Source organism: Thamnophis elegans, chromosome 1 (genome assembly GCF_009769535.1).
Source record: "Thamnophis elegans isolate rThaEle1 chromosome 1, rThaEle1.pri, whole genome shotgun sequence".
Lineage (NCBI taxonomy): Eukaryota > Metazoa > Chordata > Lepidosauria > Squamata > Colubridae > Thamnophis > Thamnophis elegans.
This window is the reverse complement of record NC_045541.1, coordinates 80,131,266-80,203,354: the sequence shown is the minus strand read 5'-3', so window position 1 is coordinate 80,203,354 and position 72,089 is coordinate 80,131,266. Positions and strand designations below refer to the sequence as shown.

The 72,089-nt window shown below is 40.2% G+C and overlaps 1 protein-coding gene across 1 annotated transcript; it reads left to right on the top strand.

Annotated features, from left to right (window-relative positions):
- The first annotated feature begins 29,031 nt into the window (after window positions 1-29,031).
- On the top strand, window positions 29,032-49,212 carry IGF2 (insulin like growth factor 2). Its single transcript, XM_032221919.1, has 4 exons — window positions 29,032-29,352; window positions 38,743-38,899; window positions 43,546-43,709; window positions 45,981-49,212. The coding sequence occupies exons 1-4, from the start codon at window positions 29,263-29,265 to the stop codon at window positions 46,218-46,220; spliced, it is 651 nt and encodes a 216-aa protein (XP_032077810.1). The 5' UTR covers window positions 29,032-29,262; the 3' UTR covers window positions 46,221-49,212.
- The last annotated feature ends 22,877 nt before the right edge of the window (window positions 49,213-72,089 follow it).

The window sequence follows — 72,089 nt, the reverse complement described above, 5'->3', positions numbered from 1 at the left end:
AATAAACAGAATGGGGACAACACTTCATATCAGTTTGAGAAGCACATTCTGTGACCTCAAATTTCGACAGCAAGCAATTTTTGTAAGAAACGGATTTGGTAAATAATAAACATATCACACAAAGTAACACTGCATCCCTTTTTGTAAAAAATATGCCTTGGGCTTTAGATTAAAAAAAAACTGATTTCATATTCTGCTCCCAGTGAACTTATTTTTTAAAAAAAATAAAGGGAATCTGAATGTACAGATATGGTAAGTCACTGAGACAATCTAATCAAGACTGGGTTTTTTTTAAAGGTCACTTATAGAGAATTCAGCATCTGTGAAAGAACATCTAGGAACAGATGGTAATGTCAAAGAGAAAATAACCAAAATCTAAGCATCCTACTGAGAGGCCTGCTAAAAAGTGATGTTTTGGAGAGAATAGGTAACTCCCTGTTAATTGATTTACTGTTGAAAATAATGCTCAAAGCTACACTTAGACAGGATTGTGCTCCAATTTGTGTATTCATAGTGACCCACAAGTGGAGAGGCTGTTCCATAAATTCACATGGTAGTTATCATACACAGTAAATGTCTTGCAACCTAAACATTTCGTCTTTGGCCATCATTTTACAAACTTTTAAGGGCAATCCAAGAAGCGGTTCCTAGATATAGAAAGAGTTCCTTCTGATATAAATGGATTTTTATTCTTAAATAAGTAACACACACTATCATAACTTTCTATTATGCTAGAAGTGAAGCAAGAGAAGAAAACTCAAGAACTGGTTTCAGAATGGGATTAAGACTTCAATTTCCAGGTCCATCCAACATAAGCAAAAAGCAAGAAAACAAGAAAACCCTCACAGCTTTGATATCTATATACTAAATATTCATTCTGAAGTGTGGAGGAAAATAAAAGACCAATATATACATATATATGTATTACATATACATATTAAGAAATGACAATACAGTTCAAAGTTTCCAGGATACCAATGTCAACACTTGAGAGGCCTTTCATTTGCTTTCATGCATTTCTGGAGAAATGAAGAGCTATAATGCTCATCCTAAAGGAAAAGATACACCTAAAGTAGGTGAAAAGACACAGTGGAAGTTCATGCAAGGTAACAGAATCAGATACAATTCCGTCTACAGCTGCTTCATCTTCCATGAGAAATGCACAATTTTTTTTCTAATTAACACTCTGTGTGTGTGTGAGTGTGTGTGTGTGTGTGTGTGTGTGTGTGACCTATTATAAAAAAATACAAATAGAAAGTTCAGTTATGCAAACCGTAGCTTGTCCAAGGGACAGGTGTCGGAACAGATGAGTTGGGAGTTTTTTCAAGGACATCCAGCTGAAAGAGAGAACAGTCCAGGACCTAGGCTAGAAACCAGGAAGAAAGCGAATTGTAGACAAGCATGAAGCCAGCTGGGTGATTCTCTCTCACAGTCCTAGGAAGGAGGCAATGCCAAGCTACTTATGAAAACCCTTGCCAAGAAAATTGCAGGAATTTGTCCAGGTAGCTGCCAGGAGTCAATACTGACTTGAAGACACACACACAAGTTGAGCTTTTGGAGCACTGTTTGCAATGGGGGTGGGTGGGTTGAAAAGTTTTTTTTAATTTAGTAGATCTTATTTACAGGTCACCATGCATTGGATGGCAGCCAACATCTCTTAACTTTTAACGTTAGCTGAGCAGAGATGGATGAGAGCTCTGTCTTTAAACCTGAGCAAGAGTGAAAACATCACCTTGCTTCAGCAAATAGAATGAAATAAAAGAGTTGGAAGGGACCTTGGAGGTCTTCTAGTCAAACCCCCTGCTCAGGCAGGAAACCCTACACCACTTCAGACAAATGTTATCCAACATCTTCTTAAAATCTTCCAGGGTTCTGTCTGTCAGGAAATTTCTCCTTAGTTCTAAGTTGATTAGTTTCCACCCATTGCTTCTTGTTCTACACTCAAGTGCCTTGGAGAATAGTTTGACTCCCTCTTCTTTATGGCAACCCCTGAGATATTGGAACACTGCTATAATGTCTCCCCTAGTCCTTCTTCTCATTAAACTAGACATACCCAGTTCCTGCAACTGTTCTTCATATGTTTTAGTCTCCAGCCCCCTAATCATCTTTGTTGCTCTTCTCTGCACTCTTTCTAGAGTCTCCACATCTTTTCTACATTGTGGTGACCAAAACTGAATGCAGTATACCATGTGTAGCCTTACCAGGGGTGGGTTTCTGCCAGTTATAACCTCTTCTATAGAAGAGGTTCCACAAATCTACAGTGCTGTTTAGAACAGGTTACAGCTCCCTCCCCCTGCCCATCCGCACATCATCAAGATGAAGAACGAGAGGAGGAATTCTGGGAGTTGAAGTCCACAAGTCTTAAAAGCTGTCAAGTTTGAACACCCCTGGGTTATTTTCCTAAAGGGTTATGGGTGCAAGGGTCTTGTAACTTGACAGCTTTAAGACTTGTGTGCTTCAAATGCCAGAGTTTCTGAGCCAACATTTTGATTGCTAAGCAAGAGCATTGTTAAGTGAGTTTCACCACATTTTACAAGTTGGCCACACCCACCCAGTCACATGGCTGGCAAGCCACTCCCACAAAGCAAGCCACACCTACAGAAGAGGTTCTAAAAAATTTTGAAACCCACCACTGGGCCTTACCAAGGCCTTATAAAGTGGTATTAACATTTCACATGAACTATCCTCTGTTTATGCAGCCTAGAAGTGTGTTGGCTTTTTTGGCAGCTACTGCACACTGCTGGCTCATATTTAAATGGTTGTCCACTAGGACTCCAAGATCCCTCTCACAGTTACTACTATTGTGCAAGATACCACATATACTGTACCTGTGCATTTTGTTTTTCTTGCCTAAATGTAGAACCTTACTTTTTTCACCATTGAATTTTATTTTGTTAGATAGCGCCCAGTGTTCAAGTCTGTCAAGATCCTTCTGTATGTTAAGCCTATCTTCTGGAGTGTTGGCTATTGCTGCCCATTTGATCAAACAGTGGTTTTGAAAGCTTTCCATTAAAAAAGAGCCTCCTATTAATTCAAATTTTTCTAGTTTGCATTGGAGGTGTTGTAATCTAATTGGTACATATCATTAAGCCTCAAATTTTAGTTATTCTGCTTCAAAGTTTGAGAGAAAATTGGAATAATTACATAATTAACCAAACACTAGTTAACTTACTAGCTTTAGATTTGGACTATAAAGAATTGAATAACCACCAGACAGCTTTCCCTTTGATGCTACCTAATGGATGTCCAATTTCTTGCAGTCCAAATCTGGTAGCCTTATTTATTATTGATTTACACCAGGATATGTGTGAAATCCACTGTGTCAACACAACAAATTTACTCTTTTAAAAAAAAGTGCCAGATTTGCCAAAGCAAACATTGAAAAACTGAAGTACATCTTTCTTTGGATCAAAGATACTTAGAATTATAAGAAACACTATTATATGAAAAACCAAAGTAGTAGCTAATAAGCATGTAAAAATGCAAGTAGAAAACTAGGAACCACCTTTGGTGGGAAGGTAAAAGCGTTCGGCATACCTTCGGCATTTAGTCATGCCACATGACCACAGAGACGTCTTCGGACAGCGCTGGCTCTTTGGCTTTGAGCACCGCCCCCTAGAGTCGGGAATGACTAGCACATATGTGAAAGAGGAAACTTTACCTTTACCTATATCCTCTCAATTATAAAAATTGGTGAAGCATGACATCAAATTCCAAAGAAAAATAAAATAAAACATTTAAGCATCCAATTGAACAGATTAGCTTATTTCCATAAAATTCAGCAGTAAAATACTTAAAGGACCCTTTCTGGTCCTGGCAAATTAAGGAATACTGTGAGGGGGTCCTTCGTGCTCTTTGAACTTGCTTGTTTTCTTGCAGATGTTTCGTTAACTACGTAATTATAGGTAGAACCTGACAATCCAGGAGCAGGTACAACTGATGCACAATGCACAAGGTCCTCCTAGCCATGACTACTACCTGGGGTCCAGGGTGTGCACCAGGTTTGTTGTTTGTTGTGATGATATTACCTAATTAAGGTAATGAAACATCTGTAAGACAGCAATCAAGTTCACAGAGCATCAAGGACTTCTCATTTCAACCCTGAGCTACAAATATTCTCCTTTAAAGGAATACTGTGGATGTTCAGTCTTGGTGCCTGTAGAATATAGAAGTCTCAGTGAAGAACAATAGGCTTCAGTTGAACCCTGGTAAGAGTGAGTGGCTTTGGCTTTTTAGGGCCTTCTGAACCTGCAACTTTACCATATTTGCCACTGGATGGGGTAGCATTGCCCCAAACAAACCTAGTGCACAACTTGGATCCCAGGTAGCACTCATGTAGTGGTGGGTTCCGGATCCCATTGCAACCGGTACAGTGCAATGGGACTCGGTGTACACCACATGAATGTGTGCAGCGAGTGCTTGCATCCTCACCTTCTGTGACACTCCGCAATGCCTTTGCAATGCTCAAGCTGCTCAGTGGAGTGCCACGCAGGTGCTGTATGCTCCATGCACATGTGCAGAAGTGCCAAAGAGCTAAAATACCGGTAAGGCGCACGGCCGGCAGGGTGAGCCTTCCGAAGCACTGTACCAGAATGGTACCCAGTGCTCCCAGTAGGCCCCAGTATCCCCATACTGGGGTGTACCGGTCATAACCCACCACTGCAGTCATGGCTAGGAGATCTTTGTGTGTTGTGCACCAGTTGCATCTGATCCTGGATCATGAGGCTCTACTTACAGTTACTCATGCCCTGGTTATCTCCTGGATGGGCTACTGTAATGTACTGTAATGGAGCTGCACTGGAAGAGTATCCAGAAGCTTCAGCTGCTGCAAACTGCAGTGGCCCTGGGAGATATGAGTGTTCCTAGAAAGACACATGTTTTACCTCTGCTCCATGAGCTGCGTTGGTTACTAGTTTGCTTTCAAGTCCAAATCTGTTATCTGAGGGACCATATCTTCCTGTGTTTGAAATATTTAAACATGTACATAATCACATTTTTTAGGTGTTTGCTTCAGTTGTTGCATTTTTTTATTCTAATGAAAGACCTGAGAAACTGTAGGAACAATGTTTATTGGTTTCCTGAGGCTTCAAGTAATATTTCATTATGATGTCAGTATTAGACTTTGGTTTTTAGATTTAGTTTTGTCATGTCCTGCAATGACTTGTTTCCAATTTCTTCTTAATAAATTATTCTAAATCCTCAATAAAAACTATCTCTTGCACATGCTTGGACAATTTGCTGTGGAAAAGCAAGAAAAAACGAGCCTTAATCAGGAGGAAATTAGGAGGGGGGAAAGGTGATTCTAAATAAGTCCAAACATTTGCCCAACTAATAAAGTCTTACTTAGCATAAGAGATAGGTTCTGAAATTTTGGACCACAGCCAGTAGCTCTCATGACTTCCTCTGTCCACAATAGAACACCCTACACCACCAGGCTTGAGATTTTGGGCTTGGACAACCTAGAACTGTGCCACCTATGGTTGGACTTAAGCGTAGTACACAAAAGTATCTGCTACAATGACCTACCAGTCAATGACTACTTCAGCTTCAACCACAATAATACAAGAGCACACAACAAATACAAAACTCAATGTAAACTGCTCCAAACTTGATTGCAGAAAATACGACTTCAACAACAGTGTGGTCAATGCCTGGAATGCACTACCTGTTGTTACATCTTCAAATCCCCATAACTTTAACCTTAAACCATCTACTATTGACCTCACGCCATTCCTAAGAGGTCTGTAAGGGGGAGTGCCTAAGCACACCAGTGTGCCTAAACGTCCCTGTCCTACTGTCCCCATTTATTCATACCCATTTCATTCAAGCTTATATTTATTCTTATACCTAGTATCTTGTAAATGATTGACAAATCAAATAAATAAAATAAAATAAAATTATCACTGACATCACCACTGCTGTGTCTGCCAGTTTGCCCCATCTTTTGTCCAAGCGATGGGCTGGTTGCCTTTTGTTATTCAGTAGCACTAGCAACCTTCATTCAGACATGGTCACCTTCCTCTAGGCAGATGGGTAAGCTAATCAGCAGTATAACAGGGTGATGAAAGGAAGATGAAAAGAATAGCTGCTATCTGTGTTGGGCACCCATCACTGAGGAGCTGATTACATAGGGAGTTGATGATGTAAGATCACAGGTAGAGGAAGAAGAGACTGGCTGTAGCTCCATGAGTACCAGTGGGTCTGTGGGGATATGGGGGCAGAGGGGGGGGGGAGGGTGAGGCAAGGCAAGGTGACAAAATCTATCAATGCAGAGACCCAGATGGCCCTGGGAGGGGAAATTGGTAGCAGCCGGCAATGAAATGCAAAAGATGCTTTGTAACAGACTTCTGCAAAGCTTAAGATAAGGAAAGTGGCCATTCACCACAGAAGTAACATCCCATAATACAATCAGATGATAAGTTAACACCATCATCTCACTCTGAGTGATTGAATTGCCACCAATTACTGCCAGGGTGAATGATCATTTTGTTTATATTATGTTTTATATAGAACTGAGAACACTTTTATATTTCCGGGCTTTTTTCTCCTTCACGGACTTTTATGCAGAGTTACTTGCCAACTGATATGCAAATGGTAACCAGTCCATGAAGATTCATTTTACATTTATAATGTAGTTTTATACACATCAGCTCAGAAATAAATGTCATGGTGTGTTCTTATCTTTATGGTAGGTTTTTGCTTATAAGGTTTTCAGGTTAATTTCACGACAAAATTTGGGGTTGTTAATGGATAAACTGGAATACATATGTGAAATGGCAGGATCATCACAGTTCCTTTGTAAAAATGGAAGTGGTATTTTGGAAATAATATCTATTCGGAAGTCAGTGGATTTACTTCTAAGTAAGCATGCATAGAAAGTATCTAATTCTTGAAATCAATGAATGGTCTCTTTTTAATGTACCATTATCATGTTTTTTTAATTACAATCCAAGACTGGTGTAGCATCAAGTTAAAGTGACCCAACTACAAATCCAAAAATGCAAGCACATTATAACAGTTTAATACAGATTGTACTTCTATGAACATTTCTTCAAAATGTCCTATCTAGATCAGATTGGGATCAGCTGCCTTGTGGATAGTCTTATCTAATTATATTTTTTATATCTCAATATGCTGCATTATTTTATCTGATTTTATTTGATATGGACTTTTGTCTAAACAGAAAACAATAAATGAAACTATTAACAAATCTGGAAATTACATAACCTTATCCCAAAGGCACAAAATGTAGGAATTAAAATATGATTTCAGGATACCTGGCATTAAAAAAAATGCTTCTGGGTGAAGCAGTCTTTCTATTAGAGGGTGAATTAATTGACAGTACAGTTCTGCATATTGTTTTCACCTTAGAAAAACATGTTCTTGGATTTTGAGTTCTCTAGAACAGTGATCCCCAACCCCCGGTCCGCGGACCGGTGCCGGGCCGTGGAGTACCTGGCACCGGGCCGCGCAGCGGCCGGGGGCCATGCAACGGCCGATTCTTCACTCATGCAGCGCCGTCGCCGGAGGGGGGGGAGCTGCGCAGAAGCACAGGAGCAAGTGAGGCGAGGAGGAACAATCCCCCGCTACTACACCACCTCCGCCCCCTCCCCGAGTCAGCCGTCCCCTCAGTGAACGCCTCCGCCTCTTTCTCCTTTCTCGCCTCAGTCGGCTCGCCTGGAAGCGAGGCGAGGAGGGGGCGGACCATGCGCTGGAAGCGGAGCCCTTGGAGGCCCTGGCGGCTTCCCCGGCAGTCGTTGCTGGCCGCTCTCTTCTTTTTCTCGCTGTCCTCCTCGGCTCAGTCGTCTCCGAGTTGCCCAGGGAGGGGCGGCGCGCCCGGGACGGAGACGGCGCTTCCCCGCCCGGCCTTGGCTTGTGAGAAGGAACGGCGGGAGAGGTAGAGAGAGAGAGAGAGAGAGAGAACGTCGGGCAGCCGAGGGCGGGGGGGTCTTTTGAGGGGAGATGGGGGGTGCGCGATTTTGGCGCGCGGGCGCCCTCCGCGGGCGTGGGTGGGGGGCTGAGAGGAGTCCAACGGTAGCGCAGGAAAGGGGAGGGTATGAGCGCCGCCTGAGGTGGTGAGGGGCAGTCGCCAGATTCAGGCCGCCGCTGCCGCTATTGCAGCGCACGGTGGAAAAGCGGCGGTCTTGCCCACCCCTTCCCTGCCTCCCGCCCGCTCCAGTTGCCGCAGCCAGGGGTGGGGGCTCGGTGCCTGAAGTCTCTTGCCTCTCTTCCAAAATTTCGCCAACGGGCATCGGTGAAGCGCGCTCTTTCTCTTCCTCACAAAACACATTTCCTTTCCCCCCACGTGTAGTTATTGGCGATATGGACTCTTGGACTCTTACCCAGCCAGATCAGTATCAAACATTTCCCTGACCTCAGCAGAAGCGAGGTTTTTTCTTCTCCTTTCTCTCCTTAATACTGTATTCTTTTTACATTGCTATCCTCTGGCTTATTTAATTTTGCCCTTGCTCTTTTTATCTTTGACCTTGATTAATTCAGCTGTTTATTCCTTAAAATCTACATACAAAATGGAAGGTGGGATATGATTCAGGTGTTGAATTGGGAAGGTGGATTTAAAACAACGCCCCCACCCCCACCCCTGCGCGCGCTCAGCGGGCCACGGTAAAATTATCAAAGGCTGACTGGTCCGCGGCGATAAAAAGGTTGGGGACCACTGCTCTAGAAGAGCTATGGCATTGTCTAAGTTCTACCAGGATTCCTGAAAATCTAGCTTACATCAAGGTTGAAGGGAGAGGTGTAATGTAACTAATTTCACTGCTAAATAGTTCAGTCATTCATGTATGCATAAGGTGACCAGATTTTCAGATTGGTAAAGAGGGACACCTTTGACCGGGGTGGGAGGGGGGGGGCTGATTAAAATTTTTATACGGAGCAACAAACATTTTCATATAACGCAAAAATAGTATTGTAATTTTTTTTATTTCAACATAACTACAATTTACAAATATAAATTGTAACTCTTGCCAAACATCAACATTTTGATCGCGTGACCATGAGGATGCTGCAATGGTCGCTAAGTGTGAAAATGGTCCCTAAGTGTGAAAAATGGTCATCTTTTTTCAATGCCATTGTAACTTTGGTCACTATACCACTTTCTTGCCACAGTTCTTAAGTGAATAACTGCAGCTGGTATTTTGTATTTTGGATAGAATCTTTTTTAAAATAGTCTAAGACAATTTAAAAAAAGAATCCACACAGAATAAAACTTTTAAAAAATCCTATGCACAATAAATAAAATATTATTTTAAAATACATTAAAAAATAAAAGAAAAAAACCCAGCTCACTTATCAGCAGGCACAAGTGAACACTCCAAGACAATCCAGAATGATATAGATGTTAATACAAAGAACTGAGAAAATTAAAATGGTGAAATTAGTCAGGGAAATATTTTTCAAAGAAACTTTGCCACCATTTTTTTCCACACGAGCTGACTTCCAACCTCTGTGCCCCTCCCTTCCGGAAAATCCAGGAAGTAACACTCGCAGCTTCTCTAGCCAAGCATTTCCTGGATCTCTATGGTACTTGGTCATTTTTTCTTATAAAATAAGGTAAAATGTTTGGAATGTTTGGAATGTTTATTATAATTTATAGGCCGCCCTTTTCCCTGAGGGGACTCAGGGCGGCTTACAAAACACGGGAAAGGGGGTACAAAGACAAAAGACATAAGACAATACATGATATTAAAAATAGAGCACAACATTCATTCATCATTCGGGAGGGGACAAACTAAGATTTTTCATCCCCAGGCCTGACAGGCTAGCCAGTTCTTGAGGGCTGTGCGGAAGGCCTGGGCGGTGGTGAGGGTGCGAATCTCCACGGGGAGATTGTTCCATAGCGTCGGAGCTGCAACTGAGAAGGCTCTCCTCCGAGTAGTCGCCAGTCGGCACTGACTGGCGGATGGGATTCGGAGGAGGCCTACCCTGTGCGATCTGATGGGACGCAGGGAGGTAATTGGCAGAAGGCGGTCTCTCAAATAGCCAGATCCACTACCATGGAGCGCTTTGTGAGTGGTAAGTAGGACCTTAAAAGGGGTGGGGCGGGGGTCTGTTTTGTTGCTTTAACGTTTTAATATCTTCAATGAAAGTACTGAGACAGAGAGAGAGAGGTTAGTTAGACAGAGTGTCTTTTGTCTTGCCCCGGTTAGGATTTCTTAAGCAAATCCACTGGGCTTTCAACATGAAGCCAGAAAATCGGGACTTTTTAAAAATGCCCCGGGACACGGGACACATTGTTATAAAGTGTGACTGTCCCGCTGAAATCGGGACGTCTGCTCACCTTATGTTTTTAATCCTTATTTATAGACAACCACAGGTTTTGATGCCTACAGTATATTCCTGGTGGAACCGAATCACTACTGTAATGATATTTTCAGATCAGATTATAGGAAAATATTTAGAAGTATACTATAGGATATTAGCACTGAAGATAAAGAAAAGTGATAAATGGATCTATTATAGAGTATTTAGAGTAATTCATTTAATACTAGTAGATGCACATCTTCAATGATTTACAGACACCAATCCAAAGTTTGCAGTTGGCTAGATCCTTGTATATATATATATATCTAATATATATGTTATATTTGTTACATATATATCTAATATATATCTAAATATCTATCTATCTATCTATCTGTATGTGTGTGTGTGTGTGTATGTGTATATATATATATATATATATATATATATATATATATATATATATATATATAGTGTCACAACCCCTGGTAAGCCCCAATTATGGGAGGAAGCTAACTGCTTCCTCCCATAATTGGGGCTCAAATAACTAACACACACACACACACACACACACACACACACACACACACACATATATATATAGTGTCACAACCCCTGGTAAGCCCCAATTATGGGAGGAAGCTAACTGCTTCCTCCCATAATTGGGGCTCAAATAAAAAACAAACACATACACACACACACACACACACACACACACATAGTAAATTGCCAATTGGATCAAGACCATATACCGTATGTAAAATTTAAAAATGTAACCTGTATTGTAATATGTCAAGCTTTTGTTGCAATCAAAATATGATTCAAGCCAGTTGCATTTCCACCGTCCTAAATACAGTAGCCTAATAAAGGGCAGCCCTATTTGTAGAGCTACAAAGGGGTGTTTTGTGCTCTTATTCACTTCAGTGTTAGATTGTAATGCTATGACATCTCTAGTCCTGATAGTGAACAAAGTGATGGAAAGAGACAAATTAGAAGTCTCTTGTATTACTGTAAATGGGATTGTAAAAGTCATGTGCACCACAAAAGGCATTTTTGTATCATTCCATGTCATTCTGCGATGAAATCCAATAATATCTTTCCTTGAATGAACACAATTTCTGCTTAGGGAATGGAGGATAATTATTTTCCCTAGCAATCAGTACTTTTAAAATCTGAAAGTTAATGTAGTATGTATACCTTGTCACCAGTGGCGGGATGCTTTTTTTTACTACTGTGGGTGTGGCTTTGTGGGTGTGGCATGCCTTGGTGGGTGTGGCTTGGTGAGTGTGGCAGGGTAAGAATACTGTAACATCTCCATTCCCTTCCCACTCCAGGGGAAGGCTGCTGCAAAATCCCCATTCCCTCCAGATCAGCTGGGACTCAAGAGGCAGAGAATAGATTGGGGTGTGTGTGTGTTAGGCCAGTCAGAAGTGGTATTTACCGGTTCTCTGAACTACTCAAAATTTCTGCTACCGGTTCTCCAGACCTGGTCAGAACCTGCGGAATACCACCTCTGCTTGTTACTAATATAGTTGGTAGGGTAAGTCATCACTTGTTTTCTTCATCACAAAAGAAAATCTAATACAGGTAATCCTTGATGTGGCCACAGCTGAGATCAGAATTTCCATTGTTAAGCAAGGCAGTTAAGTGAGATGCACTGGATTTTATGACTTTTTTTGCCATTGTTGGGTGAATAATGTGGTCATTAAGTGAATCCAGCTTCCCCCATTGACTTTGCTTGTCAGAAGTTGTCTGGAAGGTTGAAAATGGTGATCACATGACCTCAGGATGCTGCTACCATTGTAAACATATGCTGGTTCCCAATTGCCCAAATTTGAATCATGTATCACTGGGGATAATGCAAGTATGAGGACCAGGCTTTTTTCAGTGCTATTGTAATTTTGAACAGTCCTTGAATGGATGGTTTTAAGGCAAGGACTACCTGTAAACAGGCGTAATTGTTCTTATCTGTACCTCCAAGAATCTTTTTTTGTATCCAAAGTTTACTGAAAACATTTTTAAAAAATGCTTTAGAAATGTTATTCATGGTCCTAATATTTTTGTTTCTCCTTATGGCGTGGGCTTCTCTTTTCATTACTTTCAAGCACCGTGAATCACTCAGCTTAAACATTAAGGGGTAACTGTTAAGGGATGAACTCAGAGCATATTGTTTGCATAGAGGGATTTTCTTTTTTATGAACAACAGCTTCAGTCTTCTTTGTATGTAGATTTGAGTTTATCTTTTCTTACATCATAGTTTTCTTTTAAGCTGTTGGGATACTGGATTACGAAAGGAATTCCACCATCCTTTGCTTTCAGATAGCTTGGCTATGATATCACTCAGATTCTTTTCTATGCCCCGCACCCTGAATTCTCTCTCTTTGGTCCTCCACCCAGTTCAAAACCTCATTTTCCATTTTACCTTTCAGTCCCAGACTGAAGCAAAAGGGTTGTTTTTACTCTTGCACCCCAGTAGGTCATTACAATACATCCAGCACTGCACTTCTATTTTATTTGGTTTATGTAAATGCTGAAAAGGAAAGGAAGCAAGCAAAACCAGCTCTTTCTCAACCAGGATCTATATTTAAAGAGTTTTCTATCAGTTGAAAAGAAAGACTAGGGAAGACATGATAGCAGTGTTCCAATAACTCAGGGGTTGCCACAAAGAAGAGGGAGTCAAACTATTCTCCAAGGCACCTGAGGGTAGAACAAGAAGCTAAGGGTGGAAACTAATCAAGGAGAGAAGCAACTTAGAACTGAGGAGAAATTTCCTGACAGTTAGAACAATTAATCAGTGGAAGAGCTTGCCTCCAGAAGTTGTGAATGCCCCAATACTGGAAGTCTTTAAGAAGATGTTGGATAGCCATTTGTCTGAAACGGTATAGGGTTTCTTGCCTAGGCAGGGGGTTGGACTAGAAGACCTCCAAGATCCCTTCCAACTCTGCTATTGTATTGTATAGTTCATCAATTCAAGTCACTTTCTCATAGACAACTGGCATTAGTAGGGTAGCTATCTTTAATGTCATTAGTCTGTGGAAAGATGTACGTGCCAAGATGCCTCAAGATATCCTCTCTATGACAATAATTCAATCGACTGAATTCATACCAAATTACTGGGTACATTTTTAAGACTGTTGGTGTCCCATTCATTTAGGATGAAGCTAAAATAAAGTAGGACCCATGCAAGAGTCTAAGATTGCATCCATGAGGAAATTCCCCTGTAAGTTAGAAGCCAAAGAATTATATTCAGTTTTTAAAGAACTATAAAATAGCTATCACGCAGTTGTTTCTCCAGAATATTTCCCCCCCTGGAAACTGAATCACTGTATAGTCTTCCAAAGAAATTGTGACATCTGATAACAATATTATATTGTTGCCTTAGTTATGAGGCAGAGATAAATCCAACACCTGTCATTTCACTATCTCCAGTTTTTAAATAAATTCCGTCTTCAGCTTTGTATGTGGGAGAAGCTCCTTCAAAACATCTGGCAAAACTATCTTACTCTTCTTCATCTTTAAAAGCACTCTTGCCTAATATTACATTAATTTAAAACCACCTGGAGGGAAGCTCATATACAGAATCTCTTCACAGTTAAACAGAGACCCACCTATTGCCACACTGTTTGCTGAGAGTTTAGATTGGGTCCACCTTAAACATCTTGGCCCCAACATAGAAGTGATGATCTAATCCCTGTACTTCATGCTATAAAGCAGGGTTGTTTTCAAACTTAGCAACTTTAAGATGTGTGAACTCTAACTCCCTAAATTCCCTAGCCAAACTTCTGGGGATTGAAATTCATGTAACTTAACATGGAAAGTTTGAAAAACATTGCTATGTAGGACACTTTTATACAAGAATGGGATGCTATTCCTATCATTTTCCTACCTATATTAAGGCAGGGAAAATCTGCCACAATGCCATCTGTGGTAAACAGGCATTTTGCCCTTGCACCTCATTGCCTACTTCTGAAAATACAACCTCTAATGGTTCATTGAATTCCATACTGTACAGAAAGAACAAGGCAGGTGGAGAATGGTCTTTAAAATCCAATAAATATTCTGCTTTATTGCTAACTACATCAGTGAAGAACCCCAAGTGATATAAAAACATCTAAAGGTCAAACAGATTGTACAAATAACTATCTAAGACTGAAAATAACCACAGGATGGTCTTTGAAAACAATGGAATAGAAAGGAAGATGCAGATCACAGTAATACTTGAATGGTTCTTCTTGAACACATTGCAATGCACCCTTCATAACTCACAAAATGTTTGAAAGGGTAAAATATTTTATAGACAGAAAATTTAGCCACAAGCCACTGCTTTGAGCTCTTTACTCAAATACAACTGAGAAATTTTCGTTAAAAATATAATGCTTCAGCTAAAATGGTTAGTGTGGGGGAAGGCATCTTGTGGACTTCCAGAATTCCCGAGTCAGCATGGCATGAATTCCTCAGGCATTCTGGGAATTGAAGTCCACAGGCTAAGGGGCCATTGTTGCCCATCCACCCCAGATTAGTGTTTCAGTCATTTCCATTTAGGAGCATCATAAAGGAATCAGTTGTAACTTTAAAAGGCAATAAGAGTTACATTACCTTTCAAGCAATTAATATTTTGTTTAGCGGCTTTAAAAAAATGATATGAAAAAGACAAGGAATGTAATAGAAAGAAGACAATCAAATGCAAGTTACATAATTCTCCAGGAGCCACTAAAACAATCTATTCTTGGAGAGGCACCAAAAAGCAGTTGCTCTTATTGAACCAAAATCCAATCTTCTCAAATGAATTTGGCTTTTGATTTTGTGGCTGCTTACAGCCACCATTCACTTCATTGTTGCTAGTTTCCCCTGTTCCACTCCATCTTCCAACACTTTGCCAATCAAGGGTGTATCAGGTAGCTAATCCAGCATTTTAAGGTGGGAAGCATTCTGGTTTCCATGTCATTGGGCCAATGCTCTGTTTTGCCATGTGGCCTATGACAATCCTTTCTTGTGAATCAACATGGAAAAAAAGGCATCTGTTTCCCTATCTCAGCAACCAGCCCATCTTCCTTCTGTAACACTTGTGCCCTGTGAACAGCTTCTCCTTTTGCAAGAGGCTGTGAAAAATTATCAACAGGGGTAACTTCCATAGTTTTCCAAAAATTTTAGCACAGGTCTTTTTTCCTTCCCTTCCCGCCTCCTCCTCCCATTACTCTGCTCTGCTTGCTCAATCTAGCGGAGTCAATTAATCGCTTTCTCTAAATGAAGGCCAGGGATGTCAAGGCTGCCACATATGGGTTGCTTAAATTGCTTCACATGGCGGCTGTCTCTGTGTGGTGAGCCATTCATGTGGATCTCGTCACTACGAATGGCTCAAGAAGAGAGAGAGAGAGAGAGAGAAACCTGCGAGGATAGAAATAATTCAATCTGCATGGTGAGTCGCTACGCATGATCTGTTCACAGCATGTTGGTGACAGACCGAGTTATTTAAAAATATATCTCCCTCGCCCACTAAGATGGGATATGACACTGCCTGGCCTTATCCAAGTAGGGCCTTTACTAAAGATCCTTGAATTCCCAATCATTAACTGGTGGCTGCCAGGATGGAGAAACCTACTAATCTTTGAAAGTTAAGATTTTCCCATAACTTAATCCTACATCTTATTGTGAAGCAATGGAACTTGGTGATATTGATTATACCTAGCTACTAGTATCATGTAATTAAAACAAAAGTCATCTAAAAAGATGAGGTGAACAATTCTTGGAGCTACCTCACAGGCAGATCTTTTGCCTTGAAACACAGACTCCCTTCTTTCATTTTCTTCAGCAGACCACTTAATGAACACTATAAGCAGGAGTGAAATTCAGCAGGTTCTGACAGGTTCTGGAGAACCGGTAGCGGGAATTTTGAGTAGTTCGGAGAACCAGCAAATACCACCTCTGGCTGGCCCCAGAGTGGGGTGGGAATGGAGATTTTGCAATATCCTTCCCCCCAAGAGTAGGGAAGGAATGGGGATTTTGCAGTATCCTTCCCCTGCCACACCCACCAAGCCACGCCCACAGAACTGGTAGTGAAAAAAAATTGAATTTCACCACTGACTACAAGGGAGGTAAACAGGTATGCCCATAACATATAACATGACGTGGATATTAAGAAGTAGTTGTCCCCAACTTCCAAAATGTTTTCTTCCTCCTCCTGATCATAAAAGGGTCTTTAACAACTCATACAAAATAATCTTACCATAATTGATGATCCCTGAAGGTCAGGCATGTAAGCATTCCAGAAAATGTTTGGCGCAAACAAACAAACAAAACCCACCATTGCCTTAATTGCACTTTCTTTGTTTATCCTGGTCCCATTCGGGTCCCAGCAGTGTAAGATCTTCACAAAAAAGAATAGTGGAATTGCTTTTTGCTAACGCATTGGTGGCCAAGATGCATGATTCAGCTCAGCCAAAGACTTTAAAAACATTTTTAAAACTGGAGAAGAAAACACTTTTTAAACTTTCTCAAATAGGGCAACTTATTTGTGTTCCCTCTTTATAATTTGAAAAGGCAAAGCATTTGTGCAATAATAGAGAAGGGTTTAATTATCAGCATGAACACTTAAAAAATTAATTCACCATAAAATGTGGGCACACACTCACATAATGAATGCTGCCAAAGGCAATGTCCACAGTAACACTTTGACATACACACACAACCATACTCCACTTAACTCCTCCAGTATCCTTAGGAAGTTGACATATGGGATGTTCTGGTGGTAGCTATGTTTCTAGTTTATATTTCAGGTTTCCTGAATATAATGAATTTAAGAACTGGTATTTTTAAGAAAGGGTGCTTCTGTAAACAGGAGAAAATAACTAAAAAATTTTTTGGCACGATTGAGTACACCCTTCCTTCCACATCCTTGCATGGCCCCCAAGGAATCCTGAAATCCCCGATCTTTTCCCTTCAATGCCATAAAACTTCTTCATTTTTCCTGAATGTAAAATTCAAGGAGATAGGGCAGTGATGGCAAACCTTTTGTGGCTCATGTGCCAAAAGTGGGGGGAACGCAGGGGGGTTATGCGCAGGCATGCTATACCCATAATGCTATGCGCACGACCCTGGTATGTATGTACGCACGACCAGCACTCCCCACATTTTTGGTGTGCTTTTTTCGCCCTCCCCAGGCTTCAGAGGCTTTATAGGAGTCTGGGGAGGGTGAAAACAACCTCCCTCCCCAGAGGTCCTCCAGAGGCTTCGGAACAAAATGGACTTCCAGTTTGCTTATAGGGCCGGTTTTATCCCTCCGGAGCCTTCAGGAGGCTTCCTTGAAGGCTCCGGAGGACTAAAACCGGCCCTATGAGCAAACCTGAAGTAAATTCCCGAACTTCGGGTTTACATGTAGGGCTGGTTTTTTCGTGTTCCGGAGGCTCCGGAAGGCGAAAAATGGCCTCAAAAGAAGGCTGAAGTCAGCTGGCCAGTGCATGCATGCATGCTGGCCAGCTGACAGGGCAAAGCCTTGCATGCCTGGACAAATGGCTCCACATGCCATCTGTGGTACGTGTGCCATAGATTCACCATCATGGAGATAAGGCAATAATCTTCCCTTGCCAAGAGAAGATAGCTTTGATTGAGAATCAAATAAACCAATAGAGTTGACTAATGGGCATCTGAGGAGATGATTCCATCAAGGGCTTATTAAATCTTGAGACCATCATTAAGCAATATGCATACATAAAGCTAGTCCAAAATATGTTTGGTTTTGGCTGTGTGCAACGTGTGAATTGCTCTATTGTTTCTTTCTGACACATCCCATGAGCTCACAAAGAAAAGAAATTATCAGTTTGGAAGGTTATGGCATAGTTAGTAGACATGAAGCTATGCACACTTCAAAGTTAACTGGAGGAAACATTTTGGATGTTGCGTAGTATAAATATAGCCCCTCTTCGCTCTTCATTACAATCAGTTTGTCTTAATGAAGAGAGGGGCTGTTCTCACACTTGTGAACATTTGAAGAAATTCTTCAAAACATTTTGAGAGCATGCTCACCTCTTCTAGAACTGCATTTTTTTTATAGGGATAAGCATGTATTCTCCAAGAAGACTGAAACGGCTATAAACAAATCACTTATTTCTAATGACACCAATGCCATTTTGCTAGTGCAATTCAGTTATCTGAATTATGACCTTAATGGCATAGGTGCAGTTTATCTGATGAACCATCTCATCTTACTAAGACAAGCCCATCCTATTCGTGCAGGCAGAGAGCGGCTACCTCAGATCCAATCAGTCAAAAAACTCTGGCTCTTGGGATGCAGAAGAAGAGTCTTCTCTGTTACAGTGCCCGCCTTTTGGAGCATCTTACCATCTAAGACATGTGTCAAACTGACACCTGTGCTCTAAGGTGAGATCTGCCCCCACCTGAACATCTGCCTCCTCAGGTTGGCCTGAGGTCCAAATGGGGGGGGGGGGGTCTACACTGAAGGTGGCTGCTAGATTAATGGCAGACTCCACCTCCTCCCATTTGCCCTCTGCTTCCCACCCATCCAACTTTTTGGTCATCATATTGATGTATTCTCATTGTGCTCCTTTTTCCATTTGCTTATTTTATTGTTCTATGATCTTCTCTTTTGTTTACACTCTTTTCATTTCTTCATTTTTAGTGTTTTAAGGTGCCACAGTGAGATAGGAGGCAAATCAATTTAACAAATAAATAATAACTGTAATCTATGCTTATGCTTCTTTTCCCAGTTAGGTTACCTATTTCCAATAAGAGATGACCAGACTGAGCCTGAAGGTGGAGTCAAACACACCATCAGTTTGGAATCCTTGTGCAGGGCACAAGACATCTAAGTCCACCCCCTCCCTATGATTTTTGTTGTGCCAATTTGTCTTGAATATTAGCAGATCAGATTCTTGTTCATAGGTAGCATATAAGAAACTTTTAGTGCTTTGAACACACCTTCTGTTCCTTGTCACCTGTGTCTGGCATTTTCCTCTCCAGTGGTTAATTTTTCTTACAGGTAGTCCTTGCTTAATGACCAATCACTTAGTGATCATTCAAAACTACAAGGGATCCCCACATGCAAACAGTATTATAACCTGGTTCTGCAGTTCCAATGGCTGCACAAACCCCCTTGATCACATGACTGCATTTTGGATGCTTGGCAAACTGCTCATTGCATCATGATTGGTTGCACTATTTTGTAGTCATGTGACATGATTTATATTTTTTGCTAGAACAACCAAGGAATGCATTGATTTTTTTTTAAACGACCATCATGTTTGCTTAAGGGCCATTGCAAAGACTGCCACAAAATCAGGTTGGTCATGGGGTGCCTTAACTTATGACCATTGTGACTTTTGATAGAAATTCTGTGGTCCACTATGCTTGTAAGTTGAGGACTACCTCTACTGCATAATATGCTGGACTTTGTCTCTTATCTTTCATATCTTTCTAACTCAGTGGAAAAGAAAACAGTGAAATTGTAGTCCTTGATCAACAGCAATGGGCTTCCCATCTTAGGTATTACTATGGGCAAAAAGTGTGTTTTTTTTTTTTAAATGGGAAAACATCTCATCCCCTTCATCTATTGTTTTTCTATTCTGTGGGGGTCTCTGAACTTGGTGGTTTTCTTGCAGACATTTCATTACTAAACTAGGTAGCATCATCAGTGCTAGTCTGTTCTCTTCTATTCTCTGAAAAAATCCTTTTCATACTAGCTTGTCCAGCATCATTATAAGTTTTTACTGGAGAAAGTAATCCAGTTGAAGTTGCAGATGTAATAATCTTTGCCTCCTGGTCCTTAGATTCTTCGAATAGGCAGAGAGCAACTTTCCAATCTAAACTCATACATTCCAGAAGAATCAAACAACTATACTTCTAGTTTGCAAACCTCTTCCTATTACTAGAATACATTCTATTGTTGCAATATTCTGGGGATGCATTTTTGGGGTGCAATTTTAGGAAAAGTGACTGATGCTTTGGGCTGTTAGGGTTCATTATTTCCCCACACATTACAGTAACACATAGCATTGGAAGAAAATATTTTACAGATACATACCTGAAATTCCAGAGTGCTTCAGAGGTATTTCATCTTAGCCAACATGCTCTGCTTTTAAAAAGCCATTAATTGCACAATCCAGATGTATCTTTAGCTACTCCACCCACCTTTTATGGCAAAACCCAGAAAAGAATACATATATTTTGTATGTCTTCCATAAAATGTATCAGGGTCTAAAAAACATAACCTCTCTTGGATTTGTGAAACATTAATCACATTATTTCCTAAACCCTTTTGTGAATAAATAGATTTCAGCAAATACTGTAAATGTCATATTCCAGTAGAGCTATGCTATACAGACAAAATGTATAATCATTTCTCTTGAAGAACAGCATCCTTTTCTTTCCCCTGTTGAAAAGTCAGTTGCACAAGAAATTAAATTCCTTGTTTTCAAGACTAGGTTTGCTGATATGTCCGTTCGTGTCTAGTTATTAAACTGTACTTGAAACTACAACATTTACTAGTTCTCCAAAGTCAAGTCCTGACCTTCTTTTAAAAGGCACCATAGAGCATCTCTTAACCATCACCCTGTGGTCATCTTGAAAACCAGGTATACCCAACAATGTTGGAGATGGTTCGTGAATTGCATCCAAAGTTGTTGTCTTAAATCAGACTGAAGAACAGTAGCTGTATAGCAATAGCACTTAGACTTATATACCGCTTCACAGTGCTTTTACAGTCCCCTCATAAGCTGTTTACAGAGTCAGCATAAAGCCCCCAATTATCTGGGTCCTCATTTTACTGACCTCGGAAGGATGGAAGGCTGAGCCAACCTTGAGCCTGGTGAGTTTTGAACTGCCAAATTGCAGGCAGCCAGCAGTGAGCAGAAATAGCCTGCAGTACTGCATTCTAAGCACTGTGCCAACACAATTCTTATAATAATATAAATTGTAATAATCCCATCTGTTAAATTTGAATCCAAACCATGCCAAGCCTAGTCCAGTTGCTGTCTGAATGCAGATGCTAGCCTGTCTGACAAAGATCAAGTGTTATCCTCAATAGTAACACTAACAATAACTACAAATGTTGCTGTATAAATTTTTTCTTCCGAGCCAAACTGTGCAGTTGAGGCACGGCCAAGCACTGGCCCACATTTTCAGATGTGAGGTGGTTTAATAAGAACAGAAAGATCCAAACCGAACATATGATGTACCTTCTCTCTACTCTGACTTCTAACTGTTATTACTCTTTGAAACAAGAGACATTTTAAATTGGGTTACCAACCCTTTCTAGCCAAGAAATCAGGGACACAGCTTGTAACCTTTTGCATGAAAAAGATATACTTTACCTTTATGTTCAGGAGCTTTACTTTTTCCTTTTATTGCCTGAGACATACCTGAAATATATATTTTTGGAGAACAGTTTATCTAAACATATGCTTTTAAAAAATTCTTTCTAACTCTGTGGTTGGAAAGAAACAAGGCAAAGACTATTGAATTCATAAGCAGTAGAAAGTGGCACTAGGCTAGGAAGGTCTCAGAATATGGGTGATTGCTCCATTCTAAGCACCGTTCTATTGGCTAATGACATGAGCTGAGTATATGCAGCTTCCTTATCCTTCATATACATCCATGTAGAGAAATTCAATATCTGGGGAGAGCAAAACCCCCCAACAGAGACAACACATATGCCAGAGGTCCAATTAATCCCTCAGAACAAAGTGTGCGTGCAAAGACATACTCACTAGAGAGAGAATTGGAGAGGGGGGGGGGCAGGTGGTGACAAAGCATCTTACTCAGTGGTGGGACTACTGGTTCTGTGGGCGCGGCTTGGTGGGTGTGTCATGACTTGGTGGATGTGGCTTGGTGGGTGTGGCAAGGGAAGGATACTTAAAATCTCCATTCCTTCCCCACTCCAAGGGAAGCTTACTGCAAAATCCCCATTCCCTCCCGATCAGCTGGGACTCGGGAGGCAGAGAATAGATGGAGCGGGGCCAGTTAGAGGTGGTATTTACCGGTTTTCCGAACTACTCAAAATTTCTGCTACCTATTCTTTAGAACTGGTCAAAATCTGCTGAATACCACCTCTGATCTTCATTACACAAAAGGAAATGCAGGTATCTCATACAGTCATTACTGATAGGTAATTCTGGAAGCTTATGATCTACATGCTTTTTCTACTGTATTTAAACAAGGACTTTATTACATCCACATTTTTTTTCTTGGTTCCTTATGTTATATTCTTATAGGTCTTTTTTTCTACTTGTAATATATTGGGTAGATCAAGGAAGGTAAATTAATGTACTTTAAAATTTAGCTCCAGTATGGAGTTAAAATTAACTGGCATAAAGGATGGTCAATGACAGTGGAAATTTATAGACCAAAATATCTAACAGTGACTACTTTACCCAATCCAAAACTAGAGGATATTTGGAATGCAACATAATATATTGCAATAATTAAAAGGAATGGGCATTGACTTATGATCCTCTAGATGCCGCTGAACCATAACTTCCCAGTCAGCACCAATCAAGGGTAAGAAATTCTATGATCTCTAGTTCAGTAAAATCTTAAAAACTGGGGCTTTACCACCTCTGTTTAAACTTTAAACAACATTAAGGAACTGGAGCTGGGCACACATGTAAGGGGAAAAAAAGCTAATATTTAAAAATTATTTATTATGGGAGTATATGAGGGATACGATGGCTCAGTGGCTAAGATGGTGAACTTGTCGATCAAAAGGTTGTCAGTTCAGTGGTTCAAATCCCTAGTGCCACGTAACAGAGTGAGCTCCCATTACTTGTCCCAGCTTCTGCCAACCTAGCAGTTCAAAAGCACTTAAAAATTGAAGTAGAGAAATAGGGACCACTTTGGTGGGAAGGTAACAGTGTTCAGTGCACCTTCGGTCTTTAGTCATGCCAGCCACATGATCACGGAGACATCTTTGGACAGCGCTGGCTCTTCAGCTTTGAAACAAAGATGAACACCACCCCTAGAACTGGAAACGACTAGCAGGCATGTGCAGGGGAACCTTTAACTTTACTAACACTTTTGTTAAGCTTGAACCATTATGCTTTCTTTGTAACCAAAATGGTTTCCCCTTAAAATGGTTTCCCCTTAAAATTACTTCCCTCCCCCCCATGGGTGAGGAAGGCTAAGGAATTCGACAATCACTGTTTGAGTGGAGAGAGACTAATTTTTATGTTGTTGTATAACTTTGTAAACTTGGTTTCCAAACTTCCCTGTTTTTTTTTTCTTAAAATAAACCACACTTCCTTATTTTTAAAATTGTTGAACCATTTTGATCAGATGGCTAAATGTAAAAGCATTCTTATCCCTGTTTTCAGTTTTTGTTTTTAAGTTTTCAATTGATTCCTGCCCAGGCTAATATATCTCTTTAAGTGAAGGAACAAGAGCTTATCCCTTTTGATCAATCCCCTTTTTTCCCCCTTCTCCTTTTGTGCCTTTTCTCTTTTTCTTCACATAATGCTCTATTTACTTGCACTCTAGGAAAACTAAGCTGCAATTAAGATCAAAGCAACTTACACAAGTAGACTCAATTACAACTTGGGAGGCTAGATAGATGTCAGGAGCTGATTCTAGAGACATGCCAATGCTGTCTGATTTCACATGTCTTGGAAATTAATGTTTATTGCTCAACCATCAGAGCAATGCAGCTCAGCTGCCCGCTTTCATATCACTTGTTTAGTTGCCTGGTTATGTGCAAGCACTTTGTTTTTCTTTGTACAGAACCAATCCTCTATTGTGTATCCAACTTCTGCAGAAAAGTGCTTATAATGTAGGGGTAGACAAAAGGTTTGGGATGTCGAGCACATCTGAAATGTTGATGTCATGACAGTTATGAGTATGGCTGCTCATAAAGCAATCATTTAACTCTCCTAATTCCCAATACTCTCAACTATTTGATTTTATCTATGGCAGTCAAACTTCCAAACAAGCCATCCCACATAGTTTGGACAGCGACTATAATGGAAACTTTACTGATTTCCTGGATGTGACAAATGACACACACACACACACCACAAACAACATCTGGAAACCAGCCCTAGTCAACAAATGAGCCACCACCCAGGCCGTTACAACCCAAAACAACAATGGACACACAGCCAGAACCAATCAGCACCAATCTAACAATCATGATACAACCACACAACCAATCATTCCACTTACTGAAACAAAGCCAGCACTCCACACCCACCCACCAAGATTTATAGAAAGACAGCAGCTCCGACCACGCTTTAAGCCCAAAACCCAACCTGAAGATGGCGAGTGAGACCTCACCGAAACATTGCCAAGTCAATCTCAATCTTATATGGGAAAAGATCCGAATACAACAAGACCAGCATACCTACACCCGTGAAAATCTACGAATATATATATATACACACACATATATATATGTGTGTGTGTGTGTGTGTGTGTATGTATATATGTACGTACGTACGTGTACGTGTACGTGTACGTGTACGTGTACGTGTATGTCATGTCACATATATGTATGTGTATATACATATATACGTATATGTATATGTCATACGTATATGTATATGTCATGTCATACACACACACACACACACACACACACACATCCATCAGCAAGATAATTTTCCCAAAAGTAAAGTGAATAAACCAAACTTTTCTGGGAGAGAGGGGAATGGAAGAGAAACCAGCAAGAGAAATGGGCTAGATATGGAGGAGGCAGTATAGGAAAATAAAACAAAAAAATACTTCACTGTGGGAAGCTGTGTAGCCTTGTGTCTATTGCTCAGTTTTTAAATTCCTTCCCTCTTGGTCACATAACCAGAATGGAGCAAATGGACCATCTCCTGAGCTTTTTAATGAATACACACACACAACACACATATCACACAGATGCAGAGGAAAAATGGCAAATACATCTGTACATGTAGAATGCATATACAGTACATCCCCTTGTTAAGTCCATCATAAAGGTAAAGGTTTCTCCCGTCCAATCATGACTGACTGAAGGGGGCAGTGCTCATCTCTGATACTCAGCTGAGGGAGGCTTCATTGCCTGACAGATTATTAGGTCACCATGTGACCAGCATGAAAGTTCAGAATGCTGTAACCTTCCGGCCAAAGCAGTACCTCTTTATCTACTCGCACTTGCATGCTTTCAAACTGCTAGGTTGGCAGGAGCTGGGAAGAGTAACGGGAACTCACCCTGTCGCGTCACGCTCTGATCTCAAATCCAGGCTTTCAGCTTTCCATCTGACAAGCTCAGTGTCTTAACCTCTGAACCATCGCACCCCCTTAAGATTATCATACCCACACTCAAAAAGAGGCAGCACATGTTGACCCTAAGATTGGGCAAACAAATGCAACACTTTTATCACAAAGAATGAACTGCAGAGCCCTCTGCCTGTTTCTCCTATCTTGTTATTCTTTCCCATGCAAAAGAATGCTGGAAAGAAATTATGTAAACAGGAATTGGAGGCTGTCTGTCCTTGTGACTGTCCATCAGCAGAATTACAATCCAGAATTGGCCCAAACCCGGTGTGGTGGGAAAGCCAGAAAAGACAAATCAAGCTTGAAAATGAGCCAGACTAAGTTAGTTGTTGCAGAGAGAGAAAAACCCAAAATAAAACTTTTCTAGTGCTGCTTTTTGGGACAGAGAATAAGTTTGAAAATTGAAATGTTGTTGGCTGCTTTGTTTTAAGCTCCGCCTTTTTCTTGGTCACATGACCCAGAATGGAGCTGCTTCCAGAATCTGTGCTTCTATATTCCCTAACTTGTCATGTTGGAAAGGTCCTAGATATCTGGCAGCTTTTCTGCTTAATTTTAATTAATTAAAAGGGTAATTAAAAAAACAATCAGGTGAACCAGAGAACTAAACTAGTGTCAAGAGAAATGACATAGGGACTATTGGCATCTATCAACACTTCATTTGCTGCCGTTGGCATGATGAGTAGAGAAGTATAAAATCAACACACTGTTTAAACCAACCTTCTCTGAGCTAAATATGTTGTTCTTTCCAATATAAGTTGTCAATGCTGGCACAGTAACACTACCTGGGGATGATGAAAGCCCAAGTAGCAGAGGTTTCTTCCAAACTGAACCATTTGTAACAACTTAAAATACACTGAGAGACCCTTTTTGGATGCAGATTTTGTCATCTCTGTAAACTTGTGTATATGAATATGTATACTATATTATTTTGTTCTGTCCCAAAAGATAAATGGTTAAGAGGTTCAATATCTCTTTTCAAGAAATGTATTTCATTGAAGGAAGGAAGAATTCAGCTTTAGCTTAGGTAAATTTCCCCTTTAAAATAAAATTTATCTGTAAATATCAGAACAATAAAAGTGTCGGATGGGATTTTAAAAAGAACAAGAATGAATTTTTTTAAAAGTTGGCCTTTCTTCCCCACTCCAGGTATTAGGTTTTATGCCTGATTATATTTACATCTTTTGAATCTTATAAACATTTGATCACAGAGGAGCAAACAAGGAGAAAACCAAAGTTTTGATGCAGATACGTACTGGAGATGCTATATCAGCTGTGTTCCCTCTCACCTACTTCTTGATTATTTGGTCTCTCAGATACAGATTCCAAAGACAATGAAAATGCCTAACAGGTAAGTATTTATACTACAAAACAGATGCCCCCCCCCTGACTTTTGCATTGCTGTGCATTCATTTGTGCAACGTTGTCCTCTGATCTGCAGCAACAGCCTTATGATGAACAACTATTACCATGAATCCAGATTCCCATTATGGCTGAAAATAACTTTAAATAGGTCAAAGAGCGCCACTGCCTGATAAAAATGTTTTATCAGTCCCAGATCAGAATCAGTAGCTTCGTAAGGAAAAGCTTGTTTACAAGAGAATACAACATGGAATAGATCCTTGGGGATCAATGACATCTCTCAAGTTTAATAAAACCACAACACCGTCTTTCTTATTCATTCTCTCTACATTAGAAAGTCATGTTTTGGTGTAACAAAAGTCAATGGAATTATAAAGGTTCATATGGATAGCCAGTCACGAGAATTAATTTAGATCTGATTTTCCTCCCAAACCTGGAGGGGCATCAGTGTATAAGCTATACATGAATGGTGGATTATTCAACATAGCTAACTGATTGCCTAAATTTTTTGCAGACATTAAAGATTTAACCATATAATAAATGTGGTTAATAATTCTAGCTTTGCTACTCACAAATAGCTACAAATCTAAGAAGTTGCTGCTATACTTTTAAATGGCAGGGATAAAAAAAAATCACTGGGCTCCCAAAATAAGTACACTAGTTCTTATTTATTTCAGTTAAATCTTGTTTCAGAGAGAGGGAGACAGAGAGACTCCCAGATAGGGAGACAGGCAACCCTTAGCCTATTTTGAAAAAGCAAAAGATCTCCCTACATTCCTAAGGATAAAACTTTATCCCTTTAATATTATCATTGTTCAGACAGGTATGGAAAAACAGGATAAATAATAAATGGACAGATTTTGGTAAGAACCTGATGTATTGAACTACAACATCCATCACCCTTGGCCAACATATTTTTGGAAATTGTAGCTGAACACATCTAGAAAGCACCAGTTTGGAAACAATTGTTTTCAAGGAGAAAATCCACTTAATGTTGGGACTATTATAGATAGCATCACATGATTTATCCCTGGATCAGTCTTACAGAGAGCCAGAAGTTTACCTTCTTTTCTTTAAATAATCTTGCTTTAAATAAGCATTTATGTGGGTCGCTTCTTTTAATCTGGGAGTGGAAAATTTGTGACTTCTTGCATACAACTCCTCACATCCCTCACCCTTGAGGGATGTTATATAGGATGGGCTGTTGAGAACTGTAATTCAGTAGCATCAGGAGATTCCCAAATTCCCCATCTCCACACGATGCCTTGTTAAGACTGTCACAGTTTGGTGAATGTAGCCACCCAGTAACTTTGTGTTAACTGTGTATGTTGAATACTGTAGATTTGGAAAGCAAGGATTTGTCCCTGCTAGTCATGTTTGTCTCATATGAGCTGGTTCTCAATTAGCAATTCAGAGGTGCTTTATAGCCCCCCCCCCCAACACTGTGTTCGCTCTCCTAACTGTAGAAGGGATTTTCAGAGGTCTTTGCACCCATCAGCCTATTCCAGGGTAGGATGATGGTGCACCGTTCTTCTAGTGCCACCTAGTTTAGTTAAACCAATTTGCAAATACTCTGTGAGATTGTAGCCTAGTTAAATTCCCCATCTATCTTCATTGATAGGGAGGCAAAAACAAGACTGGAGAAATCAGGTTTTTTTGTACCACCTCTCCAGGTCTCCTTGACCTGAGCTTTGATGACATTAAACACAGGATTAATTCAATCACTGAGATCAAAGGCAAGTATTCACAAACATTTGGTTGTCTGAAGGTTGTGGCATTTTCTAAGCCCAATAAATAAAGTGGTGGGATTTATTTGAATGAAAAATGTATATCACGCATATATATTTGCTTATACTTAAAAAGCAATATTAACTGGGGGGGGGGTTATACATCTTTCTCATTTTCCCCCTCCTTTCTTTGTTGCACATGTGGGGGGGGGGAGGCAATTTTGAGATGAGGCAATAGCCCAAAAGCATGCTATTGATTTTTTCGTTTTTGCTCCAAATGGGAAATCTCAGGAGAGGGTAAAATGGGAGGAGGTTAAAGGGGGGGGGGGAGAAGAGACAGAGAGAGTTAGATAACCTCTGCAATTTTATTGGCTGACTTACCTTGAAGCCTGTAAGTTTGAGCATGCCCATTGGATGGGCGTATAAAAGAAGGGGCAGTGAACGCATCGGTCTGTCTTCTCAGTGGAGCAGTTCATTGAAAGTATAGCTGCTACTAGCGGAGCGGAGCCCCACCACTAGCCCTGCCTCTGGAAACGAGATCCAAGCAAGAGACAGCAAAGCAAACTATCTAGCTATCTACGCTCGCTCGCACGGACACGACACGCACAAAGATAAAAAGAGACTCGCTAAACACCAAATAGAACCCAGAGAAATCAGCCAAGCCACAGTCACCATGTCAAGAGCTGAGAATGAACGCTGCAGCAACCCAGGCTTGCTCCAAATCTCAACGTCAGAAGTTGAAAACAGCCTTGGCAGTTCAAAGGTAAGGGGGAAAAACAAACGCTCTTGGATCTCTCTCTTTTTCTTGCTGTCTCTCTCTCTCTTTCTCCCTCTTTCTCTCTCTCTTCCCCTCTTTCTTTCTTCCTCTCTCCTTCTCTCTCTCTTTCTCTCTCTCTCTCTCTCTCTCTTTTTCTCTCTCTCTCTCTCTCTCTCTCTCACTATCTCTCTCTCTCTCTCTCTCTCTCTCTCTCTCTCTCTCTCTCTCCCGGTCTGAAGCTTTCGGAGAGGAGGCGAAGTGAGGGAGCTGGGTGGTGCGTCCAAGCGGCGTTTGGCGGGGGCGCTGGCCGGCAGCGGCAGCATCAGAACGGCTCTCCCAAAGAGCGAGGGGGTCCGGGCGCTTAGGTCGTGCTGCGGGACTGGCTCCCTTTCGGCTTTGCGTGAGTGAGTTCAAGGAAGGACGCCGCCTGTAAAACGCAACAAAGCTGTTTAACTCCGTTCGGGCCAGAGAGAGTGAAGAGCGAAAGAGAGAAAAGTCTGGCTCTCCTTTGCAGAATTTGAGCTCTGCTTTAAAAAAAAAAAAACACAACCCCAACGATTAAGATCCTCCACTTGCCTCCTAAGAGGCTTCCTCTCTTTCCTTCTCCTTTCTTCGCGCTCCCCCCTTCTTCTTTTTTTTGAAAGGGACCCCCTACTTTCAGCCCTCTTCCTCCGAAAAAAATAAAATAAAAGCGGGCTTGTGTGTTTTGGCGTGGGTTTTTTTTTTTTGCACACCTTTTGTCAGTCCGTCTTCTGTTCCCCCGCGTTAAAGTCTGCGCGGAATTCTTTGCCGAACAGGATCGCCGCAGAAGCGATCGGCTAAGGGAGCGCCGGCTTCTTCAACCTGCTCCTGGCTTTGATTTTGATTTTTAATTTTTTTTTAACGATGGTTATTTTCTTGCTCTTTTGCGGGGCAGAGCGGGCGAGGGAGGAGGGGGGACCGGGAGATAAAACTTTTTTTTTTTTTGAGTACTTCGTTCTGCGGTGGAGACAAGTTGACACTAGAGGGACCCCGAGGGTTTGGTCAGAACAGGCTGTTTTTGAGTTTTGAGAGAGGATTGTGGCACTTTCCTGCTTTTTGCTTTTTTTTTTTTTTACAGTAGGAGAGCAGGCGGAGGGAGGTGGGCACGCTCCCGGCTTGTGTAGCAAAACTCCATTGTAGCAGAGAGGTTGTTTGAAAGTTCTTACCCAGAAAGAGGAAATGGGGGGGGGGGTTGATTGTAATAGAAAACAATCGGTGTAAACAAAAGCCCCCCCGATGAATGAGATGCATTGTAGGTGCTCTGATCAGTAAAGGAAGGCTGGAGACCGGCTTCAGTCCGTGAACTTTAGAAGAGGAAGCGGTGGGCAGAAGTAGTAGACGACTTCTCCTTCGTGCCTTGAGATGCCTTTAAAGCAAAGCTAATAATAATACTAAAAAAAACCCCAACAACAACGAGATTCTAGGTAGCCCGATGATACTTCTGACTGCCGAAAGTATACCCCAAATAGCCGGTAGCTCTGGTGACATGTGCCGCGGTGGGAAGTCTGGAGCAGGAAATCCAAGCTTTGTTCTTGCCGCTAGGGGTTGAACTGCGAAAGAAGTGTAGGTTGAAGTCGGGAAATGTCCGGTGCGCGATTTGGATACCTTGCTTGGTTTGCCTGCCCGTTTAAGGACACAAACAAGGTCACGTTCTCTTGGACTGAATGTTATGGAGGGGTGGTTTTTTTTTACATATGTATTTTGCCTTATTTTACTCTGCTTTCCTTAAGCTGCTTGGAGGAGGAAAGCTTCTGCGTTGTTGCAAAGGACACGTAGTTCTTGAGCTCTACTTGCTATTAAGCGCGCTTCAGTTTAGAGCACTCTATCGCGTTTTAGATCAATGAGGAGTGAAAACGGATCAAAACAGAACAATAAGCCAAGGACTGAGTGAGAAGAAAGGGCTGGCAGAAGGGTCGCCTACTTTAGCTGGCCTTATTTGGATAACTCTTATTACTATTATCGGTCTTCTGTTTTCTTTTCCAGTTGCTTTTCCCTAGAGGAATTGTTTGGAGAAGCTTTAAAAAAAGTTTTTAGCAATGGGCAGAGCCATAGGAATATGGAACACAGAAGGAAGCTGTGGTTTTCTACAGCTTTCTGTGTGTTTGAACCAGCTAGTCATAGATCAACACAGTTTCTAAGGCTCGTTTTTTTTTAAAAAAAATAACCAAAAAGAAAAGACTGTTAGGCACCAGGGTAGCAGCATGAAAAGTTGCTTGGAACATGAGAATGATGCTTTAAACCTCCCAGCTGACACTTCTAAGCTATACAACATGTTACTGTTTATAACACATATGGTGCTTTGAAAACAGCTAGTTTCTGTGAAAAAAATAGGAAAAGTTGCTTGCTTGAGGATGTGTGTCGTTCCCCCCCCCCCCCCAGCTTTGGCACAAAAAGTTGTAGCGCAGAAAGAGCTGAGAGGGTTGCCATGCAAAGGGGAAGCAGTGAAAAGGGACTCCCCTTGCTGTTTGTTGGAGCCTTTATGGAAAGCTGTGCAGCTAAAGCCTTCACTTCTGGCAACCGAGTGGCGCTTTCCCGCTAATTTGCCTTTCAAGAGGGAAACTGTTTACCTGAGCAGTCTGTAGACAAGGTCATTCAATAGGAGAGTTGTCTTTCTCCTGGAGTAATCTTGATCTGCAGCAACCCAGGGAAATCAGCGAAACCTTTGGTATTGTTGAATTATGCAGCTAAATGCACACGAGTCCTGGATGGTTTAAAAGGGCTCCCCCGCTTTCTTTCTTTCTGAGCCCATTTGGGAGGGGGTTCGCTGCAGCAAGGGCATTGCCCGCTGCACGTTACTCTCCTGTTAACATTCATAATGGCAGCTTAGGCTAGCTCATTTATCCCAGCAAGGTCATTTCAAAGCAAGTGCCTACTTCATTAGCTGTATACAGGGAAGGAGGAGGTCCTGAAATAAGATGCTTTTAAACAAGCAGAGATAGCCAAGGGACTGTTTTGTTAAATGGAGCTGGAAGAATATGCTCCATATTAGCAGGAAATGCAACAAACACAAATGTGGTTTTGGATGAAGTCTGTGTCCATTTCAGTCACCTTAATTCTCCCTGTAACTGAGTGATGTAATATTGTTGTCCATAGCTTTGAGTTACTTCAGGGCTTGGAAACAAAATGCAGAAGACAATAAGAGAACAAGCTGTGAATTTGGGTAGATTAAAACTGATCGGTTCAGCTGGCTGAAGATATTTAGATTTCTTTTCTTGTGTCTTCTGCCAGATGTTTTTCAAAAGTGAAGCAAGTTTGTTTTATTATTATTATTTTTAAAGAAACTGTGAATAAAGTCCCACTTCTTTCTTTAAAAGACCTCCTGGAGTTGATCACCAAAGTTCAAGCAGTTTCTTATACTCCGATGGAATAAGTAAACAGGACCAACTCTCCCTTCTGCCCTTCCTTCTATCTTTTCTTTTTCCCCACTCTAAAGGCTTAACTGATACCAACCTCCTTTTGGAGTGGTTAAGGGAATTGAGTGAACGTAGACTCTATTTGTTACCAGGACAAAGGGCAAGAGAAAGAATGTCCCTTTCATTTAAGTTTCTTGGCTGTCTGGAAAACCTAGAAAATGAGCGTGAAAGCAAAGCAATGGCATTAAAGAGCAAAGAGGGATCTTTTTGCAGTCTTTCTACAGGGTGGGCTGGCTTGCTTCTGTGTGGGCAAGGTAAGAGAGCGAGGCAAATCCTTTTACTTGTACAAAGCCTTTTCACTGATGCACTCCAATTATGAGCACATTTTATTTATAGCTGGGATCTTGGATTAGTCTCGAAGAACTCACCTAAATTCATGGTTGCAGCACGCTACCTGAAAGACACACCAAATAGATCAGCTCCTGCATCAGATATCTTTAACCTGGAAGCCCTCGAGATGTTGGGCAGCACGTAACCAAATTCACCTGCTAGGTGAACACTGAATTTTGGGGCAGGACCTACTTTCATCTCTTTTGTAGTAAGCGTTAGAGAACCCTTCAGAGCTTGGCTGAAATAAATCCTCCAAGCATTTAGCAGAGCTGCTCCTTAATTGAAGAAATGTGAGCTCATTAGTATATGAGTTAGACATTGCTGTGTTTGATTGGTTTACGGCTACATATATTTGCATGAGGAAAAAAAAAGGTTTTCCTTTTTTAGAAGATTTGGGCCTGTTTCACAATAGACACTACAGCAGCAATCCTAAATCAGCTTCTCCTGATTGGTCTTCTGCTTTTTGAGAGTGGGATTTTACCATGCATTTTAATCTCATAAAGTTACAACATGCTGGAAAGACATGCCTGGACAAGTCCCTGTAGTAATTTTTTGGCAATATTTTTAGAAGTGGTTGACCACTGCCTCCTTCTTAGGGCTGAGAGAGGCACTGGCCGCAAATCACCCAGTTGGCTTAGTGCCTAAAGTGAGACTAGAACCCATAGTCTTTTGGTTTTTAAGACTGGTGCTTTAACCACTAGACTAAACTGCCTCTCAGTTTGGATAGAATACTGGCTGATGGTTGAATTTCTGGGCATGTGGGGGTAGGGTGGGGGTGAGAAAACTGAGGGGGAGGGGAATGAAACAATTTAACTAGAAAGTTGGAACATAAGTACACCACACTAAAACATGTTGCTGCCTATTCCATGTACTGTATATATGTCTGTGTGAGATGGCAGAAGATAATGGATTGTGAATTCTTAGCCAATCTTTCTATAAAAAGCTGAGTGAAGGGACATATAGCCTTCTGGGTAGAGGTGGTAAACAGTGATTTGTAATACTTCGTCCAGCCTCTGTCACACAAAACTCATTCTTCCCTTCCATTTTTCTCCCAGTAGGGTTGGGAAATTCTGTTCAGGGGATTACCTTCCAAAATTAGCTGGACAAACACACACGGAGAAAGCCTCTACCTGCTGATTCAACCCCTGCTTTTATTTTTTTTTAATGTTTATGGGAATTGTCACAATTTGCACACTTTTGATCAGTCATGACCTAGAACAACTTATGTGTGTGCCTGCTTTTCAAATGTGCAGGAATTTAATAACACTGGCGAGATTGTCCATTCTGGTTCCTCTGGAGGTGCCTGAAAATGTGCATGTCTATATATATCAACCTTTAGTGGTGTTGAAATGTCTAAATCCCAACAATTTAAAATATATGTTACATATCTACCTTCTCATGGGGCAAATAGATCCTCCCCATGCTCCTTTTCTGTTCATTGAATGGCTTAATCACATTAATATGAATAGATCATGTGTAGACCAAGTATAGACCACTTGAAGTTCCAACCCAGTGACTTGCTTAGAGGAAGAGCAATTCCTAAAGGTTATGCCTTTGTTTTTTGAAGCACTGAAGTTAAGGCATCTGTTCAATTTCCTAAAAAGCCCTATCTGTCATGCTGATCTTGGATGAACCTGGAAAATAACCTGTCTAGGTTTAGTTCCATCTTACAATAACTCCTTAGTTTTCCAGAGCATATGCTGAAAGGAAAATATGGACTTGAAATCAATATCTTGATGGGACTATGTAACAACTTCCTCAGCAAAATATTTGAAGGATATCACATTAAGAAAACTGTCTTTCACTTCTGTGGCATAGTATGAGCGGACCACAAATAGGCCCCATAGCAGCATTGACTGCTAAACCTCCTGCTAAGGTTCTCTTATCTCTACTATTGCATGGTCTTAACTTTAGTAGAGTAAAGATGCCAGTTTGGTTGGTTGTTTGCAGAACATTCATCTGGGGGAGAAAAAGAGGAATTCAGAACCAAGCAATTAAAAGGTCTCCTTTTTTGGACTTGCTTCCTATTACATTGACCTCTGATGATAATTGAGAGGGGATAGACCGAAGGTAAGGAGTAGCATTTTTAAGTGGGAGATGAGCTCACAGGATAAAAAGGAGAGTGTGAATTGGATTCCAGAGGCATCCTTAGGAGGCTGGATATCCACTATGCTTCAGAACAGTTATATTATTTTACCAGCAGATGTAAATTGAAATAGGTCTTGCCTTATTATTTCAGTTAAGGGGAGGCAGCTTGGTATTATAGAGTGTTTGTAAAGAGGAGCCATATATCAAAACTGTGATAAATAAGTAAAGAAAGAATTTATGTTATCAAATAACAGAAAAAAATATTTATATGTGCTAACTGTGGGTCAACGTTTTAAAAAGGGAAAGAAATGAGAGTAGATTTTTTTAACAGAGACCTGGAAGAATACCTAATTCACATTGCTGAAAATAGTGTCCCAAAACTATCTAACGTCTGATCCAAAGTTTGGGTAGGCAATTACAGCATAAGACTGGGTTTGGATTAGCGATTGCTGTACTTTCTGGCTGCCGTTGTTAAAAATACCATAGGTTTCCCCTTGAAAGAAAAGAAGGAGCTCAAGAAAAATAGAATTGGTTGTGAGGACTGTGGTAGCAGTATTAAAGAGCTTTAATTTGGAGTCACCTCTTTCCTCACTGATCCGTTTTCATTTCACAAGTCAGAAGAAGGTCTGTGTGATTATCTCTCCAGAGCAGTGCCAACATTCTGCTATAATGGGGCATCTATCTGCACATTGCTGGCAGAGCAATATGTGCCACATCACCTCTTGTTTGAATAACCCTTATAGGTAGGTGAGAAGAGTGGGTTTTCTGGGGAGAGATGTAGTAACAGATCTCGCAAGGGGAGGTGGCTAAGTAACTATCAACTTTGGACACAAGAGATAGATTTCCCAGATTTGAGTCCTCCTGGAAAAATGAAGTGTGTGTATACACAGATACACATAGATTTTGCCAAATATCAAAATTAAGCAATCTTTTATGAGAAATGAACAGGTACAGGGTCGATGACAAAGTGGTTAAGCCAACTTTTGAGTCTTGCCCAGGAGGCAAAAGTTAATAAGGGCTGGGCTTCCTGATTGACCATAAACTTTACCCAGCACATGTTGCATATTTAGCAGTCCAAATATCTATATGCATATGTGGTCAAATAGGCAAGTGCATAGGTAGCTGAGCAGTCACGTTTGTGACGTTTTCACAGCTTTTGATAAGGCATCATTTGATGCTAAGGAGCATCACTGATTACTACCAGCTTGCTAGATTCTTGGGACATACCTGATAGACTTTGAGCCTGTTTGTGGCTTGAATAAGAAAACACAAGATAATCCTTAGAAGCTATGTATCTAATTAGCATTTCCTTTAATGTGCAGGTAAAGCAGCCTTTACCTGCACATACAGTATTAGTTCTTCAAAAGCAGGTGAAGATGGATGTATTTATGGTACCATTGGATTTTGTTCTATGGGGCAAATTTGGAAGATGTGGCTTAATCAGAGAAATGTTGCAAAGGGAGAGAAATAAATCTGCCTTCCTCCCCCTTCTCTTTCTTTCCCATCTTCCATTTAGCAATGCAATAAGCTTAGAAAAAAAAACACAGGTAGATTGCGACTTTCCTGTCATATATTTGGTTCTAACCCAATGGAAGAAAATAAATTGAATCTATACTAATCAATAGTCTCATATTCTCTCTCCCTCCCTCCCTCCCTCTCTCTCTCTCTCTCTCTCTCTCTCTCTCTCTCTCTCTCTCTCTCTCTCTCTCTCTCTCACACACACACACACACACACACACACACACACGAATTGATCCTAGAAAGGTAAAATTAATATTATAATATGGGACAGCAACACCAAAATGCTGAACATGTCTTTATCATCTCTTTCCTGCTTGTTGTTTAGACCAGTTTGCTATTCAGTTGTTCACCTGGCCAAAAGTCTCTAATAATGCAAGGGGTTAATGATTTTTTTGATTGTGAACTAATCTAATGAACTTTTAACTACAGAAACAAACAGGAAGATTGTTCCTTGAGTTGATGGTAAATAGGATTGGCTCTACCCCTCCTTCCCTTTTTGTTTCATTTTAGAATATAAACCTGGATATTCGGGGAGAAAACATTTAACTGGAATATTCTGAAATAATGCTTGGTTTGAATCCAAATTGGACAATTTGTTTTAAGTAAGAATACAAAGTATATTAACACAATTGCTGCACTTTCTCTGCCTACTATAGCAAGTGCTTCCCCCTCCCTCCCACTATTTCTGAATATAGTGGGACACTATATGTTAAGTCGTTGCTTTAAGAAGTCAAGTTGCTTCTTCTACTAGAAAAGTGTTTCTCAACTTTTATAATGTATGTGAACTTCAACTACCAGCATTCCTCAGCCATCATGCATGCTGGGGAATTCTGGGAGTTGAAGTCCACACATCTTAGAGTTGTCAAGGCTGAGGAACGCTGCACTAGAGAATTAACATACCATAAGTTACTGGAAAGCTAGTAATCCAGGATAGGTAGAATGGATTAATGGATAGAAAGCTGGCCTTACACTCTGCCGAGGGTCACATTAGAAAACTTGAGACTAAGCCAGGAATAGCTTGGACCAGATCACTGTGGGATTTCATCCAACTCAACGAAAGGTCATCCCATCTGCTTGATGTGGTTCTGATGCAGTAGTTAGAGTGCTGGTATGTCTTCTTTTAAAACAATAATGCTAGTCTGATTTAAAGCTGTCCAGAAAAGCTGTCTAGATGCAGGGCCACAGCACTTCAGCAATTAGCAGATTCACCAATTCTCCTTTTGTATAGTGATGCAACATTCTTGTAAAATGCAGAGGAAATCCTCCTTATTCTTTCATGTGTGGCAGGTCTTTTCTAAAATTACATTTGCCTGTTTAATTTATAAGTTTCAACAAAAGATGGTGCTTTGAATGATTGTAGTTAGGTTTTGAAACTAAAAATTAATCACCATAGAATTGTTGATACTTTTCATCTGGGGCAGAGAAACTTCTTTTCACACAGATGCCAACTCATGACTATACCTGGGCTCAGGAAGGAACTAGAGGCCTGTCATTTTTCTTTCTTGATCACCTCATCTTCCATAGAAATACAGGCAGCTGTTTCCATCGTTGCTAACCTACATCTGGATTTGGACCTCTAAAACAGAAAAATAATGAAACTGGCTTAGTATTTTGATTTCTATTAATTGAAGCTGCTGCAGGGAGAAACTGTGTTTTGCCTGCTTTTTTTAGTGTGTGTTATGGTATTCAAAACATACATTGCAAAGAAAATGTTTCTTTATGCTTATAGATTTCTATAAAGATTAATTTTTATTGTCCAAGCACTGTGTTCAGTGTACTTCATCCATGTCTGGTTTGCTATGACCATAGACAAATGATAGACAATGACTGTGGAAGTACTCTAAATCAGGGGTTTCCAAATTTGGCAACTTTAAGTCTTGTGGACTTCAGCAAAGCTGGCTGAGGAACTATGGGAGTTGAAGTTTTAAAAGTTGCCAAGGTTGGAGACCTCTGCTCTAAACCCTGGTAGTTTAGAGGTCACTTATAGGAACAGTTTTTAACATGATGGATTTTTCTCTTACAGAAGATGTGCATCTCCCGGCGAATATTGCTGCTTGTGCTCACCTTCCTGGCATATACGATTGATTCGGTCTCTGCATACAGTCCTGCCGAAACTCTTTGTGGTGGAGAGCTGGTGGACACACTACAGTTTGTCTGTGGGGAGAGAGGCTTTTATTTCAGTAAGTATAGTGGAGGGGGGAGAAGTGAAACGAACTCACCTTGGAAAAGTGTCAATATATCCACCTATTGGAAGTTATATATGAAGCATTATCTTAGGAGGCCTCACTTTAGCTGTGCACACTATGCTAGCTTTTGTGTATTGCTGGTGGGTGGCTGGAGCTGAACAATCCATGTAATCTGGTAGATGTGATTAAACTCCAGTTCCTATGAAGGTCCAGCGATAAGAAAAGTAAAATACTGGATGTACTACTGTGGTCTAAAACCTCTTCTGTTTCTGAGTAATATCAGATTGCTTGGTTGAAAATCTTGTACTCTACATCTGCATGATCATACAATCACAAAATGCAAATAGTTCTTTGTTCCTCTATAGAATTTGAATTGCTTATGCTCAGAATTAAGTAAGCACATTTTAGGACTGCAATCCTTTATCTACTTACTGGCCAACCAACACCTTTAACTTCATTCGTACATGCTCCAAGGTAGTCATGAATAAGATTGCACTGAAAGTCCCGGTCAGACCTTCCCAATATGACTGTTGACAACACTGTAACTAAATAATACCCATTAATAAGTAATAAACCATCCATAGTGGTATTATCAGGAGAAGCAATACTATGAAATATAAAATCCTCATTAATTATTAGACCTAATCTAATTTCATTTGTATCTAGAATGGTGCTTTGGGGAATGGGAACTAACTAGGATTTAGAAGTTTTGCTTTCATTAGATCTAGATGTTCATATTAAGTAAAATTCTGACCACTGTGTCCCAAAGGCTTCAGCGTAAAGGGAAAAAAATACTATTAGTCTTCCTTGTTATGAAAGAAAAATTCTAGCAAAATTTTAAATCTTTAAGAGATAATTCATTACTTGGATTGTGTAAATCCCTAAAAATCTTTTCATTTTGATTTATATTACTAGTGCAGTATTCTGGTGGATTGTTGTATAGGTTCAATCCATAGACAATGGTTACAATATATGGGGATATTGTAATTTAATTGTTAGCATAAATTGCTGAAATACTTTTTAAAATGCCAGTCATCTTGTTTTTCACTCACTCACTCACTCACTCACTCACTCACTCACTCACTCATTTTATATGGTCACCAATCTCACAAAATGTCCCTTATATACTTTAAAATATCCCTGTGTTTTAATTTTTCATCAAGGAAATACATGCTTATTTGATCTGCAGGGCAGAATTCTAAACTTTTTGCCAAGAATTTATTTACGCCTGGGTTATGTCACCCTTCTCCAACCAGATATTCCTTCCAGGCATGTTGGGATTACATCACCCAGAATTCTCAGCCAGTGTGAAAATGGCTCACATTGGCTGTGAGTCCTAGGAAATATAATCTCCAAAATCTGGACAGAATCAAATTGGGGACGATTATTCTTCAAATCATCCGTCACATTGTGTCTGGCAACTAGAGATGTCCTGCTCCCTGCTTCCCATATTGTAGGTGGTCTGAATCCTCTCCTGAAAACACTTTTAAAGGGAAGTTGCTTCTTAGTCTCTTTAATCTACAGCTCTGTCCAAAACCATCAAAGGTCAAGACCCCAGCTGGGGCAATTCATCATCACCCTATTGAAGTCAGACCCGTAAGCTTTAGTTCTCTTTTTAGATTCTTGGATGGGGGTTGGGAAGGCTGGCAGTAGTTCTGAAGAAGGGATGTTGAGCTAAAAATACTCCTGCTTAGGAAGTAGTTAATCAGCAACATGCCCAATAAATGTCTTTTCTAAGCATTCCTGGTAGAAGAGGAAGAAGAGGAGGAAGGTGGCATTAAGGGAAATCTAATAATAACAGTTGAGTTTTCTTGTACTAGAATCAGCAAAGGACACAAGATGGGGTGTTTAAAGGTAGGCACGTGGCCCAGTGTCCAATATTTGGGAGGTCTGATTCCAGCTCTTGGGGGGATTTTTTGAATCGAAACAAAAAAAGATGTGAATCAGGAAGAGATGAAGGTGGGGGGGGGGAGTGGAGAGAGCTGAGCGAGAGTCCAGGCATCTGACTTCTGTAAACAAGGGCTCCTGTTTCTTCCTTTCTAACAGCTGATAAGAACTTAGCTCTTTCCAGCCACTTATGCTGACAAAGCACATTCTCTCCTTTCTCTCTCTCTCTCTTCTCTGCATCCCTCAGAATAATACTAGGAAAAATAAGGGGGTGGGTGATGGTGGAAGGGAAGCTATTTGGGGGGAGGGGTTTGGAACAATGGATGCTGCTGCCCAGCCACTCCACAAAGGCCCTCTTGTTGGTGCCCACATTCCTTTGTCAGGAGAAAAGAGGATTGTTTACACCCAAAGTGTTCTTACGCTTGATTTGGTGCTTGATTGATCCGATGGAAGGGGTACTCAGGAGAGTGTGTACGACGGAGGCACAAGCGGTAGAATATTTTTGTGTTATTCAGAAGAATGGCACACGAGGCCCTGAACAGCAGCACATAAATATTCCCTCTTAGCCCTCATACATATTCTCCGGGATGCACAAGTGCATCTGAACTTTGACCCCAGGCTTAGCCACCAATATTTAGCCTCCTTGCCATTTCTGTTGAGGAAAAGAGAGGAAGAATGAAAAGCTAAATTGGGAAGGGGAACAAAGACAGAAAAAAGGAAGGACCTAAATTGAGGAGAGGAACTCTCTATCAGTGTCATGTCACAGCAGCCACGTGTCTTGTCTTTTTTTGCTGGAGCTGTATTTGTTGATGAACGTGATCCTTGGCCCTTCACCTGAGATGATGCTCAGAGGATAACAAAGCACCAGGGTGTTTATTTATTAGACACTGATACATAAACATGAGACTTATTCTTAGCTCTGATTCTCAGCAGTATCTAGTTAAGGGGCTACTTGTGAGGAGAGCCAAAAGTAAAAAAAAAAGTAGTCATTGTGCAACAGGAACTTGCAAAAAGCAATGTTTGTGCAAATCCTAAAGGCAGTACATATCAGGAGACAACTAGAAGATCCTGGTTAAGATATTATGATGATCACTCTTTTCTTTGTTTTGGTTACTATCTCCAATATAGTGATGACATTAATTGACCGGTGTGAAGACTGACAGCTAGTTCTTTATGTATTTGAAGTTATATATATTATACATATATAATATTATGCATATATGCTACTACTACTAAAATATTAAATAATGGTGGTTGGTCTGTGTAAAATTTCCTTGGCAGTTTACCTTTTGTTAGCAACAAGATCTCACAGTTTGCCTATGAAGGCATCTCTCAGCATTCTGGAACAGACACAGCTCTCAGCTGAGCATTTGTTCCTGTTTTTAAATAGCGTTGCATTTTCTTTCAAGGGGAGTATCATATAATTTAGAACATAGGGATTTTTTTTTTACTTTTTAGAAAAACATCACGCATCAGATTGCCAGCTGTATTGAAGTGGATAGTGAAAGCTGTCCAGTTGCTAACAAAATAGTGTATACTTGGGAAGTAACTTGGCAAGAGAAAATCACAGATGAGTAAAGGAGTTTATTTTCATCATAAAAAGATAGAGCTCTCACTAACAGAAAGCAGATTGGCATTTCATACATTTTTCTCCTGGATTATGTATCCCCAGCCTTGTTTTGATTATTCACATTTAAATAAAGTTGCTTTTAAATTACTGAGTTCAGTGAAGCTTAGTTCAACTTAAATTTATTAAAATCCCATTCTCAAAACTACAGTTCTCAGTTAAGATCTTTCTGGATGTCATATTTAAAGTAACTTCCATGAAACTTTTTTGTTCTGTCCTTGTAACACATACAGTAGTGGCTTGAAAATTGACCAGACCAAAACAATGGGGTCAGAGAACAAAAATAGAGATAATAAATGACAGTAACTTTGCCTCTTCACTTATGGCTGTGTTATATTAGTTTGAAGGAACTGTTTAGAATCTCTCCAGCACCTATCACCTAGATTAACAGGAAGCAGCATCAGATAAACAATCAGTGAAGAAACAATACCCTAATCTAGAACAATCAAGAAGGGGATGAGGCAATTACATATACAGTCAGCAATCCCACTTTCTTTTATACTGATCATCTTATTTATTTAGTATGGTGATAAAATGTCTGTAAGAAAATAACTAATTTCAACTTGAAGTATGCATATTATCATATATAAAATATTTAAGGTAGAGCTAAATATCTCCATTCAAATAATTTGATGAGAGATAAATTAGCATAAAACAAATGGAGTTGCCATTAGAATGGAATTATTTGGGTTTTTAAAAATCTAAACTAGTCTTGTACTAACAAGTGAAATAGAATTTATTCTCTACCAGCTCCAACTGAGTTTGTTCTATCCTTCCCCAACCCAAGTTATGGGTGGCAAATAATTTACATAATTAGCTGACTGAGATAGATGAAAATAATAGCACAATGGGCACGGGTTGTAATTGAAGAATTGCAAATGACCTTAAATTTAAGGATATGTAGACCACTTGATTTGCTGAGTTGCAAATTGTATAAACCAACAGCAGCTTCATTTTTGCACTCCTGCTACCTTACCATCAAATGTGGAATTTGCAAAGCTCTCAAAGGACTATGTGGGTGCTGCTGATTTTCAAAGAAAGAGACAAAACATATTGATCCAATGTCAATCTTAAATATTTAAATGTGTGGGATCACTTATTTGTAATTGATCTTTTGACTCAACAGGTAGGCCTGTGGGTAGAAACAGAGGAAGACTCAATCGTGGCATTGTGGAGGAGTGTTGCTTCCGGAGTTGTGACCTGAATCTTTTGGAAACTTACTGTGCAAAATCTGTCAAATCGGAGCGGGACCTCTCTTCATCTCTTGTGGTTTTACCAGCAATAAACAAGGTTGGTGGAAATCCTATCTGAGTAATCAGATACATTTTTGAAAGGAAAAAAAAATCCCATGGGACCACAGAACCCTTATCTTCAGTGTTTGCTGCTTTTGCAGGTACAGCAGAATGATATTATCTGTATACAGATAACATCTTCTCCCTAAGCAACTATTTCTTAAAAGAGAGTTTAGAGATGGGGGTGGCTAGGGAGGAATGACAATGAATGGTACAATACAATATGTCCACTCCTTGTCCAAAAAAAAAAAGGAAGTTATTGTGAAGTCTGTTCAAGTACCTATTTGCTTGGCAGAATATTGCAGGATATTGAGTACCATGCTCAAAGTAAATTGGGCATATTGATAATAGAAACTCACACATACTTATTTAAAAGGGAGCCTCATGCAACGAGGTGTCAATAAGCACACCAACGGAGTTGCATTGCCAGGAGAACATCAGACAGGTATGGGAAACTTTTGTTAAGCAATCTTGTAAATGTGACCTACAACAAAGTTTCTTAGCACGAAGTGCCAGCTAATCAGCTGTACCGTCTTCCAAAATGCCTGGTTCCATCTCTCTTCTGCATAGGGTTGACTTTATTTACCATACTTCTTCTCACAATACTCTGTTTCCCTGAAAATAAAACCTCTCTGGATAATAAGCCCAATCATGCTTTTGAGCGCATGATAACTCCTCCCCCGAAAATAAGTCCTCCCTGAAAATATTGCAACACAGCAGCGGCCCACGCTTGCCACCTCCTGCACCTCAATAATAATAAGACCTTCCCAAAAATAAGACCAAGCACTTATTTCGGGGGGGTCAAACGAAAATAAGATGCTGTCTTATTTTCAGAGAAACATGATAGTGTTCCATAGGTAGCGAGCATGCTCAGTTCTCAGTAGGCTGTTTTGGTGAAGCTGTCACCTTTCAGGGATGTCTATAGAGGAGAATCAGAAAAGTCAAGTTGGAGACCCTGACACAAACCTTTTGCTGACACAGTCTCCAACATATTACACATCTGGTGAATATATGTGGCCTTTGATAACACAACCACAGCTACCATCTTGACCTTTTGACCTCCTCCTGGAGATGCTTCTTTTACTTTTAGCTTTTTCCCTGCTGACTTTTGTTTTTATGACGAAATGTAGGGTTCTTCCTGTTTTGACAAGCTAGCTCCTATTTGCAATCACCATTCTGCTTTTGCAGAACAAAACTCCCTACAAAACTCCCTACATGGAAATTGAGTACACACACACACACACACACACACACACACACACGTGTGTCTGAATATGTCCAAAAGGTCATATTCAGGATAGCTAATCCTCAGTTACTTAATGTCCCATTTAGCAACTGTTCAAAGGTATGATGGTGTAAAAAGAAGATTTGTAATCAATTGTTATATTTATGTCCATTGAAGAGTCCCATACAGTGTGGGTCTTATTTTCTTTTGACCCCCGAAATAAGCACTTGGCCTTATTTTTGGGGACATCTTATTATTTTTGAGATGCAGGAGAGAGAGAGAGAGCCTGGTCACCTCATGGATGCTGCTTTGTTGCAATATTTTCATGGAGGGCTTATTTTGGGGAGAGAGCTTGTTTTAGCACATGTGCTCAAAAGTCTGATTGGGCTTATTATCCAGGGAGGTCTTATTTTTGGAGAAACAAGGTAGTCATAGGATCACTATTCAGGGACTTTGCAACCAGTAGATATGCATGACTGCCATAACATCCTGCAGTCACCTGATCATCATTTGTGAGCTTTGCAACTGACTTCGGACAACCAGAAGTAACAGAGAAGGTGGAAGTCAAATCACAAGTCACAACTGAAGGGCGACTAAGCCCATCACAATCACATGATTTTCCATTTATCAGCTGCATCGCTTAACAACAGACTTGCCCATTTCCAATTGTGGTCACTAAGCAAGAACTATAATCTTGTATGCTGCCTGACTTTCAGCAACTATAGCATATGGAGTTCATTTGACTCAAAGATGGGGATGCAATGAATGTGAATAAACTCTCCAATTTTATTGGATGCTCTTGGATACCTGTGGCATAAAACTTCCCAGTGTTTTTAAGAGAGAAAGGCAGAAAGGAAGGGAGATCTGAAGGAAAGTAATTCCAAGCGTCAATTTTGCCCCAGATGAATGCATTCTCTGCTGTTTCAGTTCTGTCTGCTGAACCATGTGACATCATAACCCAGTCATAGTCTGTATCCTACAACTTCATCATGGCAAGCCATAAATTGATCTTCCTTTGCTCTTCTCTCTCTCTGTTTCTCTCAGGATATCTTCCAAAAGCCTACCCATGGCAAGTACTCAAAATACGACATTTGGCAGAAGAAGACCTCGCAGCGCCCTCAGCGGGGGCTTCCCAATGTCCTCCGTGCCCGCAGGTATCGATGGCAGACTGAAGGGCTGCAGGAGTCTGAGGAATCCAAGAACCATCGCTCGATGGTCGTCCTGCCGACACAGACACCTCTGCCTGTGCACACCACCTCAGAAACGACAGGCGGCCAGAAGTGAACTGTGCTGAACTGTTTGCAAAAGTGACTATTATTATTTTTTTCCCAGTCTCATGGGAGGTGTTTTCAAGGTCTGGCCCCAGCCTTTTCTCTTGCAGACCAAGGTGGAGTGGCGAGAGCAAATGTCCTTTCACACCAAGGAACAACAGAAAAAGGGGCACGGGAACACCAAACGAATGGGATTATGACATCAGTGGTGGCAGCAACATTTTTGTGGCATTGTCTTTATAATTTTTTTTTAATCTATTGGTTGGCTTTGTACTTTCCTACCCAGTATTTTCAGCTTGAACCTAACAGGGACAGCTAAGGCACTTGAACTATATAATAACAGACTTGCCTTTCAGTCCATATACTAACCAATGAAGACAGAGCAAGAGAAGATCATGGTATTAAAAGAAGGCCAAATTCTATATTTCAACTGACAGTAAAAAGAAAAAGAAGGGAAACAAAATCTGAGGTTTTAAAGGTTGGCCTAGCCTTTACCCCATTTTATTGTTTTATAAGTCACAATTGATATATTTGAGGGGGATTTTTTTTTGCACATTTAAAAAGCTAGAAAAGAAATGATGAGGCCCACTACCTTTTTTTTTTTTAAAAAAAATTACACAGTTCAAAATGTACTTGCACCTTTAAAAAAAAAATCACAGATGAAGTGAAAGAGTTTGGGTGAACGTAAGTTCGCTCTAATGGCGGAGGCGTCAGCATTGCACATTTGCCACAGATTTAGTTGAATTATATGAAATATATATTATATATAACTTTTTTTGTTTTTTGTTTTTTGTTTTGGCAGAAAAGCACTATTTTTAATGGGACCATTTTGTGTGTGTCTAGTAAACTGAAGAGGGATTGTAATGTTTAAATGTTGTTAATGGTGCTATTGTAAGTTGGAAGGGGAAAAACAAACCCAGAGGGCAGGGTGGGAAGGACAAGATCTCGAAATATACTGAACTTGAAATTTTTTAGCTTTTCGTTTTAGGAAAGTGTGATAAGTATGTTCTTTTTTTTTCTCTTCTGAACTATAGCTTGGTCATGACCATAAGATCTAATTGCCACTCACATGTATCCATACAATAGCACACACAGGCAGAATCATCTATATTCATTTTTTTAGGTGAAAATATATATTTTTTAAAAAGTACTTTATTCAGTCTCTGATATCCAAATCCTCTTACAGCATGCCTTCTGCAAAGGGCTTTGCATGTATTGGAGAAGTAATCCATCATGGACCTACTCACTCTACTAAGCGTTCACCTTAGCTTCTGCAGAACAAGAGCTACTTTCCTCTTGGGCAGTTTGGTCATTTTCTGTTCTGTCTCCCTCAGCCACCATCTTATCTGGTCAACCCATATCTATTCATACCTTTCAGGGCTTCCAAGAAGGAAACATCTTGCCCAGATTGGCCTTCTTAGGATAGGTAGTTCAATTAACAAACCATCCTGCTTGGTTGCTTTCCCTTCTTTTCCAAAGAGTTAAGTTCCTAGAGAGATCCCTTGTGCATCTCTTTTATATTAAACAGAACCACTTAGAACCATACTATGTTCTTCCAATCATAGGGATGGAAAGAGGGAACACAAAGGTCCCGCGAGGAAGGCGAAAGGGGAGGTAGGTACATAGCTGCCTTGGTAGAAACAGTGGCCTTTTTTGGCTCTAAGATGCAAGGGAGGCATAACAATTCTGTCTCTTCATTCTTGAGGTGTGAAAGAATAACCTCGAGTTTAATGCATTAGAGAAAATGATCAATACAGTTGCTTGAAGCTCATTCCTTGATTTGAGCAATGTGCCACAGATGGTTTTATAAAAATATCAGAACTAACTGTTTTAATCTTAGATTCATGAAGGGAGAGCCCAGTAATCCTATGGTGTACAAACAGTTGCTTAAAGAAAAAGGGACATCTAACTCATTCTGTACTGGCTTTGCTTTATATATATTTATATATATATACACACATATGCGCATTTAAAGAACCTAAAGATTATACTTGAATTGTATTCTTTTCTTTTTTAAACATAGGGTTTGTGGGTTTTTTACACATGTTATCAGTTTTGAATTTTTTTTTATCTTGCAATCATGAGCCATGAGGCCTTTGGGATATTAGTTTGGCATGGCCCTGTAAAAAAATCAACAATAGCTCCCTTAAGTACGAAACAGGAAATAATTGCTTTAATTCAAAAGTAAGTGGAAGAAGGGAGCAAAAGAATTTAAACTCTTAAAAAAAGTTTTGTTTGCAAATGAGGATTCAAAAAAAAAATCCAAAAACAAAACTAGCCCCCTTTTAGGCGTAAAATGTTCATACAGATGTATAAATGTTTTTTCCCCATTATATTCTCCCACCTCTATATTTAATATATCAGAAGAATGGAACAGGGAGAATTGTTTTCATTTCAAGGGGTAATAGTGATGAAAGAGAAAAGGGAATTTCTGTATAATCTGGGCTCTGTTTTTTGGTAATTCTTAAGAGAGTTATCCTTATATTGCAAAGCAGTGGCATGCTGGCTTTGAGTTTATAGTATATTAAGGAATAGAGTGATCCTAAAACCAAACGTACCACCGAGAGCTTTGGGGAAAATCTTCATAATTAGCAGGAGGACTCTGTATGCATACAGTTTTGGCACTTCCACCTCTTGGAAGCTAGTTCAGTGCCCCTTTAGCAGTTCTAGAAGACTGTTCTTCAAGATAGTTTCTTTCCATCACTTTGTGTACTTAGGTACCTTAGTGCTGGGTGCCGAGCTTTTAATGATGCTTTGCCAATATCTCCCCTCCCAAAGGCATGTCAGATTTATTCCTAGTGACTAAATCTGAGCAAGGAGACTTGAACAGAAGAAAAAGCTGAGCGTTGGATGGCATCTTGCTTGCTTGCTGAACTTCCAGGTACAGACACTCTTTAAGGCTTTGTTCCTATGCTTTTGCATTGGAACAAGCCCTGTTAAACAGACTAACTGTACAAACAAGTTGGACTGCCTGTTTTTAAGCAAAAAAAAAAAAAAAAAGCTATCAGAGAAAGATGTGTTCTCTCCACAAGATATGCAATTACACCAAAGGGAACATTCAAATCACCTATGTGCCTTGGAAATACTGAGTTGAAAGTTGTTCAAGCTGGCTGAAGAGATTGTAAAATCTGTACTAAGGAATGCAATGTTTGAATGTCTTCTAGCTTTCTGTTGTCGGGATCAAAATAGGATGAGGCTGGGGTTGTAATTGACATATTTACATGGACATTCTAGAGAAAAGGAACCCAGCTCAGTCTGTGAGGAGTTACCTGTAAGAACATCTTTATCACAACACCATAACTGATTCTAGGGGCAATTATAGTTTACATTTAAAAAAAATATTGGTTGGTTATTTTCTTCTTGCATGACGGGGAAAATCCACTTAAAAATGAAACATTACTGGAACACATAACTGGCCTGCTTTCTTCAACTCCCTGGTGCAAAGCCAGTGCACTTGAGGGAAAGACCACAGTTCCCCAAACTGGTCCCACTGTTCTACTTCATCCATTTCATTTGCAAAGGCTCAGTCTTTTGGTGATGGACCTTGCTGCCTCTGCACTAAATGAAGGGAAGAATTATACTTGTTTTTTTTTTTTAAGGGTTTTTTTGTCTCATTGTATGTATTATTGTCTGCTTAAGTTTTATATTGTGGGGAGGGTCTGGGGGAAGGGCGGGGGGGAGATGGGGATTGATGTATCTTGAAATACTTCACTTGTGTGCACTCAATTTGCCCGGATTCTGCACCTATTGTACTTTTCATTCATACAGTATCAATAAAGCAATCAGTTATAATGTCTTTGTGGATGACTTTCTCTAAATATTGAACTACTGTTATGTTTAATCTGCAGCAGTGGTGGGATTCAAATAATTTACCAACCAGTTCTCTGCCCTAATGACAGCTGGGTAGGCAGAGCTCGGTGATCATGTGGGCGTGGCCAAGTCAATGTCACTCAGGTCGCTGGGCACTTCGTCTAAGCTGTTAGAATGTAATAAGGGTTAACCAGAGAGGCAGTTTCTCTAAGCAAGGCAATAAAAATCAGTCTAGAAACAACACCAGAATGTTTCTTTCCTGCCTTCCTTACAGGATTAGCCCTGTAAAGTGGGAAAAAATAAAAGATTTCTTCCAATAACCGGTTCTCTTAACTGCTTAGAAAGTTACCAACCGGTTCTCCCGGATAGGTGCGAACTGGCTGAATCCCATCACTGATCTGCAATTAATCATCATTATCTACAAAAGTGTCTTTGAAGGAACCTACGATTGGTTTAACTCTCCTTTGACTTTTCAACAGATTTTGATCTGCATATATCAGTAAGTTAAACTTTCTCTGTGTGATGAACTAACCAGGACTCAATTGACCTGCTAAGACAGAATGTAGTTTGTTTCCTTTTGACATTTTGTGTCCTGAGATTCCAAATGTTACCATTGGAATCACTTTAGGTGCTTCAGAACAATCTGCGGACTTTAGAACAATGTATGAATCTGGCCACTTTGATTAGCTTTGTACAGCAAACCATGGTTAGGCAAACTGGGCTGTCCACCCAGCTGATTTATTTGTAGTTTTTATTTATTCCACAAAACATGATTAGCCAAATTATTATTTAGTGTATTATGAGCCCATTTAACATTGGGAAACCTTGGTTGCTGACATAAAAATACTTGATTGCTCCCCATGATATAAGATAATCTCTGACCATGTGCAAACTGCATGAAAATCATAGCAGAGTCTAAATCTCATTAATAGTTCTCTGGGTCAGTTAAATAGGTCTTAAAGGCTCTAGTCCTAAACAGGTATAATGCAAATTTCAAGTGAGGTCCCAAGTATTCTGAATCAAACTACAAACTACATTTACTTTGCATTCTAAATGATGCTTGAAGAAAATATTTCAACATTTTCATGGCATCAACTGTTTTTACTATCAACTCCCAATAATAAACACCAATAAAAGAACCCTTCAATTCATGAAAATCCCAATCAATTATCTCCATTGACGCTATTCCCAACTCTACTGCCTGGAGAGCAATTGTGAGGCTTCATATGAGATGACAGGCAGGCCTGAATAAAACCTATTCCCACAGTGAAGTGAGTTCAGTTCTGGTTACTGCAAAATAGCATGACTGGTGTTGCTAAAATGGTATAAATACAAGCACATGAATACAGTAGCAAGGCAAACTTGATTAATTTTGCAGAAAGTATCTTGATTCACAACATATTCAAGGTCCAAGGATCAATTCCTGGTTCAAATTAAGCTCTGATCCTACTTATTAGTACATGACTTAAAATCATAATATGAAGTCCACTTATTCTTATAAAGTCCTCTGAGATTGAGCATATTTTTGTGTATTGTGAGGGAAGACGCAGGAGCCATGGATCAGAGAGCAAGATCTTTATTTCAGATGACAGCGATTCAATTCCGTTGCAAACGGTCAAGGTATTTATATTCTCCGGCACAGCAACTGTCATTAACTGTCACTTTACCATCCAATCACAGGCTGTGCTGCGTCCCAGCCAATCAGGGCGCAGCACAGGCTGTTGCTGGCTATACAACACATATAAAGTTGGAGTTGGTTTGGCTGATCCCTCAAAACTAAGCAGGATTGGACCTTGTTTAGTACTTGGATTGGACCAGTGGTGAAATTCATTTTTTTTTTTACTACTGGTTCTGTGGGTGTGGCTTGGTGGGCATGGCAGGGGAAGGATACTGCAAAATCTCCATTCCCTCCCCACTCTGGGGCCAGCCAGAGGTGGCATTTGCTGGCTGAATAGTTTATTCAAAATTTCCGCTACCAGTTCTCCAGAACCGGTCAGAACCTGATGAATTTCACCACTGGATTGGGCCCACTGAAACCCCTGATGTAGGCTAGGTTGGGAAGTGAAAGAAGCCTCTCTGAAATAAGGAAATAGCAAACCACTTCCATATTGTGGCCAAGGAAATTCCATGGATGTCCAGATAATCACCAAGAATATAGAGCATCTCAATGGTATTTGTGCCCTTCTCTATTTAAATCCCTCTGAGGTGAATGCACACAATACATTCTTTTATTTTAGAATGATATTGATACACCTGGATTGAAAATGTGGAATATTTGAAAAATTGCTTTAAGCTCAAATCAGGATTAAAATGGGAAAAAAACCCATCTATGATACAGAAGAGACGGCATCCAGACAACAGCATAAGTTTGCCCACACATTCCTGCAGGAGTAATAAACAATTATGGACAAGGATGCAATCCTTGGTATCCCATTAATGACCCAATGTACCCCTTTAAGATCAGTAACAAAGAAGACCCTGTGCAGCATTTAATTCTTTCTGTATTCTTTATTCTTTATTGGACAAGTGTGATTGGACACACAAGGAATTTGTCTTTGGTGCGTATACACTCAGTATACATAAGAAAAAAGATACATTCATCAAGAATCATAAGATACAACAGTGATATGTAGGTTACTAATAAGCAATCAAATCGTACTAGGAAACAAATGAAACAATATAAATCAAAATTCCAACCAATTTCAATGAATTGTTCAATTTTTTAATGAATATAAGCCTCTACATATTTTAAAGAGTATTTACAGATTGTAATTCCTACTAATTCATTAAATATATCTGCTATTATCATGGGCGGGGGGTCATAAATAAAAAATTTGACTTAGAAAAAAATACTTAAAACTGCTGTTTTGTCAAATCAGTCATTATTCTATAAAAGGGTTTCTTAATGTCTTATTAGGGTTTCAAGATAATTAAAGTAATATCATTAGCAAAAAGATATATTTTATAATATGTACCATGAATTTCTAATCTCTGTACATCCAAATTTTCTCTTTTTAGTAAGGATTCTAATGAGATAATAATATTTGGCAGGGTAAACAATAATATATATATTTATAACAAATTTTGGGGAGTCTACACCAATAGTTCTAGCACTAATATTTTGATATAGATTTAAGATAGGTTACTTTAGAAAATTGATCTTCTAAGATAATGGGTTTTAAGTAGAAAATAGAAATGGTCAATGTAAATTGCCAAATGTTTTCATTGCATAAGATGTTGATAATTGCTTCTCTTGGTTCAGCCAAATAGATTGCATTAAATAATTCCCCATATTTAATTTGCATAATCTTTATCAACATATTTGCATGATTTGGTCATTCAGTTTGGTAATAGACAAATAAAAAATGGTTGTGTCTTGTCTAATCAGTGTTGTTGTATTATGTTAGTCCATAAGATCCAGGTATTAGCATATAAAATTGGAACTCTTTCCATTAAACTGGGATTTATTTGCTAAAAAGGAAAAATAAGAGCCGGTTTAGCCCTTCCTTAGGGATGAAACCAGCTGGATGACTTTGGGTCAGTCACTCACTCTGAGTCCAACTTACCTCTCAGCAGTGGTGGGTTTCGGGCGGTACAGCCCGGTACAGGCATATCATTGGTAGCTGGGAGCAGCGGCTACTGTACCAGAATAGTGGGCCTGCCTGCGTTCTTTACCACTTTTTGAGGCAAAAAGGCCAGTGATGGGATTCAAATAATTTAACAACTGGTTCTCTGTCCTAATAACCAGTTGGGTAGGTGGGACTTAGTGGTCATGTGACCGTGTGGGCGTGGCCAACTCAACGTTACTCAGGTCGATGGGCACTTTGCCTTAGCTGTTACAATGTAATCAGGGTTAACCGGAGAGGCAGTTTCTGTAAGCAGGGCAATAAAGATTAAGCTAGAAACAACACCAGAATGTTTCCTTCCTGCCTTCCTTACAGGATTAGCCCTGTAAAGCGAAAAAAAAAAACTAAAAGAAGATTTCTTCCAACAACCGGTTCTCTGAACCTCTTAGAAAGTTAAGAACTGGTTCTCCTGAATAGGTGCGAACTGGCTGAATCCCATCACTGAAACAGGCCAGTTGCACATGTGTGCACAGCGTGCGGTGTCTGCACGACAGCCGCTGAGCAGCTTAGTGTCTCTGGGCGGTGACGTGCACATGCCCACCGAGGACCACCGGCCCCGTTGCAGTGTTACAACGGGATCCATAACCCACTACTGCCTCACAGGGTTGTTTGTTGTGGGGAAAATTGGAGGATCCATCATCTTGAGCTGCGTATGAGGAAAACAACAGGATTAAAAATTTAAAATGAAACAAAACAAGGATCCCTGGAAGGTTATAGGCAGTAACCTCAAAATAAGGGGCAGTAAACACCCACACCATATTCACCTGCAACCATTATCTGGAACTGAGTGCATCACACACCCATTTCAAGGAGTAATGAGAAGAAAAAGCAGATACCTGAGGAATGAAGAAGCTGACTGAAGAAATAAACAGATAGGCAGCACTTAATTAATTCATGTTGTGTAAGGTGAGAGTTTGCTCAGTGTCACAAACTCCAAAACCTTGGAAAACAAGTGCAAACTGAATGCTTCTTATCCAGATAAAAGCTTTACATTTTCTTGTAGTGAGACAGGCCTGTATGAGTGATGAATGACGTATAGTATATGTTAATGTGCGGATGCCTATCTTGTTAAACCGAAAAACTCAGTGCCCTCATTATCATCGCAAGATCTTAGCTGTCTTTTAACTGGAATACTAGATGAAAGTCAGGGATAAATATCTCACTAAGTAGTGACGTGTGTTTTCCTTGAGTAAATTCTCTCCACTGATGTAAGCGCTATACCTAGCCATCTCAGCTGCTTGTGAACTACAGATTAAAGCAAGTGGGAAGCACATGCCTCAACAGGAAGTGCAATGAAGAATGATTGTGAGCCAGATAAAAATGCCAGTGGCAATTGCATTTTGAAAAAAAAGTTAAGAGTTTACAATTTATAGTACCTTAGCATTAAAATGTCAGTTGGGCCATTATGCTATCTAAAATCTTGCCAAATAAATTAAATTATTCTAGAGGTTCCTATTTTCTCAATAGCATTTTAACTTCATCTTCTATTGTTGATTAAGAGATTTGTATATACTCATGGGAGCTTTGTTATATTGTTTATACAGTTATTACTTCTAAAGAACCACATCCCTTTACTTATAAAGGCATCCATAACATCCTTTAAACCAGAGGTGGACTTCAAAAATTGCAGCAACGGGTTCACTGCCCCATTGCTGGGTGGGTGTGGCCCTGGTGGGCATGGCCTAGTCAGCCTCCTGCTGCACGGGAAGGGGGGAGGGTGTTTTTTTGAGCCTTTGGGAGGGTGAAAACTGCTTCCCCGGGGCTCCGGAGAGAAACAGGCCCATTTCTGAACTATCAGAACCTCTAGTAGGTCCATTCCCCCCCCGCCCGCCCTCTTCTCAAGCCTCCACCCAGGCCCTGTACTTACATCGCATGATGAATGTGCTGTGTGGAGACTCCTGGGAGGGGTGGGATGTGGTGTGGTGTGGCATAGTGGGGGAGGCAGGGCAGGGCAAAATGGACAGGACCAGCCAGGAGTGGGATTTGGGGTTTGCCGAACCATGCAGAATTTTCGCTAGAGGATCGCACAAACCTGTGCGAACCCCCAGCAGCCCACCCCTGCTTTAAACCCCCACCCTCCTTTTTTGTGTGCAATTTGTGGTATAAAACTTACCCCATATGTGCCAACAAGTGTAAAGGTACCTAAGCAGTCATTTTGTTTTCCAAAGCTAGCAGTTTACAGAATCCCTACAGGTAGCCCTCGACTTATGACCACAATTGAAACCAAACTTTCCGCTGTTAAGCGAGATATTGGTGAAATGAGTTTTGCGCCATTTTATGACCTTTCTTGCCACAGTTGTTAAGTGAATTGTTGCAATTGATAAGTTAGTATCCCGGTTGTAGAGCAAATCTGGCTTCCCATTGACTTTGCTTGTTAGAAGGTCGCAAAAGGGGATCACATGACCTTGGAACACAGCAATGGTGATAAGTAGGAACCAGTTGCCAATCACCTGAATTTTGATCACATGATCATGGGGAGGCTGCAAAGGTTGCAATTTTGAAAAATGGTCCTAAGTCATATTTTTTCAGTGCCATTGTAATTTTGAATGGTCACTAAATAAACTGTTGTAAGTTGAGAACTACCTGTAGTCTCTTTTATCCAAACTAGCCAAGAGCAGGAGTTACAAGGTTGCCTAGATCTTATACAGAATGTTTGGTCAAAGGCAGTTTGAGTATGCATATATGTTAATAGGGAAGTCCGATAGGGAAATAATACTTTTACGGCCTTATAAATGATAAGGTAACCACAAAAGAGAGATATGAGCATTTTTCAAAGTGTGAAAACAGGTGCACCTTCTTTAGAGAGCAATCTACAGCTTTGATATTTGAGAAGTGTCAAAGCTCTAATTGTTATTCTAACAAGCAGATCTTGTACAGAAGAGAGAAAGTTAAAGAAACAGTGCATATTTGGCAGCTCGAATCTCATCAGGCTCAAGGTTGACTCGGCCTTCCATCCTTCCGAGGTGGGTAAAATGAGGACCCAGATTGTCGGGGGCAATGTGCTGACTGTAAACTATTTGAGAGGGCTGTAAAGCACTGTGAAGTGGTATATTAGTCTAAGTGCTATTCAGGAGTGAAATTCTGACAGGTTTTGGAGAACCGGTAGCGGAAATTTTGAGTAGTTCGGAGAACCAGCAAATACCACCTCTGGCTGGTCCCAGAGTGGGGTAGGAATGGGGATTTTGCAGTATCCTTCCCCTGCTATGCCCACCAAGTCACACCCCCAGAACCGGTAGTAAAAAAAATAAATTTTACCACTCGTGCTGTTGCTATATTCAGTTAGAGACCAATCGGCACATGTTGACTCTAAAATAAAGTAATCTGTTCTGAGGAATACAATTAAAAAGATACATAGAAAGTCCTTTAATAGAATGATATTTTTAGATCATTATAAATTTTTGCAATATACATTGTATATATGCAGTTATCGACTTAGGAACACAATTGGGACCATAATTTCTGTTGCTAAGCAAGGCAGTTATTAAGTAAGTCCCTCCTGATTTCATGACCTTTTCTGCCATGATTATTAAGCAAATCACTGCAGTTTTTAAATGTATCACACAGTTGTTAAGTGATTCAAGCTTCCCCCACATTGCTTCTGCTTGTCAGCAGCCAGCTGGGAAGGTCACAATTGGCAATCACAGGACTTTGGGGATGTTGTCACCATTGTAAGTCACTTTTTTGTTGTTGTAACCGTCACTAAATGAACTATTGTAAATCAAGGATTACCATATACAGGTAGTCCTTGACTTACAACACTCCATTTAGTGACTGTTTCAAAGTTACAACAGCACCAAAAAAAGTGACTTATAACCATGTTTCACTCTTATGACCTTTGTAGCAGCCCCATCGTCTATGTGATCAAAATTCAGATGCTTGACAACTGGTTCTGACCATTGCTGTGGTCATAGGATCATGTGATCAGATTCACTTAACAACTGTGGCAAGAAAGGTCACAAAAACGGGGCAAGATTCACTTAACAAATGTCTCACTTAAATATGGAAATTTTGGGCTCAGTTGTGGTCATAAGTCAAGGACTACCTGTATTATACTTGGTTGTGATGCGGGCAATATAATGATCCTAAAATTAAATCCTCATCTTGTATCCCCATTTTATATTTTTCCCTAGTTGAATTAGTAGCCCTAATACCAGGGGTGGGCTGCTGGAGCTTTGCAGCAGTTCCGAAGAACCTCTAGCTAAGATTCTGAGGAGTTTGGAAAACCCCCAAATCCCACTCCTGGCTGCCCTGCCCTGCCCACCCCTCCCCTCCCCTCACAGGAGTTCCCATGCGGCCCATTTGAGATGCAGGTAAGTGCAGGGCGTGTGCAGAGATGAAAAATGGGCCTACTGGAAGTTCCAGAGGGCCTCTGGGGCCTGGGGATGCTGTTTTTGCCTTCCCAAAGGCTTGAGGAAAGCCTCCAGAGTCCAGGCAGCCAACTAGGCCATGCCCACCATGGCCAAGGCCACCCAGCAACCGGGCAGAGAACCCCTTGCTAAAAATTTTGAAGCTCACCCCTGCCTAATACTCTGGGAATTTGCAATCCTAACTGCTATTCTTTTGATCTTAGAAATGTCACTGCTTATAAATCATTCTCCTTGGCAAAGGCTATGGATTTTTAACACTATTTCCATAAGGCAATATTCCAATTAATCATAATTCAAATATTCAGATGTATTTGGATATACTTGAGACAATGTAGTAATTTGTATAATATAAATATTACTCTTTACAATATTTCTCCATTTTAATTCAACCCTTCCTGCCCCCCCTCCTCTATCTTCTCTTCCCATCAATCAAATGCGTCTCCACTGCCTTCAGAAATGCCAATAGGATTGTCCTTCAATTTATTTATTTATTTATTTATTTATTTATTTATTTATTTATTTATTTATTTATTTGTTTGTTTGTCTTGTATGCCGCCCACTCCCGGAGGACTCCGGGCGGCTCACAAAAGACAAGGGAAAGGGGGAAACGAGACAAAGACAACATATTAAAAACAAAACCAACATTCACAATTTCCGTGGCGGTAGATGTTTCTCAGACCCCACCAGCCTGTTGGAACAGCCAGGACTTGGTGGCTTTGCGGAAGGCCGGGAGGGTAGTAAGGGTCCGGATCTCGACAGGGAGCTCGTTCCAGAGGGCCGGAGCTGCAACAGAGAAGGCTCTCCCCCGGGGACATTGTCTGGCAGATGGAATCTGGAGGAGACCTAACCTGTGAGATCTAATTGGTCTGAGAGAGGTAATCGGCAGGAGGCGGTCTCTCAAGTACCCAGGTCCGATGCCATGTAGGGCATAAACCTGTCCTGTAATTTGATGGGGATGAAAACAAGTAGTCCTCAACTTATCACCACAATTGAGCCCAAACTTTATGTTGCTAAGTGAGAAATGTGAGTTTTGCCTTATTTTATGACCTTTCTTGCCGCATTTCTTAAGTGAAAAACTGCAGTTGTTAATTTAGTAACAAGGTTGTTAAGTGAATCTGGTTTCCCCATTCACTCTGCTTGTTGGAAGGTTGCAAAAGATGATCCCATGACCCTGGGGCACTGCAACCGTCATAAATATCCAAATGTAAATCATGTGGCCATGGGAATGATGCAATGGTCATAAGTGTGAAAAATGGTCATAGGTCACTTTTTTCAGTGCTGTTGTAACTTTGAACAGTCATTAAACAAACTATTCAAAGTCAAGGACTACTTGTATAGACTTCTGCGGCTCCCCTCTAATTCCCAGGTGTTAGTATTTATATTATAATAGCAATATAGCATTACAATGTTTAAAAAGAGAGGGGAATTTTTTCCCCATTTTTCTTTTTAAACTTCTTTTATCACATAGTTTTTAATGTATGCTATCCTTTCTCAACATTCTTGCCTCCTAAGTGCTTATACTTCTGATATACTTGATTATTTTCAACTACTACTAACTCTGAGTAAGTAACAGAACTTTTTTGCTGTCCTTTTTAACTCCTTCCCTATCTAAGTTCTTCTTCTATAGCAGCAGTGGGATTCATTTACCTTCCCTACCGGTTTGCAAATGTGAGCGTGCGTGTGCGCTCTCTCGTTTCGCTCACATGGGCCGCATCTGTGCATGTGCATCACCTTCTGTGCATGCGCAGTGCTCGTGTATTACATTGGGGCGGTTGGATGGAGCCTCCCACAGCAGCCACTACCTGTCCTTCTGAACTGGAGAGAATAGGCTGAATACTACCTCTGTATTTATAGTAGAGTATATATTATGTATGTATGTATGTATGTATGTATGTATGTATGTATGTATGTATGTATGTACACCTTTCAGTGCAAATAAATATTTTCCTTTCCACGCAAATTGAAGACTAATCTGAAGGGGGATGTTTAGCAACAACAAGCTTTCCCACACTCACAAAACTACACACAAGATTCAGATGCGGTTTTAAATTTATGCCTTTTCTGAAGAGTTTCCGCTGATCTAACCTAATATTTTGACAGTGTCTTCGATGCAAGATATGTTTCTGTGTCCTAGCCTTTCGCATGACAGCTTTTTTTTAACACAACAATGTGAAGACATAATAAGAATTGCAATGTTCTCTTCAATGCAACATTCCATGCCCTGAAAACTCATGTTGATCTCTGGGAATAAATTACTTAGCCAATTTAATGCAAACAATACTATATTCTGCCCTTTCTGTAATTTCTATAATGTTTTGAACCATAAAGCTGTAAGGACAATTGGCATTCTCCAGATATAATGATCTTCCATGCAAGTCTTGAAATTCTCTTTTCACTGGCTTAATTGTGGCTGAATTCCTTTCATGCTTTATTTGCAGTATCAGCAGTGTTTACTACAGTGGATGACAACTTGGAAATTTCTTCTTGTAATGGTTTAATTGCTTTTGACCAATCATTAGCCAAGTCTTCTTCAGCTCAGCAAACTCTCTCTGGGGGTGAGAAAGAGACAGAGTCATTACCTTCTTTGTGCTACAAAACTTTCGTCATCATCATGATTGATTGCTCTTCCTCCTCTTGAGGTCTCTAAAGGAGGATATTTACTCGGGTTTGTTTGTTTTTTCCTTAGAAAAATATTATTGTATAATCTTTATCAAATTAAAAAGAGGATAGCTGGGACAATGAAGCTAAGATATCATTTCTATTGGCGACATCGTAACTAAACATTTTAATGCAATCATAGAATCATAGGACTAGATGGGACCTTGGAAATCATAGTCCAAATTCCTGCCCAAGACAGGAGTCCTTATTCCAATCAGACCAATAACTGTCCAATATTTTCTTAAAAAACCTTCAGCTACAGAGCACGCACAACTCTAGAAGGCAAGTTGTTCCATTGAATAATTGTTCTGAATGAAATGTTTTCCTCTTTGGTGGTACAGAAGAGCGCAGACTTTTAGTTTTAATCTTGTTTTAAAGGCTAACAGAAAATAATGATAATTTCTGAACAATTGAAAGAAAACCTGAAGTGAATATCTAGAGCCGTGATGGCAAACCTCTGGCACACATGCCACAGGTGGCATGTGGAGCAATTTCTGAGGGCACGCGAGGCGTTGCCCTGTCAGGTCCAGCGGGCATGTGCACGCTGGCCAACTGGTTTTCGGCCTTGATTTTCAGCTGAAAGCTGAAAGCCTCCGGAGGACAAAAAACCGCCCAATGCACAAACTGGAAGTTTGAGAACGGACTTCTGGTTTGCACGTAGGGCTCTTTTTTGCCCTCTGGAGAGAGAAAAATGGCTCAACAGGCAACCCGGAAGTCCGGTTTCCATGTTGCCCGGTTTGCATTTTGGGCCGTTTTTCACCCTTCCCAGGCTCCTAGAAAGCCTCTGGAGCATGGGGAAGGAGAAAAACGGACCTACTGGGCACACCAGAAGTTAGAAAACAAGCCATTTCCGGCTGCCGGAAGGCATCTGGGCAGGCAGGGGAGGCTGTTTTTGTACTCCTCGGGCTCCAAGAAAGCTGTGCATGCAGGAGGATGGTAGTGGTGTGGGCTTAAATTATGGGGGTGGGCATGTGAGCGCAAGCGATAATGCGCATGCATGTGCTTTTGGCACCCGAAGTGAAAAAGGTTTGCCATCAGTGGTCTAGAGTGTCATTGGATGCTCCAGTGCAAAACTTTTGTTTGGTTAGCAAATAGACCTCTAAGAAAACACAAATACTGGCATTTTTAAAGCGAATTTAGGGTTAGGGTGAGCCTTAACCATGAAGCCGGTTGGGGTCTATGACAATTCACCGGGCCAATGTGCCATGGCCAATTTACCATAGCCAACTTGTTGTGGCCAACTCATTAAAGCCAAATCGCTGCAGAAGAACTCGCCAGGATAACTTGCTGCAGGACCAACGTTACACTAATATCCAATAAATGATGAACTAGAATGATGAACTAGAAAGAAAGGATGCAAAAGGACGGGTAGAACAAAATGTGAATGACAAAAATTACAATATTTTTTTTATTTATTTTAAATAATTAAATTGAATTGTTAAATTGTTCCATGGCAAGTTGGCCATGGTTGAGTTGTTCTGCAGTGAGTTGCTCATGGTGAGTTTGCTACAGCAAGTTCTCTGTGGTGAGTTGATCAGGGAGAGTTGTCCGCGGGTTGCCCTATTCCAAGCCACTTCAGTGGGAAGGTAATAATGTTCTGTGTGCCTCAGAAATGACTTTGGTTCCCTCAGCTAAGAAATGAAGATGAGCACTGCCCCCTAGAGTAAGAAATGACTGGACAGGGGAATCCTTTACCTTTATAAATAAATGCACTTTTGTTCATGTGCTTCATTCACGTGGCATTGAAGCATTGCCACCAGGGGCGGATTTTCCTATAGGCTAACTAGACTTCAGCCTAGGGCCTCAAGATCAAGAGGGGCCTACATTCAAATTGTTAGCAAAATTAAAATTACACTATTCTAAAAACAGTGAACACTAAAACACCGAAAATAAGGAGAAATTCTACGCATATGACTAATAAACAAACATAAAAATGTATTGGTTAAGATCATTTCAGCGCCATGGCAGTTGGGGAGCCCGCCCACGTCGACGCGGCCGCTCCCAGTAGCCGTCCCGTCGATGTGGAGCCCACCAGTGGCCAGGCAGGTGAGGGCGAGGGGGCCGAGCCGGGCAACTGAGTGCAGCAGGGGAGGCAGCTGGCCTCGCTTCCTTTGCTGCAGAGCAGAGCCGCCCTCCGAAGGGAGGCCAGCTATATATATTGATATATATTGATATATATCACAGTAATGATGTATTTTATTGTCTCTCATGTAATTTACAAACTTAAAAATGGGAGGTGAAAGGGCCTCATAAGTGAAATAGCCTACGGCCTCTTTTCATCTAAATCCGGCCCTGATTGCCACCATTCCACAATACAAAAGAAAAGAAAAAAGTGTGAAAAAGAAAGAGAGAAATCCACCATTTGCTTCATCCCAGCAAATAAAGACTATTCAATAGCTTATTATCATTTCCAAATACAACATACCGTATTTTTTGAGTATAAGACACACCAGAGTATAAAACGCACCAAGATGTGAAAGGGCAAATTTTTTAAAAAAAGTTTTTGCACTCTGCAGACCTTCCAAAAATGACCCAGTTTTCATGAAAATTGACCCATTTTTTTTTAAAAAAGGCATGAATAGCCTTTAGGAGGCTTGTAGAGTGCTCCTGGGAGGTGGAGGGGTGGGGTGCAAAAATGAGCAAAAATTGGCCTGTTTTTTGCAAAAAATCGGCCTGTCCCCCCCCAAAAGGGCATGAATAGCCTTTAGGATGATTATAGAAAGTTCCTGGGGACTGGCGGGAGGCAAAATTGAGCAAAATATGACCCATTTTCACTCATTTCTGACCTCACCAGTCCCCAGGAGCACTCTGAAAGCCCCCTAAAGGCTATGCACGGCCATTTTGGTGAAGGGGCGGGGTTTCAGGAGGCCAAAAATGCTGTATTCAGTGTATAAGATGCACCCAGATTTTCAACCTCTATTTTGAGGGGAAAAGGTGTGTCTTATACTCTGAAAAATATGGTAATCTCTCTTCATGTCATAGCTAATATTTTAAGTAAAAACAATATCCAAATGCTTCATCAATCATTTTTAAAAGCAAAATTCCAATAAAGGCAAAAATAGACATGATTATTTTTCTCTTTTAGCACTGATCAAATAAGCCAATCTTATATTCCTTTCCTAAATTATTAAATCAAATATTTAGCCCCTTCAAAAAGTCCCAGAATTACTTTTTGTTTACCTATATTTCAAGCAAAAATATTTCAGAATTTCAACAGATTTCTTTTGTATATCCAATAAATAAAGAAGCAAACTAATAAACAAACAAACGTCCTTCCATCTGTCGCTTCTAAAAAAGCCATTCAAAACTTACTAGAGCTCTTTTGTATATCTAGTAAAAATGTCCAAGTCAGGTTTCTTTGTATATTCTTCATCTCCTTTAGAGAATAAATCATCCATTGGGTCTATATATCTGCTGAAAGTTTTCTCCTTATCCTAATTATTGCTTATTACATTCAAAGCCCTCTTGAAAGTAATTTCAAAATTATCCATCAATTCATGCAACTTGTTCTTATTTTATAACTTTAGTACATATGCTTTATCCATTTTATCAAGACATTTGTCTACATTATCAAAAAGGTTTGGCAGACAAATATTCAAAAAAATGTATTATAGATTTCTGCTCCATTTTCTTTACACTCTACTTCCCTCTAGTGTCAAATCTTCAAGATCCCCTTATTAAAAAAATAATCCTAAACATCACTATTTTCCCATGAGAAAAATTCTTCTAATTAATCCTATAATTCCAAATCATTTGGACCATTAGTCCATTGTTATTTTTCAAAAATCCACATTCTAAGCACCCTTTTTCAAAACTTGTTAAAATAAATGTAATCCATCTTTTGCTAAGGAAAAGGGGATTTACCCAATGAATCCAAAGGTTCTTAATCTCTACAGAGCAATAAAAGAATTCCAAAAAATAATTAAGAAATGAGGGTTAGTCATCCTTAATGTCCAGAAAAAGCTGCTCTATGAGTCTGTGTTTGATGAAATCTAAATTTCCATCACTCAACTCATAAACTAACTGCAAAATATCAGTTTCTGCAATCCATTTACAAAGAGCAACTGTCTGGGGTCATATGGATAATCTCAACAATCTCTCCTTCTGGAGAGATTTTGCTGGTCTGGGTCCAGCATCCAGCCATGATTCTCCTCTCAGCACTGTCCCTCTGACAGTAGAACATCAGCTTGCCATGGTTTCCACAGGAAGTCTTCCCAAACAAACAGCCTTTGATATTTTTACTTTTGCCTTGATGGAGTTAGATGCCTTGGAATCAGAATTCTCTTCTATATGTGCAATATCAAAGATGAGTCTTCAAAGAAGAAAACCAGAAGTTTTTTCTTTTCTTTTGCAAACTCTGTGCATTTCTTGAATTACAAATTCATAAAAGCCATGCTCAATATTGAAATCTATATCACTGTTAGCATGAGTAAACAGAAACTATACTATTTTGGAGGACAAATTACAGACTGGGTTATCACATTGTCTCTCCTGATGTTGAATACTAAAGTAAGGTGAATCCCAGAGAGACCCAGGACCTAGGATCAAGCTTCAGCCATGGAAGCTCACTGAGTATCTAGTGTGTGGTTGGAATGGGTTGTTGTCATGGAATGTTGTGACCAAAATACTTTGCACAACTCTATGACAAAAATATTTTGTTTTCATACTTTTGTTTTGCAAGATAAGCATCCAAAATGCATGTATATAAAATTGACAGACCAACTATATGAAATATTTGCAATTTCCTCAACTCTTCCCTCTTCATCTCTTTTCCATATTGAAAGACTCAAGAAGAGTGAAAAAGGATACTCTGGTTTTCTTTCCGGTTTGGTTTCACTGTTGATCTGAGAAAAATGAAAAAAAGTTATGGAATTGTTAAAGCATATGAAGTATTAAGGATTTTGATGCATGGTCTCCAGCAAACAAGGCCCCGGGGACAAATTGTCTTTGACAACTGTTCTTATACTGCCAGTTAAAAGAACTATTGCATTCAACCATTTCTAGAATGATCTTTCATGGAGTACTTCCAAACTTGGTTGTTTTAGTAGAAGCCGATGATTGAATTTCTCCCACAAACAGTAAATATTTTGCTTAAGTGTCTTTAAAAACTCACGTTAGTGTCAAAAATGTATCCCTTGATCTCATGTAGCATATACAACACCATACACACTCTCAGATGTGATATGGAAAAGTTTATTATGACTACTCAACATGTGTGTGTGTGTGTGTGTGTGTGTGTGTGTGTGTCTGTCTGTCTGTCTGACTCTCTCTCTCTCTCTCTCTCTCTCTCTCTCTCTCTCTCCCCTCTCTCTCTGTGTAAAACAGTCATTTTTCAGAAAACACACACACACACACACACAATCTCACTTATGGCTATAACTGACCAATCTTGACAAAGACCATCTTCTTGTTACAATTCCTTCTTAGAAAGCTATTTAGTACTCTACTTAAAAATTAATGATACTCTACTTCTGTTCTTGGTTTTAGAGCATTCAAAACACTTTCCATACATTGTAAGGAAGATCAGCAATATTATCTCCCTGCTTTGGCTCATGAGGAAGATAAGCTTGCTGGATAATATCTGGTAAATTGAAATAACTTTTTGGCTTGTCTAACTTTGAGGGTCAAAATATATTCCATCCAGTTGCTGTCTGCCTTTGTCTTTTCTTGCACATGGTGAATGAAAGAAATTTTACCGAGATTGTGCATAGATGATGAATATTTTCCTTTCCTTGCCCTGAAGAGTGCTACAGTCCTTTCACTGCCATGGAAGAAAGTGCTGACTATCACAATTAGAACTCTAAAAGCCCTCAGTGCAAATGCTAACAGTGTTGTTGAAGTAATTTGCAGTTAGGCATTTAGTGCTCTCTGAGCTTGCTTGTTTTCTTATAGACGTTTCGTTACAAAACTAGGTAATATCATCAGTGCTAGTCTAGCACTGATGATGTTACCTAATGTTCAACCCAGATCTACAAATATTCTCTACTATCAAATTAGGCATTTAGCCACCAGGCCAATTGAGCTCTAAGTAGATGGGTATATTTAATGCATTCTTAGTTTAACCCCCCTGTGGGGATAATCTTATTCCACATATTAAAACAATGCAAGAATTATTAGTCATAGCTTGTGGAAAGCAAAAAAGATCTATGCTTGTTTTCAGTGCATTTGGAGCCTATGTAACAGGGCTATCCCTTTTTAATTTAATTTAATTTAATTTTGATTTTTGCATGTATTCCTTTGTGTAATTTCAATTGACATTTTTAATGTTGTATTTTAAATTTATGTGAACTATCAAAAATCTATTGGCTTAGGGCTTCAGGGCCTTGTAATAAATAAATTATTGAGATGATTAAGTCATATTATATAAAATCCTCTAGATTGTCTTTTAATGAAGCCTATCCAAACAAATGAGAAAGGAAGGAAAGTGATGAACATCCTCTGATCTTCATATGTGTTAGGAAGAGAGGATGCGTAAGAGATTACTCTGTAGTGAAATTGGCTTATCAGTGTTAGAATGGTATTAGAACCAGCTTATGAAGAGCCATGGTGGCACGTTAAAGTACAGTGTTGCAGGTTAACTCTGCCCAAATATTACGATTCTGACCAGTTAAAGGTTGACTCACTCATCCATCTTTCCAAGGTTGGTAAAATGAAGATCCAGATTGTTGGGGGCAATCTATGCTAACTCTGTACCTGATGAAAGAGTACTGTAAAGCACTATGCTGCTATCTACGTCTAAGTGCTACTGTTATTGAAAATTATAATTAATTTTCAATTATTTTCAGCATGTCCCCTAGTGTATTTTCGAATGTCCCATTCAGAAAATCCTGGTAGCTGCTGGCAGCAAGAAAAATGTGGAACAAGGAACAAGAAGTTTTCTAAGGTGTTTTTCTAAAGAAAGCTATTACATATACCATTTCATTACCCTACTCTAATCCAGAGGTGGGATTCACTTACCTTGCCTACCGGTTCACAAATATGTGCATGTTTATGCGCTCGTTTCACTCAAACATGCCTTGTCTGCGCATGCAAACCACCTTCTGTGCATGTGCAGTGCTCCTGCATTATGTCAGGGTGGATGGGTAGAGCATCCCGCAGCTGCCAATACTGGTTTGCCTGAACTGGAGAGAACTGGCTGAATACCATCTAATCCCATTCTCAATTGTGCATCTTCAGTCCCTGGTTGCCAACATCTCACCTTGTTACATTTCTGTATTTTGGAACTTCTTCCTCAGTTTATATTTCTTTTGTCAAGGAACTAGCTCAGACACTTCTTTATTCCACATATCTTGCTGCTCCAGTCAACTAGCTTTAAATTTCACAGTAGAAATAAAATAGGAAATGTTTGGAAATGTTTGGAAATGTTTATTTCACTTGTATGCCACCCTACTCCCGAGGGACTCAGGGCGGCTAACAAACCAAGATGGTGGGGGGGAATACAAACAACAGACGAGACAAAACAAGTTAAAAATAAACAACAGTCGCAACAAATTCGAGTGGGGCTGGGAACTCATCAGCCCCAGGCCTGCCTAAATAGCTAGGTCTTAATAGCTTTGCGGAAAGCCTGAAGGGTGGTGAGGGTCCAGATCTCCATGGGGAGATCGTTCCAGAGGGCCGGAGCAGCCACAGAGAAGGCCCTCCCCCGAGTGGTCAACAGTCGACATTGGCTAGCGGATGGTATTCGGAGGAGGCCCAATCTGTGGGATCTAATTGGTCGTAGGGAGGTAATTGGCAGGAGGCGGTCTCTCAAGTACCCAGGTCCAATACCATGTAGGGCTTTAAAAGTAATGACTAGCACCTTGAAGTGCGTCCGGAGCCCAACAGGCAGCCAGTGCAGCTCGCGGAGGATAGGTGTAACGTGGGTGTACCGAGGTGCACCCACAATCGCTCGCACGGCTGCATTCTGGATAAGCTGAAGTCTCCGGACGCTCTTCAAGGGCTGCCCCACGTAGAGCGCGTTACAGTAGTCCAGTCTTGAGGTCACAAGGGCATGAGTGACTGTTCTGAGGGCCTCCCGGTTCAGGTAGGGACGCAATTGGTGTACCAGGCGAACCTGGGCAAATGTCCCCCTGGTCACAGCCGACAGATGATGTTCTAAAGTCAGCTGTGGGTCCAGGAGGACTCCTGGACTCCAATAGAATGGCTATGTATTAATATATAAGTAAGCCTATCAATTGTTGGAGACATTTATGATGGACAGATCCTGAAACTTGGGGAAGAAGTGTGGTGGGACTGATAGAGGAGATAAAGCAGGTAGTAACAATTTATTGGTGATGGACAGTGGGAGATATGATGGGAACTTGGAAACAGCAGCATACAGCGAAAGCTAAGTAAATATTTGATACACGTTCTGTCTTCCAACCTCTAGTATTCAACTCTATTTTCAAGATACCAGATCTTCAGTAGCTCTGATCTCTGGCTTCTGCTGTTAAACTTCAGGTTAGTTTGCAATAAATATTCTCTCAATCCTGACCTGATTGTGATTTGGCATGTAAGAATGAAAATAAAGTAAGCTCAGAGAATGATGATGCATTATGGAGTATGTTGCCATATGTGGTAGAGGGCCCTTGAAGACAAGGCAAGAAGTAATGGTGCAAGATCATTAAAGAACGATCCAACACAGAACTAAGGAAAAATTTCCTGGGAGTGAAAATTAATCAATGGAATGACTTGCCTTTAGGTGTTGTGGGGTCTCAATCACTGGAGATTTTCAAGGAGAGACTGGACAGCCATTTGTCTGGAATTGTATAAGGCCGGGGTGTCAAACTAAGACCTGGCGGCCAGATTTGGCCCCACCCCGCTGGAAACAGCAAAGCATTGGCTCATGGTGCTTCTGCCAGTGAAAACAGGCTCCCGAGCTCCGTTTTTGGCTGCCATGGCCTCTTGCAACCCTCTGCCTGTGAAAACTGAGCTTGGGAGGGCCGTGAACTCCATTTTCACTGGCAGAGGGCTGCAGAAGGCTGTGTCAGCTGAAAACGGAACTCGGGAGCCTGTTTTCACTGGCAGGGTGCTCAGGCCACCACAGGTGCCCCTGACAGGGGTGATGTTGAGCTGGCCATGCGCACCCTGGGTATGCCCACCCTGGGCACACCCACCCTGCCCCCGAAGGTCAAACACAACCCTGATGTGGGCCTCAATGAAATTAAGTTTGATACCCCTGGTATAAGGTCTTCTGTTTGAGCAAGGTATTGAACTAGGCCCATTCCAACCCTATTATTCTATAGTCTATATTTTGTATGCATACTACAGTGTGCAGGATTACTCAGGATCATATAGGTCTTATCAGCATTAAATAGCATTACAAATGAAGTTATCATCTATATTTTGTATCCCCTTGTCAATTAAATGATTAACATCTGTTCAACCCAGTAAGATTTAGAAAAAGCAGGTGGAGCTAATGTGACCGTATAGTAGATAAAAAGAAAAATGAATCAAGGCATGTCAAATTTACGTCTACATGTTTAATAGTATCTCACAGTTGGCTTGAGATATTCTAGTCATTTCATTCATGGAGATGGTAAGGTTTTTCAATATACTCCAATCTGCTCCATTAGGGAGAAGGCATCCCTACCACACCTATTAATTTCCTGAATATGGTATAATTGACCAGTAATATTCTAAGCAAAAATTCAAGCACTGAAGTTTTAGGGTAAAACAAAGAATGAACTATTTGAATTTTGTTCCTAAGTCTCTCTTTGAAGACAAGGAATTCATATTGAGAAAATCTAAGAATAGATCCACTGGAGTTACCTGTAGTCCCATCCAGGTAGGTAACAACAGGTGGGAAAGTTACCCAGACCAGAAGATAATTGATTGTACTCACAAGGGGGTCCTAGCATGAGAAAGAAAATGAAAAAAGGACCAGATAGCCACAGCTGTGCCAAAGATGATGGAGGGCAGGAGATGGCATGTGTTAACCTTAAGTGGGATTTCCCCAGGTGATGGAATAATCATTCTTTTGTTTAATCTACTTATAACTAAGCGTAAAATTAAGAATCTAATGATTTACCTAGAGAAATGAAAACAAAGAAAGCTTGAAGGAAAATAACTTTTTCTGTCTACTAAAGGACACCATTCACCAAGATGGATTTGATATCCCTCCCAAATGACTCCATGATGGCTCCTTTCTGGCTCGCTGATTGGATCCATTCATCATATACCTTTGAATAGTATATGAATAGTATATGAATGAATATACTGTAACAAGCGATACACATTAGATAACCCTCAGAAACCATCCCTAGAAAGAAATACTTTTGCAATGTGAAGGAAGCTCAAAACCTATATCTCATGAATCAGCAGTAGACTGAAGAGATAGGAAGCAAAGGGTAGGGATGAATGGTAAATTTTTACAATAGACAGAGGTAAACAGCAGGATGCACCAACCTTCTGTATCGGTACCTGTGCTGCTTAATACATACTAATGGTTGACCTGGGAAGGACGTGAACAGTAGAGACACCAAATATGCAGGTGCCTTAGTGCCAAAGCAGAGCGTAATATTTGAGAGACTGGATTATATGTTAAGGTCAATGAACCGCAGATGGCATTTCAAAACCATCAGAATCATATTGTAGTATTTTAGTTTACTTTATTCTTTCACAAAGTAAAGTCTTAGATGATTAAAATATATCAGGTAGACGTATTTTCCTTAAATAAGTATGAAAAAAAAAACCCATAGCTGTCTCTCACAGATTGTTCTTTTGTTCAGTACTTATAAAGCCAAGTTGATAAAAGATGTAAAAATGGAGATTTCTGTACAACTGTGACAATCTGTATATGGAGGATGATTTAAAAACCTGTGGGAAATTCTATCATGTAAAGGGTCATTCTGGGAAATTGTACTGGATTTGTATAAACCAGAATCCCAAACTGAATAGATTTAAGAATTAATTCAGATTTCTAAAGCACTTGGAATCAATACAATACAATACAATTACACCAGAGACCAGAACAAATAAAAACACTTGGCATATATACAATTAAAAATTCTAGTATAAAATAATAAATAACAACTAAAATTTATAATAAAATCCAGTCTGTCTGTCAATTATACATGGTTTGACTATACTACCGTTGCGATCCATAAACTGTGGCCCATTGTAGGTTCGATACGAAAAGGAAAAGGACTAAGCAGTGCAAAGGGTTTGCCACATTTGTTATATAACATCACTAGGGTGGAGACGTGTTTGCAATGAATCCCCAGTGCTGCTGCACAAAATCTGGCCACCTGCTCTACAGTGTTCATCCTTAAGCAGCCACTGAAGATATGTAGTGTCAGAACAGCCAGAATACCTAGCCGTTATTGGCAGAATATGTTTTTTTTTCCTAATCTCCATATAAAAGCTTGAGTCAAAATCTGATCCTTTCTTAAGCTTTGTTAGTGGTAGAGAATTGGGAAAAATTCAGAGACACAACATGTC

What these genes read in the sequence shown, in the direction of transcription:
- IGF2 (XM_032221919.1), top strand. Translation starts at nt 29,263, where the DNA reads ATGTCAAGAGCTGAGAATGAACGCTGCAGCAACCCAGGCTTGCTCCAA. An exon ending in ACAGCCTTGGCAGTTCAAAG is followed by an intron (nt 29,353 to 38,742) that starts GTAAGGGGGAAA and finishes TTTCTCTTACAG; the next exon opens with AAGATGTGCATCTCCCGGCG. An exon ending in GGAGAGAGGCTTTTATTTCA is followed by an intron (nt 38,900 to 43,545) that starts GTAAGTATAGTG and finishes TTGACTCAACAG; the next exon opens with GTAGGCCTGTGGGTAGAAAC.